The 72,089-nt window shown below is 32.8% G+C and overlaps 3 protein-coding genes and 1 pseudogene across 5 annotated transcripts; 2 read left to right on the top strand and 2 right to left on the bottom strand.

The window, feature by feature from the left end:
- The first annotated feature begins 48,037 nt into the window (after positions 1–48,037).
- On the top strand, positions 48,038–52,387 carry LOC107618335 (26S proteasome regulatory subunit 6A homolog). 2 transcript variants are annotated; one of them, XM_016320363.3, is made up of 10 exons: positions 48,038–48,353; positions 48,739–48,855; positions 49,104–49,211; positions 49,342–49,533; positions 49,616–49,807; positions 50,152–50,270; positions 50,401–50,488; positions 51,520–51,639; positions 51,719–51,859; positions 52,111–52,387. In XM_016320363.3, exons 1-10 carry the CDS (start codon positions 48,237–48,239, stop codon positions 52,186–52,188), a joined length of 1,272 nt encoding a protein of 423 aa, XP_016175849.1. In that variant the 5' UTR covers positions 48,038–48,236; the 3' UTR covers positions 52,189–52,387. The 2 variants fall into 2 exon arrangements, with proteins under 2 accessions (XP_016175849.1, XP_088354443.1); XM_088498317.1 differs by having other exon boundaries at positions 48,102–48,353; positions 48,739–48,896.
- Positions 52,388–53,482: 1,095 nt separating this feature from the next.
- On the bottom strand, positions 53,483–56,945 carry LOC107617547 (translationally-controlled tumor protein homolog). Its single transcript, XM_088498201.1, has 6 exons — positions 56,668–56,945; positions 55,362–55,409; positions 54,674–54,747; positions 54,449–54,577; positions 54,175–54,332; positions 53,483–53,780 (listed from the first exon to the last, which is right to left on the bottom strand). The coding sequence occupies exons 2-6, from the start codon at positions 55,387–55,389 to the stop codon at positions 53,663–53,665; spliced, it is 507 nt and encodes a 168-aa protein (XP_088354327.1). The 5' UTR covers positions 55,390–55,409; positions 56,668–56,945; the 3' UTR covers positions 53,483–53,662.
- Positions 56,946–57,337: 392 nt separating this feature from the next.
- Positions 57,338–63,528, top strand: LOC107615382 (ATP-dependent DNA helicase Q-like SIM; annotated as a pseudogene). Its single transcript, XR_015899307.1, has 15 exons — positions 57,338–58,062; positions 58,148–58,346; positions 58,427–58,558; positions 58,800–58,989; positions 59,084–59,417; positions 59,580–59,797; positions 60,138–60,194; positions 60,874–60,954; positions 61,058–61,121; positions 61,325–61,424; positions 61,500–61,583; positions 61,820–61,907; positions 62,256–62,372; positions 62,481–62,573; positions 62,839–63,528. The product of XR_015899307.1 is annotated as an ATP-dependent DNA helicase Q-like SIM (transcript).
- A 389-nt stretch (positions 63,529–63,917) lies between these two features.
- Positions 63,918–66,047, bottom strand: LOC107617548 (translationally-controlled tumor protein homolog). The gene is made up of 5 exons (XM_016319322.3): positions 65,819–66,047; positions 64,957–65,030; positions 64,718–64,846; positions 64,461–64,618; positions 63,918–64,217 (listed from the first exon to the last, which is right to left on the bottom strand). Exons 1-5 carry the CDS (start codon positions 65,844–65,846, stop codon positions 64,100–64,102), a joined length of 507 nt encoding a protein of 168 aa, XP_016174808.1. The 5' UTR covers positions 65,847–66,047; the 3' UTR covers positions 63,918–64,099.
- Between the last annotated feature and the right edge of the window lie 6,042 nt (positions 66,048–72,089).

Genomic DNA, 72,089 nt, shown 5'->3' with positions numbered 1-72,089 from the left:
CCCTTCGGCCCATGGCACAACAAGCACTTCCACCGCCATTCTCCGCATCTCACATAATCATCTTTGATCCTCAATGATCATTCATTTTTCCCTTGCTTCACTCGCAAGTTACCACATTCACTAGCCCTTTTTCTCATGCTAGGCATATCATAATGATTTAAGACATAAGTGGTGAGATCGGAGGCTTAGAAGTATGAAATTTGGCTTTTAAAACTCAAAAATCAACTTTGGGATGAAAACAGGTCCACGCGTACGCGCACGCGTGGATGGCGCTTTCTCGAAGAACGGCGCGTACGCACCAAGTGCGCCTACGCGCGAGGGGTCATTCTGCTAAAAATTTTCTAAGTTAAAAGCTGCAGAATTTACAGATTCAAACCCCAATCTTCCGACGGACATAACTTCCTCATTTTAAATCGTTTTTCACCCGTTCTTCGAACGGCATGGACATCCCGGATCCAATTTCATTTCTAAACAGATTTGGCACAAATCAGAGATCCGTAGTCCAAGTTATGTCCCGTCAAAGTATGCCCAAAAACCATGTTTTCATACAAAACCACAAGGTGCCATTTTCAAAACAAGCCACTTTCAACTCTTTTCAAAATCAATTAAAACATGCCAATTTCATCCCTTTTCTTTGAAATCAATCAAAGTGTACCAAATTCAACAACAAGCCATCCTCAACTCACGCATTGACATTTTACCAAAATTCTCAAAACTACCTCCAACCATTTTAACACTTCTCAATCAAAAGGCCAAAGGATAAACACAATATTATGTCATACATCCTTCTCATCCCAATTTCTAACAATATCAATTTTAAATCAACCATCATTATACATAATCATCATACTCACCAACAATATGGCACCACCCATCAATTCAACCTCAATCATTCATCAAGCATATATCACAACATGCATTTCTCATATTTCACACAATCAAGGCATCAATATTCATAATCACATATATGAACACATCATATATTTCAACCATTCAACAACACCAACAATTCAATGCCTATCTTAGGGCCTCTAGCCTAAGTATTTCCTACCACATTACATATTAGATACGGGAAACCAAAACCATACCTTAGCCGATTCCCCAAGCTCAACCAGAGCACTTCCAAACCACTTGTCCACAAGCTCTCAAGGTATCAACACCTCCAAGAACAGATTTTATCACACAAAACCCTCTTCCAAGCTTTCCAAAATCACCAATCAAGCTCCAATATTCACATATACACAACCTAAGCCACAATCATCATACCCATACACAACATCTCAATACCCAAACATCATAGAACAACAAATTATACTAGGGTTGAGAATCTTACCAGACCCAAGGTCCAAGGAGACAAGATTAACCTTCTCCTTCAAGAGAGTTGGGTCCTATAACATCAAAGAACCCAAAATCTCAACATTTTTGCTCATGAAACTCGAAATCAAGGGCTGGAATTTCGAACAGTAAAACGTGGCTTACCTTAAGATTAATTGTATGGGTTTTGTAGAGCTCTCCGCGGTGAACGCGTGGCCGCAAACGGAGCGGCAATCGGAGCTCTAGATCAAAAGTTATGGTGGTTTGAAGATCAAGTGAGAGATAGAACTTGAGAGAGTGTTCTTCCCTCCATGGCCTCCATTTCAGCGTGTTTAGTGTCTCAAATGAGGAGAGAGAGTACTGAAAACTAGGGTTTTGGTTTAGTTTAGTTGGGCCAAGGGCCCACTTTGGGTCCGGTTGGCCCGGTTTGGCCCGTTCGGTCCAATCTTGGTCCGATTTCTATAAAATTGGTACCGAAATTCTCGTCTCAATTTCCTCTATCATATTAAGCCATAAAAATAACATTTTTGGCTTTCTAGAATAAATTCTCATTTATGGGTTAATTAGCCGTTAATTAACCGGATCTTACAGAAATGATAGCACACTTAATGCCATCATTACTTCTCTCTCTTCATTTAAAAACTGTTTACTTTTTAATATAAATTTTCTTTTATTAACCATTTTTAATAAAACAACTTGAGCTGGGGGCTCCAGGTCCAGCACATTCGCCGACATAATACACTTACACAACTACCGACTTATGCTTCATTTAAAGCTCAACCTGCTTCATTAAAACATACTCTCAGGCTAAGTTTGGGGGCTATGATCAGGACCGTTACAAGATCGGCATTACAAACCATAACTCGGTAATTTACGTTATTAATCGGCATTACAGTTACTAATCGGCAATCAATGTCATTTATTAAAAAGTGACGTTACAAATCAGCTTAACGGACTGCTTCACAAATATGAAACGTCCAACCTGACGTTCACCCTTATTATTGCTCTTTAATACAGGCAATAAAGTAGAAACATAATCGATTTATACATTATCACTTATAAAAAGGTATGATCTTCTATTCTAAAGGAGACATTGAATTTTCAATATTGACTTAAGCTTCGGAGTACCTTTGCAGGTACACTCCCCCTGTTTCTTGCTCAAAACTCTACGCAATTGGACATCCTCTTGGAGTAAAGCTCGGATTACCACAAAGCTCAAAGGTTAGCACTGAAGATAACAACTCGACGTCAATTCCTAGAAGCTGAGCTTTCCCTCCAGGTATCCATACAAGAACAAATATTAATTTTTGAGGCTTATTCTTTATTTTATATATTTTGTAGAAGTTATATTCACTCTTTAGATCTAATAAAAAAAATTGGTATTGATTCTACTTGAATAAATGCTATGATGGTATAAATTATTCTTTTTTAATATTATTAGTATATGAATTTGTGCTCAACACCGAAAAATTTATAAAAGTAAAAAAAAATTTTTATGTTTAAATATTTTAAGAAAAAACACACAAAATAATTACCATTTTAAAATATTTATAAAATTATTATCAAAATCAAAGTTTAACTTAAAAATAGTGAGTAATCATCATTTTACATTTTTTTTAAAAGTAAAATAATTATACATTGTTTTTAATACAGAATTTAAAATAAAATTAAAATATTTATATAAGAATCCTATTTTTTAAAGACTTCTCTATAAATAATATTTGATAATTGAATTTGCAGATATTCCTATGTGTAGGGTGGCAATCAAGCCTAAACCCGCCAAGTCGGCCTGCGTAACCCGCCAAAAAAGGCGGATTGCGCTGAAAAATTAGGACCGCCAAAGAGCGAAAACCCGTCTAACCCGCACCGCTTAAACCGCGGACTTTGGCAAGGCAGGGTGGGCTTCCCCGTCGAGCTTAGTTTTTTTTTTTTTGCAAAAGGGTATTTTTGTAATTTTTTTGCTAAAACCCAACTTTTCCCAACCCAACTTCTCCCAGTATGAAGATGAAAATTGAGTGTCTTGAATCATGTTTATGTTGCTTTGGAGACAATATTTATAATTATGTTTTGGATGAAAACTTGGTTTATAATTATGTTTATTAGATACTTATAATTACAAAGGCTTTAATATTTGTGAATATAAAAAATATAATTTTTTATGCCTTTAGAAATTATAAATTTATTAATATGGTTGTGAAATTATATATATTATTTAGTAGTTAATAGTAAAAAAAAAAAAAGAGGAGCTTTGGCCGGCTTAACCCGCCAGCCCGCAATTAGGCAGGGTGGGGTGGGATTCTAGGACCGCCTCACTAGGCGGGCTTCTGGTGGGGCGGGGTGGGCTTCCTCGCTTGCCACCCCTATCTACGTGATTCATAGTTGCGGGGTAGGGTGGGATTCTAGGACTGCCTCACTAGGCGGACTTCTGGTGGGACGGGGCGGGCTTCCCCGCTTGCCACCCCTATCTACATGATTCATAAGCAAAACTTTTAAATCTCTCTTGTTCTTAACTCTTGAAAGTGCTACATATAGTTGGCCATGTGTAAATCCAATATGAGATAAAGTTTGATCTTGAGACTTATTAATTGTCATGGCAAACGATACTATTATGAAGAATTGTCTTCATTGAAATCTAACTGGGACGGTTCATTTGTTGGTACCATATTCATTCTTAGAATCAAAGCAATATGACCAACATTGTTACTCATTAAGACTTCACATTCTATGACATAATTTCCAAACTTTCTAACTTGTAGCCTTGTACCATTATAAAGACCAGTGGATTGGTCAATATTCCTCAGTAACATCACCGAAACACCAACATTATTAATTTATGCGGAGGCAAACCAGAGCAATTTATGCTATTCAGTAATTCAAGACCATAGAGATCTAGTTGACTCTCCATATTCCCTTTATCCATACAAATTGAATCCGAACTAAGATATAATTTTTTCCCTCCAGGAATGATAACCATCAGATGGTTGTTGACCTCTTCAACGATGTCCAACGTGAGAGCCAATATAGTTCTTTCTTTGAAAAAAATCCTTTGAAGACATATTTTCAAAATATTTGGATAAAAAAAATGAACCAAATTATCAAATTCCTGGTTCGAAGAAGGAATAAAAATATCTTCTAGAAGACATATCTCAAATTCACCATCTATATCACTTACTAGACCATCACCAACTTTCAATAACCACTCACCAAATTGCTCTGTCTCATCTTGATCTGAGGAAGTTGTTCTTATAAAGAGTCTCATATTTTTTGTTAGTTTGAGCACCTGATAAAACTTTCAAAGGTTAGACGAATTCATGGTTGAATGAATGATATCTTGTCTCGATCCTCATGGAATGACAGAAAGGATTTGTCTAAAGTCTCCACCTAGTACAACCACTTTTCCTCCAAAGGGCAAATCTTTGTTATATGTTAGAGAAAACCTCATAATATCACCCAAGCATTTATCAAGCGCTTCATAGCAGTACCTACTAACCATTGGAGCCTCATCCCAAATTATAAATTTGGCTTTCAACAACAACATTACTTGAGGAGAACCATGTTTGATGTTACATATAGAATCCTCCATTAAGCGGTATTTTGAATCTTGAGTGTGCTGTTCTTCTATTGGAAAGAAGTAAAGATGCAATACCACTTGAAGCAACGTTTAACACAATATCACCCCTTGAGTGAATCTCAACAGACGTAAGGTTCCAGAGAAATATTTTTTCAGTACCCCCATGACCATACACAAAGAAAAAACCCTTTCATCACAATACACAGCTGTAACAATGTTATCGAATGCATGTTTCTGCTCAGGTGTTGCGATGGCTAACATGTCTGAGGCATTTTTCTTTAACTCATACCTGTTAAAGTTTAGCACTTTCCTAATAACCCTTTCGGTTAACAAAGAACTATCAACTTCAGTTGCTAAAGGTATAGAAGGATGGTCTTTCAAGGTTTTATCATAGGAATGTAAGATCTTGTCTATATCTATTAAGCACAACTGCTTAATCTCATCATCTGACATATTTAACTCTGCATATTATACGATAATATAAAAACTTAATCAAAGTAAAAATGATCAATAATGAAAGACTTTTATAATTGCAATTAATAAAAACTCACCCTTATGTTCATCACGGTTCTTTGTCGATATAAAATATCATCTGAGAGTTCACGCCAATATCTATCCCAGACATGTTCTGGTCTTCAAATATTGTTGGATGTTAATAGAATGACAAACAACCTCCTGACATATAATCCTGAGGCCCACGAGCTTGCTTCCTTGATTCCATCCATGAATTCTCTGTCATCTTGCAAGAGTCCAATAGTGAAGCATGCATCTCTATAAGTAGCATGAATTGTTCCTCCTACGGTTCTTATATCTCGAAAATTCATACATCTTCTTTGAGTATTCAAGAGAAGTCGTTGGTAATATTCTTTGGTATTTGCTACAAAAAAGTTGGTTGAAATTTCACTTCTAAGTTGCTAAATGAATTAGGCTACAAAATTTCAATTATTATATAGCTACACATGCGTATAAAATTATTTTTTCTAAAAAATGGAGAACAATGCTAAAATTGTATAATATATAGAGCATTAGATTATAACTGTTGAAAGTTATTTGAACATTTGTTTTCTAGTGTATATAAATCGAATAAAATGGATGTAAGGTACATGCTGTTAAGATTTTAAATTTAAATCATCAACTAAATAAGATCAAAATCAAATATAAACTCGTCATTACCTGCAGGTACATGAGTCAACCTTCCAATTGCAAAGCCTTACTTTCGAGGAAACCACTTTGAAGCATCGTCCTTCCAAAAAAACTTGGTTGAAAACTCAACATAAGTCAGACTTCGAGTATAGGGATATGACATATTCACCGCCATCCATCCCAGAAACATGGACTTATGAGATACTGCTCTTTCGACGGTATCATTTACATTAGAAGTTTTACTATAAACCACAAGTTGCTCATCCTCCAAACAGACAGACTACCTTACATGTCGAAGTGTAATCACAAACGGTTCTTTCTCTTGGATTTTGTATCCAAATAAACGACAGACTACCTTACATGTTGAAGTGTACCTACAATCATAGTAATTTCTAATTTCGTTAACACCTTGTGTGGCTTCTGACAAATCACCAGCGTTGTATATGGTAGCTGTTATGAAATTATTGCCCTTGTGTACATACTTAAGATACTTAATAGAACTTGTTTGGCATGTTTATCCCACATTTATGTGGCACCCGAACTTGAGCAGCAATTCTGGATTATACGGAACAATGAACTTATTGTCTAGTACACATTCCTTTTTCTTCAATGTTCAACCGTTATCAGTACCCCTATATTTGAGAAATCCAGCTTTATCAATGAGTGTTTACTGCCTAAACTCTTTGGGATAAAACTTTGAACAGGATTCATTCTTCATGCAAGATGAATTCCTGTTGTACGAACCACATGGACCATGTACCATGTAATTTTGAACAGCTCCATGTAGATTTGGCCTTTTATTTTCATCAAAAATCTTAGTCGTTATGTGCTTGTCTTATAACATCTGGTGTTTGTGGCTTGAACTCGTTACTCATGAATAAAAGGATATGTGCATGCAGAAGCCCTCTCTTTTAAAACTCTATAGTGCAAACATCTGAAAATTGAAAAAGACAAATGAGTAAAATATTACAAGATTTTAATAAGGTGTTGCATAAACACAGCTTACATCCCAAAATTTTGCCAAAGGTTTTTTCTTCATTTAGGTCATCAATCAAACCATCAAGCTTGATTTTGAAAACTCGACACAATATATCAAGGCAGTCTTCTGCCTTCAATCCAATGGGAGTCACTTCTCTTTTTATCTCATCCCATTCAGGGTTACAGGTTATAGTGATAAAATAGCTAGGATATCCTAGAAGTGTTCATGGATCGGATCCGATCTGCATATCCGCGGTATTTATCTGAATCCGATGCAAAAATTATGAATATGGATCCGATCCGCACACTTATAGGGATTGGATTGCGGATTTTATGTAGGTATCCGCATATCCGATTCGCATATCCGCAGATCCGTAAAAATAAATAAATAAGTAAATATTCCTCTTATGTTTTATTTTAACTAATAATTATCATATATGTTGTATTATTTTAATATTATTATTTAAAAAATATGTTTAATATTATTTTAAGAGTAAACATATTTAAAAAAAGTAGAAAAAAAGAATTTTATTAATATTTTTTAATAAAAATAAGCTTTTAAAAATATTTTTGTGTTTTGCGGATATATCCGATATCCGATTTGATCCAATCCATAAATGTGCGGATTGGATCGGATCCAAGCTTAAAAATTGCGGATTGAATCTGATCCGATGATTTTAGTGCGGATTGGGTCGAAATTTTAGTCATATTTAATCCAATCCGATCCGATCCGCGTTCACCCCTAGGATATCATGCATATATGCAAATTGCAAATGCATCTTTGCAATTATTCATCATGTACCTAGGTCCACCGGTAAAAGTACTAGAAAGAATGATTCTTTTGCCAAGCCTTGCAGCTTTACATCCCTGTTTATAAGACTTTCATGCAGACATTTGTATTTATCAACTCTTAATTGTGGTTATTTACACCTAAAGAATTTTAACCTTTCTGATTCTACCATTGTATAGGTATCCACCAGAAACTATTGGAATAATCTTTTTTATCTCAGAAAAATAACGAAAATTCACTCGTCCTTATCTGTAGGCGAAACAAAGAATTATCGCAAAGTGATTATTTTGTTTTTCTTTATAGGCCTAGCAGAGATAGAATTTGATGTTGCAATACCCAAACAAAACCTATCCTCTCCATACAAAAACAATAATGGATATTGCAAGGCTAAATAAGATGGGTGAAAAATATTAATCCGTTGGAGCTTTCTAGTTTGACTCTCTATAATAATATCTCTATCTTTGCTTAGTTGTTCGCCCAACAAACAATGCAACCACTTTATATGCATATGGCAAGCTTTATGTCTTGTCATCTATAGTCTTTTTACTAATCAACTTAAGTTTTATGTCTGTACAATTTTTCTGTTAGTACCTATCTCTTGCATAGCGAAAACTCTTTGCTAAACTATTATATTTTTCTAGCATGTTTCTTAATATTGCCACAATTTTCCTCTCCCACTCATTTACAGCTTCATTGGAACTGTAAAAATAAAATAAAATATATGTTATTCTTTCTCATAGATAAAAAATAACAAAAATGTTTGACTAGTTGCATAAAAATGACCGAAGTGTGCCTATCCGATTATCAATCTCATTTTCTGTGTCATTGATATATGGCTGGACAAATGTTAGTCGTAGACTATCCGGAGGAAGTAGACTACCAATGCTATGGTAGTTTTGACACCAAAGTTTGAAAATTGGAGGAGCAGTCCCATTGTTCACCCCACGGTCAATTTTTTTGGCCATTGATGTAAAACAAAATATTTGAATTAAATGCCTTTATATTTTTTCAAGAAATGAATACTTCTTTGATCTCCTTTAGTATGCAGCTGAATGTGCTCATCAGGAGGCACAAAAAGTAGAGAAAGCTTGATTTTTCCTTCCATACAACATAATGAAAACTTTAGATACAATGATTGTTTGCATTTAGCAAGCCTTTCATCTGATCACATCCATACTTTACATTATTGACATTGATAAATAGAATCTCCTATATCCTACACACCTACTGAATGAACTCTCTTTAGCTACTCAGTTATCATACCGATGCAATTTAGTCTATGATGTACACAAAGATGCAAATAAACATAAAGATAAAATTTGTACATAACGTCTAAAGTTTCTGAAGATGACATAAAATAATCTTCTAAACCCACATTCAACATTGAATTATCATAAGCATTAACAACTACAATCAATAGAAATTATAAAAAGTGAAAACATATATGTTGATGTATTACTAATAATTCATATATCTTGCAAACTACTAACTTAAATTATTGATATCATGGAAAATTACCTTCATAATCAACAAAAGGGTCAATATTTTGGCCACTTTATGTGTCACCATTTGGTGGGTGCACCTTAACAGTCGTTAAGTTTACATCTTCTTAAAGTTGTGCCAAATTAATAGCCATTGAAGTAACAACATAAGAAGATTGTCTTTTTTGCTTCCCATTTATGGTAGAATTTCTTGACAAAAAGTTTAATTTTATTCAATTAAACGTTTGACACTATAAAAAAGAAAAGAATATAATAATAATTACCATCTTTTCTAAATTATATTCTTATTAGGCACGATCTTTGGAAACCGTAATGTGACATAAGCTGATTTTGTGAAACGACTTGCATTAAATTATTAGTGGATCCTTGTACACTTGAGTATGCTAGAATTGTAATAAATCTATGTTATATAAATGATTCTCGATGAAGCATACTTTTTTTAAATATTGGTGCATGAATCATTTAATATTCATTAATTATACATCCTATTTGTTAAGATGGACAGTGGAGTTCTTGTCAATGAGGGACTCGTTGGTAGAGTTAAAAATTGTTTAGATCTTATCTCTGATGGAAAAGGTCTTACGTAAGTAGGAGTAATATTTTTCTATCCAATTCCATGCGACATATAGTGTACACCATACATAGAGAGTTGCTTCCCTATGAATGAGTAATGAGAAATATATAAAAAAAAATTGTCATTAAACTGATATTTCAAATATTAGATAAATATGAATCAATTACAATGAAAAAAATATCACTTTTATCTCCACTTAATTGTAAACTGAGAATATTAGATGAGGTATCAGTTTTTTAACACACTGTTTTTTGACTTGCAGCAATATATTGCACATTTTCATGTACGTCGAAATTTGTATTACTGTTGTTCTTCCACACTATTAAGTCAAGAAAAAGAAATAAAACACAAATAATTATTCAATTAACTAATCTCGTATTTGATTTTATATAATTTTAGTAGTATATTTTTGTAGTTAACAAAAAAAATTGTATTCATTTAATTTAATTTAATTATTTTTAAAATTAATAAACTAAATCAATGATTATCTATATCATATTATTTAAAATATACTGTCATGACTTAAAAATGTATACAATTTAATTTAAATAATAATTAAAATTATAAATTTAAATATAATTTTAAAATTATAATTTATTTAAATTTAGTTAAATAGATCTAAACAAATGCATAAAATTTTATATTTCTCTAGTTAGTATAAAATTTTATGTATTAATTTATATTAAATAGTATATAATTTTAAATTATGATTGAGTATATCTTAAATAATATTAAATAATTAATTAACTTAAATAATATCTAAACATTTGAAGATTGCATAGTTTTAATGTAATTTATAGTTTATTAAATATTAATTTGAAAGAAAAACTTTTATAAAGATGAAAAGTTATTTATAGTTGTTTAATCACTAAATTAAAATAAAAAATTATGTATAGTATAAATTACTTCACTAATATTCTCAGCAATGATAATAGCTTAAATTGTATCTTTAATAAAAATAAAAAATAAAAAAAAGTCTCACAAAGAACACCCACTGTAACACCTTAATTACCCTAAGCCTTACCTCATACCGTAAAGCAAAGTTTAATCAAAGGTTACGACAATCCTAAGGCTTATATATATATATAAAGGAATTAATAATTCTAGAAGTCCGATGAACAAATAAACTAAAAAAAACCGAGAATCAAAAAGCGCAACGCGTTCACGCTTCCTACAAACTTAAAGCACAAGATAAGGATACAAGATAATAAGATAATAAGATATAAGTATATAAGAGAGTATAATAGTCACAAGGAACTAGTCTCAGCCCGCGAAATTTAGGCCGACTAGTCTATATACAGATATACAGAGTTTTGAAGGTTAAAACAGCTTATACAATCTATCTCTCTAACAAAGTAAGCCTTTAAGGAAATCTTAAATACATAAGTGAGAGAAACTAAACAGAAATATCCAAAAGACTCCAAAATATGATAAGGATCCTCCGCTCTGTCACCATCACGTAACTCACCGAGGTGGATTACGACCTGCATCTAAAAAATAACAACAAAATATGGAATGAGAACCGGAGCTTTTCAGTATGGTAACAGTGCCCAGTAATATAAGATGTAAGACCCCGGGATGCCAGAGGCAATCGTAGAGTTTCACACCAAACAGATAATCTAGCTTAGCAAAATGAATAACGTAAACCATAAACAATAAACAAAGTTATCTAAACTTAGAGAATTTCTAACTAGTACTAATCACACCACTGTATCCCACAACCTTCGCCAACCAAAAATCCGTGCGATTCCATCACCATCGCCTACCGAACCTCCTCAATTCCAGAAGAAAACACAAGTAATACAGATAAGTAAAGCACAAGTAAAGTACATGTACAGCAAATAGAACAATTAGCAAGTAACATGTGATTCATTTAGGCATAACAGAAATTAAGCAAAGCAAACAAGTAGGTAGAAGATGCATACGATGAATGCCTTTCTTATTGGCTCATGATATCACTTGTCGGTCTATAAATGCCAACCCGACACATCTTTTTGAATGTAGCTTTTCTGTCACTCCCACGGATATAATGTCGGGCACACTCTATTGACCTACGGATATAGTGTCGGGCACACTCGCATGCGTAACCCAAGGATATAGTGCCTAGCACACTCTTGCAGCAGAAAAGGTTATTAATCATAATTCAATCCCGGAGATATAGTCCCCTTCACACTATCGTACTTAACCCAAGGATATAGTGCCTGGCACACTCTCAATATTCCACAAGATCATCATTCCTTTTTAAGTTCTCAACTCATCATAACCATCATAAATTTCCATCTTCTCAAATTCACTATCAATTATCCTTACCTCTCAAGTCCTCATAGTCATCTCAATATAGTATTTTGCCTGCTCACTCACAACTTCAGAAACCTAAGTCTCCATCTTCTAACTCATAACCAAAATACACCTTTTTAATTCCTTTAATGTGTCCTTCCTTGATTCAAAGTCTAAAAACTAGTAAAAATGATTTAAACAAGTGTTACAGAAGTTTACAAGCTTGTTAGGATGGTAAAACGGTTAAAAAGAAGGTTTTCATTGAAAAACAGGGCAGTGTGTGTACGCATAGGATTGTGCATATGCACGCACATAAAGATTTTCAAAAAGTGTGCGTACGCAGATGAGGTAAAAGTTTTCATTTTAAATGCGCACACAGATGCGTGCGATCGCCTTAAACAGACTGCCATTCCCAGCGTGTGCGTGCACACGAGGTTATGCGGACGCAAACCTTGCAATTTTCGCAGGGTGTGTGTGTGTGCACCAGAGTGTGCTAGCGCTCCCAAGAGTAGGTACCTCCCTGCGTGTGCGTGCACACAAGATTGTGCATACGTACGTTTTCAAAATTTCACAAGGTGTCTGTGCGCACAAGGCTGTGCGTACGCACAAGGCTGTGCGTACGCACAAGTCAAAAATAGCCACTGATCAGAGCACACGCACAGCAGTGTGTGTGCACACACAAACCAGAAATCATAAAATTCTGCAACATCACAGAATTCAGATTCTTGTCACCAATTTCCAACGATCATATCTTTTTCTACAAAATTCCGATTTCTATTAAATCTATACCATTTTAAAGATTTTTAAATTATATTTAATTTGATACAAAATTTAATCAATTTCAAAAACTGTAGCTCAAGATATGATCCGCCAAAGTTGGCCTAAAATCCATTTTTTCCAAAAAACTTAAAAACTCACTTTTACCAAACCTTTCAACTCGAAACCAATTATACACAACCCAATCAATACCAAAACAATACAAAAGTCCATACCACTCATCTCTCAACTCAACCATCAATAATATCCCCATTTCACCATTCCACACCATCAAAATCATTATTCATCAATATTAAAAAAAATCATCAAAAACACTCATAGCTCTCCTCATTCATCAATAACATTTCCATTAATCATCATCAATCATCAACCATACCAACAACTCTCATCAACCATAATAAATCTCAACATTCATCATCAAATTCTCAACATCAATAACCATCAACATATAATATCACTCCTCAACCATATCTACTCCATACAACATTATATTAACCACTAATAATTCACAATTTACATTCCATCAACATATACATTCAATCCAATCCTATCCTATTTTAAGGTCAACTAGTCTAAGTGTCCATAGATATTACATATTACATAGAGGAAACTGAAACCATACCTTGACCGATTCCCAATATGTGCAAAACACCAAAACTTAGATCCCCTAAGCTTCCAAAAAGCCAAGCTAACTCCAACAAGCACCAAAGCTCAAACATATATATATATATATATATATATATATATATATATAAAATCAAAACCTAAGATACACAAAATAACTAAACACAAAGGTTTAGTGAAACCTTACCTTACCCAAGAAGGTTTGGGGTAAAACCCAATAATATTCCAATGCTAGATCACCCCTAAACAAACAAAACACAAAAATCTACTCAAGAACAAGAACAAAAAATGCACAAGAGCTAGGGCAGGAAAGCGGAGCTGGAGTTTTAAGGTCTTACCAACAATTCTTAGATAGAATCGAAGAGCTCGACAACGGCTTCGTGTGGCCACAAACGGCTCATCAATCGGAACTCGGTAGCTCAAGATATAGCTTGAAGAAGATGGAGGTGAATAGTGCCAAGCCTTCTTCTCCCTCTCTTCTCAAACCAGCGTGCCTCACTTTCCTTGTGGTGAAAATGAGCTGATTTGGCTCATTAATGGATTTATATATGTTGGGCCTTGGGCCCGGTTTAGGTCCGGTCCAACTCGTTAGCATTTTAGGCCCGTTTGGCCCACTTTTGGGTCAAAACCTTTAAGATTAGCGTCCAATTTTCAATTCTAAATTATTTTTATCCTTTCCAAATAATAAATCAATTTTCAAAAATCTTATTTTTAACAAAACATGGTACCGGGCAAACTAGAGCCGGTATTGCCGGCTTAAGCACCAGTACACATTTTTTTTTACAAAAATCTTTCGCAAAAGATACATTTTCTAACTCAGAAAAATTCATTGAAATCAATTCTCATCTTTTTATTTTCAAAAGATCATTTCTATATTTTTAAAACTATTCCGGGGGGTTAAAATTAATATAGCGATTTTACGTGAAAACGGCGGTTCTTACATTCTCCCCTCCTAATTAGGAATTTTGTTCCCAAAATTCGAACCGCGTGATATATCCTCCACGAAGCATTCTACTACCAACGTTGTCAACCTAAACAAGTTGTCACAGCATCTCGTCCACCGACATCCTACCGTGTCGATGTTCCCTCTTGCCTTCCACCACGTCACTCTAATTATCGTCATTAAGAATCCGGATTACGCAGCCACATCCCTCAAAAGCCTCCATTTTCATTGGTCTCTCTAACGAATCTCTAAGTTCGATCAAACTTACGACAACCTTCCCTAAGATAAACTAAGCCAACTAGGTCCTAGCAGCATATCGTTACAACCTTATATGCTTACCTCTCATTAGCGGATCTGACTCCATCACCTCCCTTGCATCCATGGTGAACACTCGGCCTGGTTGCTGACTCCTACGCACATCTTGGTGTCTCCCTCAATGGCAGTCCTTAGCAAGGTGCCCTGGCAATCCACAAGTATAGCATCGACCATTTTCCTTTACCGTGTGAAACTGAGCATTTTTATTTCTTCTGAAGTCCCCTTGACCCTGAAGATGCTGAGGGGTGTGTCCATCTCTCTTAAAGTTCTATCCCCTTGGTCCAAAGTGATCGCCACGAGCTCGGTTGTTAGTATAACCACGATTCACTCTCACCTCAGCTACCTTCTTGGTACAGTCCTCCATAACTCGTGCTTTGTTCACTAGTTCCAAGAACATCCTTATTTCCAAGGAGCTACAGCAGTCATGATGTCGTCCTTGAGGCCTCCTTGGTACTTGATACATTTTCAACTTTCATAGGTCTCAGGGGATCTCTGACATACCGTTGAGAACCTATAAAGCTCTTCAAATTTTCTTGTGTACTCTACTACTGACAATGAGCCTTGCTTCAGCTGCATAAGCTCTAACTCTTTAGCTTCTCTTATCGATTCAGGAAAGTATTTCTTGTAGAAAGCTGTTTGGAAAACATCCCAAGGAATGTCAGCATTCTGAAGTTGCAATAAGCAACATTCTCCTTACCAACAGTGTTGAGCATCTCCTAGAAGTTGATACGCCGCAAACTCCACAAATTAGTTAGCCGGGACATGTTGAGGTTGCAACACACGCTCCATAGCTTGGAACCAATTATCCGCCTCAGTGGGGTTGTTTGAACCTTTGAAAGTCGGTAGGTGAACTTTCAGAAATGAAGCCAAGGTCATTGGAGCACCTCCCAAGTCAATACAGTTTTCGTCTCCATTTCCATTTCCATCCCCATTTTCGTTTCCATTTCCCACTGATTGACCCAATCTCTAAACAGCTTGCAAAGTTGTAGCAGCGTTCGCTTCTATGGTATTAGCTAAGTTGGCCATCGCCGCCATGAACTTGGCATGGTTATCGATCGGTCGGTCATTCTCAGTTCTTCCTCAGGTACAAGTATGACCTCGTCCGTGAGTAGCCATTAGGGTTTCTGTCTATACCAAACAATCGATATCAAGGTCATCAGTCTCAATATCAAAAGCCTAGTGCTCTAATTATCCCAAAAAGGCACTCACAAACAAGCATGCTATACATATATCAAGTAGATAACCTAAATAGCATGAAAGAAAAAAACACAAAGTGTGCAAAGAAATACAATTGGTCCATCCCTCAGGCTCACGAGGATGAATCGCTATGATACCACTAAATGTAACACCCTAATTACCCTAAGCCTTACCTCATGCCGTAAAGAAAAGGTTAATCAAAGGTTACGACAATTCTAAGGCTTATACATAAAAATATATATAGAAAGGAATTAATAATTCTAAAAGCCCGATAAAGAAATATGCTAAAAAACGAGAATCAAAAAGCGCAATGCGTTCACGCTTCCTAAAAACTTAAAGCACAAGATAAGGATACAAGATAACAAGATATAAGTATATAAGAGAGTATAATAGTCATAAGGAACTAGCCTCGGCCCGCGGAGTTTAGGCCGACTAGTCTATATACAGATATACAGAGTTTTAAAGGTTAAAACAGCTTATACAATCTATTTCTCTAACAAAGTAAGCCTCTAAGGCAATCTTAAATAGTATATAATTTTAAACTATGATTGAGTATATCTTAAATAATATTAAATAATTAATTAACTTAAATAATATCTGAAGATTTGAAGATTACATAGTTTTAATGTAATTTATAGTTTATTAAATATGAATTTGAAAGAAAAACTTTTATAAAAATGAAAAGTTATTTATAGTTGTTTAATCACTAAATTAAAATAAAAAATTATGTATAATATAAATTACTTCACTAATATTCTTAGCAATGATAATAGCTTAAATTGTATCTTTAATAAAAAAAATAAAATAAAAAAAAGTCTCACAAAGAACACCCACTGTAACACCTTAATTACCCTAAGCCTTACCTCATACCGTAAACCAAAGGTTAATCAAAGGTTACGACAATCCTAAGGCTTATACATACATATATATATAAAGGAATTAATAATTTTAGAAGTCCGACGAACAAATAAACTAAAAAAAATCGAGAATAAAAAGCACAACGCGTTCACGCTTCCTACAAACTTAAAGCACAAGATAAGGATACAAGATAACAAGATATAAGTATATAAGAGAGTATAATAGTCATAAGGAACTAGCCTCAGCCAGCGAAGTTTAGGCCGACTAGTCTATATACAGATATACAGAGTATTGAAGGTTAAAACAGCTTATACAATCTATCTCTCTAACAAAGTAAGCCTCTAAGGCAATCTTAAATACATAAGTGAGAGAAACTAAGCAGAAATATCCAAAAGACTCCAAAATATGATAAGGATCCTCCGCTTTGTCACCATCACGTAACTTACCGAGGTGGGCTACGACCTGCATCTGAAAAATAACAACAAAGTATGGAATGAGAACCGGAGCTTTTTCGTATGGAAATAGTGCCCAGTAATGTAAGATGTAAGACCCCAGGACGCCAGAGACAATCGTAGAGCTTCACACCAAACAGATAATCTAGCTTAGCAAAATAAATAACGTAAACCATAAACAATAAACAAGGTTATCTAAATTTAGGGTATTTCTAACTAGTACTAATCACACCACTGTATCCCACAGCCTTCGCCAACCAAAAATCTGTGCGATCCCATCGCCATCGCCTACCGAACCTCCTCAATCCCAGAAGAAAACACAAGTAATGCAGACAAGTAAAGCACAAGTAAAGTACATGTACAGCAAATAGAACAATTAGCAAGTAACATTTGATTCATTTAAGCATAACAGAAATTAAGCAAAGTAAACAAGCAGGTAGAAGATGCATATGATGAATGCCTTTCTTATTGACTCGTGATATCACTTGTCGGTCTATAAATGCCAACCCGATACATCCTTTCGAATGTAGCTTTTCTGCCACTCCCACGGATATAGTGTCGGACACACTCTATTGACCCACGGATATAGTTTCAAGCACACTCTATTGACCCACGAATATAGTGTCGAGCACACTCGCATGCGTAACCCAAGGATATAGTGCCTGGCACACTCTTGCAGCAGAAAAGGTTATTAATCATAATTCAATCCCGGGAGATATAGTCCCCTTCACACTATCGTACTTAACCCAAGGATATAGTGCCTGGCACACTCTCAATATTCCACAAGATCATCATTCCTTTCTGAGTTCTCAACTCATCATAACCATCATAAATTTCCATCTTCTCAAATTCACTATCAATTACCCTTACCTCTCAAGTCCTCGTAGTCATCTCAATATAGTATTTTTCCTGCTCACTCACAACTTCAGAAACCTAAGTCTCCGTCTTCTAACTCATAACCAAAATACACCTTTTTAATTCCCTTAATTTGTCCTTCCTTGATTCAAAGTCTAAAATCTAGTAAAAATGATTTAAACAAGTGTTACAGAAGTTTGCAAGCTTGCAGGGATGGTAAAATGGTTAAAAACAAGGTTTTCATTGAAAAACAGGGCAGGGTGTGTACACATAGGATTGTGCGTACGCACGCACAGAAGGATTTTCAAGAAGTGTGCGTACGCACATAAGGTAAAAGTTTTCATTTTAAATGCGCACACAGATGCATGCGATCTCCTTGAAAAGACTGCCATTCCCAGCGAGTGCGTGCACACGAGGTTATGCGTACGTACAACTTGCAATTTTCGTAGGGTGTGTGTGTGCACCAGAGTGTGCTAGCGCTCCCAACAGTAGGTACCTCGCTGCGTGTGCGTGCACACAAGAGTGTGCGTACACACGTTTCCAAAATTTCACAGGGTGTCCGTGCGCACAAGGCTGTGCGTACGCACAAGTCAAAAATAGCCACTGATCAGAGCACACGCACAGCAGTGTGCGTGCACACACAAACCAGAAATCATAAAATTTTGCAACATCACAGAATTCAGATTCTTGTCACCAATTTCCAACGATCATATCTTTTTCTACAAAATTCTGATTTCCATGAAATCTATATCGTTTTAAAGCTTTTTAAATTATCTTTAATTTGATACAAAATTTAATCAATTTCAAAAACTGTAACTCAAGATATGATCCGCCAAAGTTGGCCTAAAATTCATTTTTTTCCAAAAACCTTAAAAACTGACTTTTACCAAACCTTTCAACTCGAAACCAATTATACACAACCCAATCAATACCAAAACAATACAAAAGTCCATACCACTCATCTCTCAACTCAACCATCAATAATATCCCCATTTCACCATTCCACACCATCAAAATTATTATTCATCAACATTAAAGAAATATCATCATAAACACTCATAGTTCTCCCCATTCATCAATAAAATTTCCATTAATCATTATCAATCATCAACCATACCAACAACTCTCATCAACCATAATAAATCTCAACATTCATCATCAAATTCTCAACATCAACAACCATCAACATATAATATCACTCCTCAGCCATATCTACTCCATACAACATTATATTAACCACTAATTCACAATTTACATTCCATCAACATATACATTCAATTCAATCCTATCCTATCTTAAGGTCAAGTAGTCTAAGTGTCCATAGATATTACATATTACATAGAGAAAACTGAAACCATACCTTGACCAATTCCCGATATGTGCAAAACACTAAAACTTGGATTCCCCAAGCTTCCAAAAAGCCAAGGTAACTCCAACAAGCACCAAAGCTCAAACTATCATCATAGATATATCAAAATCAAAACCTAAGATACAAAAAATAACTAAACACAAGGGTTTAGTAAACCTTACCTTACCCAACAAGGTTAGGGATAAAACCCAACAATATTCTAATGCTAGATCACCCCTAAACAAGCAAAACACAAAAATCTACTTAAGAACAAGAACAAAAAATGCACAAGAGATAGGGCAGGAAAGTGTAGCTGGAGTTTTAAGGTTTTACCAACAATTCTTAGCTAGAATCGAAGAGCTTGACAAGGGCTTCGTGTGGCCACAAACGGCTCATCAATCGGAGCTCAGTAGCTCAAGATATAGCTTGAAGAAGATGGAGGTGAATAGTGCCAAGCCTTCTTCTCCCTCTCTTCTCAAACCAGCGTGCCTCACTTTCCTTGTGGTGAAAATGAGCTGATTTGTCTCATTAATAAATTTATATATGTTGGGCCTTGGGAACGGATTGGGTCCGGTCCAACCCGTTAGCGTTTTAGGTCCGTTTGGCCCACTTTTGGGTCAAAACCTTTAAGATTAGCGTCCAATTTTCAATTCTAAATTATTTTTATCCTTTCTAAATAATAAATCCATTTTCAAAAATCATATTTTTAACAAAACACGGTACCGGACAAACTAGAGCCGGTATTGCCGGCTTAAGCACCAGTACGCATTTTTTTTTTTACAAAAATCTTTCGCAAAAGATACATTTTCTAACTCAGAAAAATTCATTGAAATCAATTCTCACCTTTTTATTTTCAAAAGATCATTTCTATATTTTCAAAACTATTCCGGGGGGTTAAAATCAATATAGCGATTTTACGTGAAAACGCCGGTTCTTACATTCTCCCTTCCTAATTAGGAATTTTGTTCCCAAAATTCGAATCGCGTGATATATCCTCCATGAAGCATTCTACTACCAACGTTGTCAACCTAAACAAGTTGTCACAACATCTCCTCCACCGACATCCTACCGTGTCGATGTTCCCTCTTGCCTTCCACTGCGTCACTCTAATTATCGTCAACCATAATTCCCTCTCACCTCAGCTACCTTCTTGGTACAGTCCTTCATAACTCGCACTTTGTTCACTAGTTCCAAGAACATCCTTATTTCCAAGGAGCTACAGCAGTCATGATGTCGTTCTTGAGGCCTCCTTGGTACTTGATACATTTTAAACTTTCATAGGTCTCAGGGGATCTCTGACATACCCTTGAGAACCTACAGAGCTCTTCAAATTTGCTTGTGTACTCTGCTACTGACAATGAGCCTTGCTTCAGCTGCATAAGCTCCAACTCTTTAGCTTCTCTAACCGATTCAGGAAAGTATTTCTTGTAGAAAGCCGTTTGAAAAACATCCCAAGGAATGTCGGCATTCTGAACTTGCAGTAAGCGGCATTCTCCTTGCCACCAGTATTGAACATCTCCTAGAAGTTGATACGTCGCAAACTCCATAAATTAGTTAGCCGGGACATGTTGAGGTTGCAACACACACTCCATAGCTTGGAACCATTTATCCGCCTCAGTGGGGTTGTTTGAACCTTTGAAAGTCGGTGGGTGAACTTTCAGAAATGAAGCCAAGGTCATTGGAGCACCTCCCAAGTTAGTACAGTTTTCGTCTCCATTTTCATTTCCATCCCCATTTTTGTTTCCATTTCCCACTGATTGACCCAATCTCTAAACAGCTTGCAAAGTTGTAGCAGCGTTCGCTTCTATGGTATTAGCTAAGTTGGCCATCGCCGCCATGAACTCGGCATGGTTATCGATCGGTCGGTCATTCTCAGTTCCTCCTCGGATACGAGTATGACCTCATCCATGAGTAGCCATTAGGGTTCCTATCTTCACCAAACAATCGATATCAAGGTCATTAGTCTCAATATCAAAAGCCTAGTGCTTTAATTATCCCAAAAAGGCACTCACAAACAAGCATGCTATACATATATCAAGCAGATAACCTAAATAGCATGAAAGAAAAAACACAGAGTGTGCAAAGAAACACAATCGGTCCGTCCCTCAGGCTCACGAGGATGAATCGCTATGATACCACTAAATGTAACACCCTAATTACCCTAAGCCTTACCTCATGCCGTAAAGAAAAGGTTAATCAAAGGTTACGACAATCCTAAGGCTTATACATAAAAATATATATAGAAAGTAATTAATAATTCTAGAAGCCCGATAAAGAAATATGCTAAAAAAAGGAGAATCAAAAAGCACAACGCGTTCACGCTTCCTACAAACTTAAAGCACAAGATAAGGATACAAGATAACAAGATATAAGTATATAAGAGAGTATAATAGTCATAAGGAACTAGCCTCAGCCCGCGGAGTTTAGGCCGACTAGTCTATATACAGATATACAGAGTTTTAAAGTTTAAAACAGCTTATACAATCTATCTCTCTAACAAAGTAAGCCTTTAAGGCAATCTTAAATACATAAGTGAGAGAAACTAAGCAGAAATATCCAAAAGACTCCAAAATATGATAAGGATCCTCCGCTATGTCACCATCACTTAACTCACCGAGGTGTGTTACGACCTGCATCTGAAAAATAACAACAAAGTATGGAATGAGAACCGGAGCTTTTCAGTATGGTAACAGTGTCCAGTAATGTAAGATGTAAAACCCCGGGACGCTAGAGGCAATCGTAGAGCTTCACACCAAATAGATAATCTAGCTTAGCAAAATAAATAACGTAAACCATAAATAATAAACAAGGTTATCTAAACTTAGGAGATTTTTAACTAGTACTAATCACACCACTGTATCCCACAGCCTTCGCCAACCAAAAATCTGTGTGAACCCATCGCCATCGCCTACCGAACCTTCTCAATCCCAGAAGAAAACACAAGTAATGCAGACAAGTAAAGCACAAGTAAAGTACATGTACAGCAAATAGAACAATTAGCAAGTAACATGTGATTCATTTAGGCATAACATAAATTAAGCAAAGCAAACAAGCAAGTAGAAGATGTATATGATGAATGTCTTTCTTATTGGCTCGTGATATCACTTGTCGGTCTATAAATGCCAACCCGACACATCTTTTCGAATGTAGCTTTTCTGCCACTTCCACGGATATAGTGTCGGGCACACTCTATTGACCCACGAATATAGTGTCGGGCACACTTGCATGCGTAAACCAAGGATATAGTGCCTGGCACACTCTTGCAGCAGAAAAGGTTATTAATCATAATTCAATCCTGGAGATATAATCCCCTTCACACTATCATACTTAACCCAAGGATATAGTGCCTGGTACACTCTCAATATTCCACAAGATTATCATTCCTTTCTGAGTTCTCAACTCATCATAACCATCATAAATTTCCATCTTCTCAAATTCACTATCAATTATCCTTACCTCTCAAGTCCTCGTAGTCATCTCAATATAGTATTTTTCCTGCTCACTCACAACTTCAGAAACCTAAGTCTCCGTCTTCTACCTCATAACCAAAATATACCTTTTTAATTCCCTTAATGTGTCCTTCCTTGATTCAAAGTCTAAAAACTAGTAAAAATGATTTAAACAAGTGTTACAGAAGTTTGCAAGCTTGCTGGGATGGTAAAACGGTTAAAAACAAGGTTTTTATTGAAAAACAGGGTAGTGTGTGTATGCATAGGGTTGTGCGTACACATGCACAGTAGGATTTTCAAGAAATGTGAGTACGCATAGAAGTGTGCGTACGCACATAAGGTAAAAGTTTTCATTTTAAATGCGCACACAGATGCAGGCGATCGCCTTGAACAGACTGCCATTCCCAGCGTGTGCATGCGCACGAGGTTATGCGTACGCATAACTTGCAATTTTTGCAGGGTGTGTGTGTGCACCAGAGTGTGCTAGCGCTCCCAACAGTAGGTACCTCCCTGCGTGTGCGTGCACACAAGAGTGTGCGTATACACGTTTTCAAATTTTCACAGTGTGTGCGTGCGCACAAGGCTATGCGTACGCACAAGTCAAAAATAGCCACTGATCAGAGCATGCGTACAGCAGTGTGCGCGCACAGCAGTGTGCGTGCACACACAAACCAGAAATCATAAAATTCTGCAACATCACAGAATTTAGATTCTTGTCCCCAACTTCCAACGATCATATCTTTTTCTACAAAATTCCGATTTTGATGAAATCTATACCGTTTTAAAGCTTTTTAAATTATCTTTAATTTGATATAAAATTTAATCAATTTCAAAAACTGTAGCTCAAGATATGATCCGCCAAAGTTGGCCTAAAATCCATTTTTTCCAAAAATCTTAAAAACTCACTTTTACCAAAATTGTCAACTCGAAACCAATTATACACAATCCAATCAATACCAAAACAATACAAAAGTCCATACCACTCATTTCTCAACTCAACCATCAATAATATCCCCATTTCACCATTCCACATCATTATTCATCAACATTAAAAAAAATCATCATAAACACTCATAGCTCTCCTCATTCATCAATAACATTTCCATTAATCATCATCAATCATCAACCATACCAACAACTCTCATCAATCATAATAAATCTCAACATTCATCATCAAATTTCAACATCAACAACCATCAACACATAATATCACTCCTCAACCATATCTACTCCATACAACATTATATCAACCACTAATTCACAATTTACATTCCATCAACATATACATTTAATTCAATCCTATCTTAAGGTTAACTAGCCTAAATGTATAGAGATATTACATATTACATAGAGAAAACCAAAATCATACCTTGGTCAATCTCCAATATGTGCAAAACACCAAAACTTGGATCCCTCAAGCTTCCAAAAAGTCAAGGTAACTCCAACAAGCACCAAAGTTCAAACTATCATCATATATATATATAAAAATCAACACCTAAGATACACAAAACAACTAAACACAAGGGTTTAGTGAAACCTTACCTTACCCAACAAGGTTAGGGCTAAAACTTAACAATATTCCAATGCTAGATCACCCCTAAACAAACAAAACACAAAAATCTACTCAAGAACAAGAACAAAAAATGCACAAGAGCTAGAATAGGAAACCAGAGATGGAGATTTGAGTTCTTACCAACAATGCCTAGCTAGAGTCGGAGAGCTCAACGAGAGCTTTGCGTGGCCACAAACGGCTCGTCAATCGGAGCTTAGTAGCTCAAGATATGGCTTGAAGAATATATAGCTCAAGTCTTTTTCATTTTCTTGCTAAAATTATCCTTCGTCTTAACCTTGCATTCTTGGATTGTGTGACTAGAGTGGAATATATTATCGTTGTTAATTTACTTATTCATAATGTACGACAACATCAGTGAAAGTCTCCTCTTGTCGGTCTGCTATCTATCTCCTCTAGCCACATTAACATCCCCAACTGTCCTCGACCTCTTCGCCAGCACAACCCCGTCATCATCCCATCATCATAGGAGCAACCAGTCTTCTCGTCCTTAAAATTCTTATGTCGTCGTTCTGAAGTTGCCAGTCCGAAGACGTTGTTCTCCATCGCTAGCGTCTCTACTTACTAGGAGATAAGTTCAAAAAGGGGGCTTTGGGTCGGCGGATTGGAATGGGTTTATGGGATATGGGTAGGTTTAATTTGGATTAGCATATTATTAATACTATATAATACCAAAATAAAAAAAATACACCGTGCGTATATAATATTATCAATACTATATAAACCACCTTTATATTCATTTTTCCGTACGTATATAATATTTAATTAACACATTAACACATATATAATATTTTGTTAATACATATATAATATAAAGTGATTTACAAATTATTTTATTGAATATTATATTATAAAGTGATTTATAAATTATTGTTAATTCATATATAATATATAATTAAATTTAATGAATTCAATTAGAATAAGCAACAAATTATTTATTTTATTTTAAATTTTATAAATGAATAAATTAATTGACTAATATAATGAATTATAATTAATGTAGTATAATTATAATAAATTATATTGATATTTAAATATCTAATCAAATCAATTAGCTGTCATTGTAATAAATTGTATTGAATAAGTTAAAATAATTAAATCGGAAAACATTCTTCGGAGCATACCACGTCAGCGCCATCATTAAATGCAGAAACCTGATTTTTATATAATAGAATAGATATCGTATGACTATACTTGTTATTTTGGTATTTTCAAGATTTAAATTAACTTTGTATAGATTTAAAGTGAGTTGAACTCCAAAATGGTCCTTGAAATTGGCATTGTGTACTAAAATCGTCCCTAAGATTTCAGTTGCACCAATTACATCTTTGAGATTGACAAAAGTGCAGCATGTTAGTCCTTGACCCATTTTCCATTAAAGACGTGATGACATGACTTGATGACGTCAGCTATTAGTGACACGTGTCACTTCATGGTTTGGCCACGTGTAAAAGTATGATGATGTGGTGACCAGTGACACGTGACATGCTGATGTGAATGTTGTGCCACATGTCACAATGTTATTTGTCCACGTGTTCATTTGTACCACGTGTCGCAACAGTATTCATCCACGTGTCTTCCATTCTGTCATCATTGTAGATGCACCAAATTAGTCCCTCACTTTTCATTGAGTGACTCATTTAGTCCTTAAAATTGAATGTCATGCACCAAACTAGTTCCTTCACCAATTTTTTCTCATTTTTTTAATTTAAAATTTTTCATATCTTTGATGCACTAATGTTAATTCTATTTTTTATATATCATTTAAATACAAGTACTTTCATAAAAAATTTTAAAATTTTAGCTTTAAATATATAATTTTTTTCTATAATAATTTAATATTGGTAAATTTTATAATATATAAGTATGTTATTATAAAAAAAATTATATGATTGATTAGACACAATTTTTTCGTAAAAAAATATGTATTTTTAACAAGAAATCGATAATTAAAATAATATTTTTTTGTTCTTATGAAATACACGTTTTCATTGTGTGTAAATGGACTAGACTGAAGGTACTTCAAGCACTCTCACTACCATCTCCGATTTCTTTAGACTGGAGAGGTCAGAGATGGTAGTGAGGGCACTTAAAGTTCCTTCACGTTAACTCCAAGACAACGGTTAGGGGTATCCGCAAAAGAAAAAATTTTATAAAAGTACTTGTATTTGAATAACATGTGAAAAAATATAATTGAAATTAATGCATTCAAAGATATTGAGAATTTTCAACTTAAAAAAAATGAGAAAAAACTAGTGAAAAGACTAGTTTGGTGCACGACATACAATTTTAGGGACTAAAATGAGTCACTTAATGCAAAGTGAGGGATTAATTTGGTGCATTATGACATATTGGATGACACGTGCACAAATACTGTTGCGACATGTGGCACAAACGGACACGTGACCAAATAGTATTGTGACACGTGGCACAACCATCCACATCAGCATGTCATGTGCCATTAGTCACCAAATCATCATACTTTTACACGTGGTCAAACCATGGAGTGACACATGTCACTAACAGTCCACATCATCAAGCCATGTCATCACGTCGTTATTGGAAAATGGGTCAGAGACTAACATGGTGCACTTTTGTTAATTTCAGGGAGTTGGTGCAATTGAAATCTCAGAAATAATTTTAGTGTACGACGCCAATTTCAGAGATCATTTTGGGGTTTAACTCGATCTAAAGTATGTTGATGTATTGTACCTTTACGAGCTTTAAATGAATGACCAGAACAATCAACATGTGACTATCAAGTTGAAAAAATTAAATGAATATTTTTTCTTTCGTCATGCTGAACCTTTAATATATTATATAATATATATTTAAAAATTATATGAGTAGTGAAGGAAGTGGATTTTAAATCTATGACCTTTTTCTTATAAAAATGCAAAGTAGTCATTAGGGCTGAAAGTGAGTCAAGCAAGCTCAAGAGCCAGTTTGAGCTTCGCTCTTAATAGCTTGATAAGCTGAGCTCGTAAGCAAATGAGTTCAGCTTGAGTTTAGAATTGAGCTTATAAATTAAATGAGTTGAGCTTGAGTTTGGATAAGTTTAGCTTATTAGCTCGTGAGCTGGCTCGATTATGTATATATATTAATACACATATCCTATATATGATCGTGGCTTTTTACAAAACCACAAAACACCGGCAAGTGCATCGAGTCGTATCAAGTAATAAACTCATATGAGTGAGTGTCGATCCCACGAAGATTAACGGATTAAGCAAGTAATAGTTAATTGATTATTCTAGTAAGACAATCAAAATTTAGGTTTTGAAAACTTTGAAACATAAACAGCAATAAAATAGAGACAAGGAAATGAATAACATAAAGATAATATGATTGAAAGAATTATGACTTTGGAGATGTTAAAACTTCCAGATTAATATTTTTCACTTTCCACCTTAATCATGCAAATATACTTTTATGACAAATCATAAGTAATTAAACCCTAATCCATTGATGATTTAATTTCTCTTTAACATAATTAATCGCTAATCCCTTAGTCAATTATTTAAGAAAAGAGTAGAAGAATGCCCACTGATTTATAAAATCACACAATTCATAAGAATCTCTTCTAGTTGATTTCATGTCACTTATCAATCCAGTTTCAAAACTTAAGAACTATGAGAATCAGTTTTCAAACTTAATTCAATTAATCAATTTTTTCAAGAAGTTAAAAGAATTCAAATCAGAGAAGCATTGTTTCCCAACATATTCAAACCCTTTAAGATGAAGAACAAAAACTTTTTCTTAAGAAGTAATCAATTGCCTAAATTAGAGGTAGAAAAGCTATTGTATTAAACCATGGAATTAACAGAGCTCCTAATCTTAACCAAGGAGAATTAGAAACTCATGTTCTTTAGAGAATCCTTAAGAAATTAAAATTGTAAATTTTAGAATAAGAGAGAATCAGAGAGCCGAGAGAGCCACTCTCTATAAGTGATCTCACTTATTTATACTAAAATTTCTACTAATTCAAATTCGAATTCAAATTCTAAAACTAATCTTATCTTAACTAGAGTGGTTAAGATAACTTCCTAATTTAAATTTAAAAGACATAAATAATATATTTTTTAATTAAAAATAAATTCAAATATAAATTAAATACACGAGACTGCATTGTTGAGGACGTGGAGACCACCTTGGGTGCAGGAACTGGTGCCAAACTTGAAGTTGTGCTGTTTGGCGCCAAGGTTGCTTCGTGGACTAGTGTTAAACGCCAATATCACGGCGTTTAGCACCATGATGTCAGAGAGAAAGTATGACTCGTTATATTTGGAAAGCTATAAAAGTTGGCTTTCTAATGCCACTAAACCGCATCATTTGGACCACTTTAGCGCAAGTTATGCTTGTTAGAGTGTGAAGAGGTCAGGGTTGACAACATCCACAAATTCTCTTTGTACTTATCTTCAATTCTTGGTTCCTCCTTGTGCTTTTGCTTCTCCTTTCCTAAAATTTCCCTACAAGAATTATGAAAACAAGAAAACCAAAGCACTAATAGAATAGTCTTGAAAATCATATAATTACCAAGAAAAAGTCATGAATTTTCTTTGAGAAATGCCCAAGAAAAGTGCTTAAGATGCGGATAGATCATAACACCAAACTTAAGCTCTTGCTTGTCCTCAAGTAAGCAAAGAATCTTGGCATAATCTTCAAAATCTTAAAGCTTAAAATGTAAGGGTGAATGGTAGCAATTCAAATGATTTTGGTTAGCCATTTCACTTATGCACAATTCAACATAAATGGTTATAATCTTTTGAGACCTCTATCCGGATTAGATTATGGGATCCTTCCTTGAATCATCACCTTGAAGCAAGCTTATTTACTTTCTTTTCACAATTTATTTTTATTGGGTGGTTTGTACTTTGAACCTAGCCGTGACTCTAAATGCTTTATTTTCAAGTATTATCATTTGATATATAAACACCACAAGCACTTCATTGGGAAGCTCTTTGAGCTAATTTTTCTTTTTGTATACCCCATCATTGGTGCTCAAAGCCTTTGGCTTTCTCTTTCTTTTGGGGGGGGGGGGTGTTTTACACCTTTGAGTTTAGCTGTGACTCTAAATGCTTTATTTTCAAGCTTTTACTTGATACATAAGCACTACAAGCACTTGACTTGGATCCTTAGTCAGTGGTACTCAGAGCCTTTGGCTTCTCTTTCAAACCCTTTTAATTAATTATTATTCATTACATATTGCTCCTTCAAGGCTTTGTCAAGTGTAAAGACCCCATAATAGTCCTCTAGACTAAGGCCTCAAGCAATTTGGCTCAGCTTGTGTTGAACATTCTTAGTTAGTTTAACCTTCCAGACTCACATTGTCATACTCTTTATGATCAACTCCCTTTTTTTTGGCACATGATCCTTGCCCATATTTAGGAGCAAGCACAATTATAATTCTGGGTTGTGATGAATAAGTAATGATATGTACTTGACTAACAAGATTCATAAATACATTGTATAGGATAGAACAAGATAATATATGCATATTATTAAAAAGGAAGGAAACAACCTGAGTTCTCACTACCTTTCTCTTCATCATATTCTTCTTCATCACCTTTTAGGCTATACTCTACATAGCCTCCAATACCAAACTTAGAATGATTGCTTGTCCTTAAGCATCAAAGAAAAGAAAAAGTAATGGTGATGGATTAAGGAAAAATCATGATTAAAAGCTATTGAGTAATGCGAAAGCTTATCTAAGTAAAATAAACAAAATTAAAAACTAAACAAAAGTAAAGCTAAAATAATATAACATAAATGAGTTGCTAATGTGTTTTCATGGGGTTTGGACCTTGCATGAGTAAAGTGTGGCAACACCAAACTTAATGTAAGAACACCAAACATAGTGTGACGCAATGAATGTGAACTTGGGCCAAGTACACAAGAAATGCAAGCATCCTATTGGTGTAAAAATATCAAACTTAATCTATAATACACATATACAACTTGAAATAAAGCAAAAAAACAAGAATGAAAAGAAAATACCAAACGTTGAGTTATCTCCCAACAAGGGCTTCTTTAACATCACTAGCTTGACGATTGTTTCTTGCTAAGGTGGAGGTTGATAGTGCTTCACTTCCTCCCCTCTCACCTTGAGTTTCCTCCTTGTGTCTTCATATGTTGGCTTAAGATGCTCAAGGGAAAGAACTCTACTCACTGTGTATGGCAACAGTGGGTGTGACATAATACTACTTTGTCCCGGGTGAAAAGTATTCAGTAGGAATTTTCTTGTTCCTCCACCCTCTAGGCATTTTCTTCTTTAGAGCCTCCTCCTTGTTTGATATACACCCAACACCAAACTTAGGTTTCATATTAGAGGGTTTTTTGTTGATTGCAAATGGAGACTTTGGTTGCATAATCTTTGTGACTTCAATTGAGTGGTTAACTTGTTGCACCTTCTTTGTCTCCTCCTTTCTACTCAAATATGGAGAATGTATTTTTGGGAGTAATTCATTTGGTGGTGTAGTTGTTTCAATTTCTTCAGCTTCGGTTTGAACAGAGGCCTCAAGTATTTTATTGAGCTCTTCCTCTTCTAATGCCTCTTGCACCAGTGAGTCAATAATATCAACTTTCATGCAATTTACACAATCATTTGGGTACTTGGTACATGAAATTGTGATCACACTTTTCACAACTCTGCACAACTAATCAGCAAGTGCACTGGGTCGTCCAAGTAATACCTTACGTGAGTAAGGGTCGATCCCACAGAGATTGTCAGCTTGAAGTAAGCTATGGTCATCTTGTAAATCTTAGTCAGGCGGATTCAAATGGTTATGAGGTTTTGATAATTAAAAGATAAATAAAACATAAAATAAAATAAAGTTACTTATGTAATTCATTGGTGGGAATTTCAGATAAGCGTTTGCAGATGCTTTGTTGCTTCTGAACCTCTGCTTTCCTATTATCTTCTTCCAATCATGCGTGCTCCCTTCCATGGCAAGCTGTATGATCCTCTTGGATGAAAAATACCAGGTACGATCTCTGCACGGCTAATCAACTGTCGGATTTCTCGTCTCGGATGAAAAATACCAGGTACAGCTACCGCACGGCTAATCATCTGTCGGTTCTCACTAGCGTCGGAATAGGATCTCTATATCCTTTTGCACACTGTCACTGTGCCCAACATTCGCGAGTTTGAAGCTCGTCACAGTCATCCCGTCCCAGATCCTACTCAGAATACCACAGACAAGGTTTAGACTTTCCGGATCTCAAGAATGCTGCCAATTGGTTCTAGCCTATACCACGAAGGTTCTAATCCCACGGACTCAGTCCGTGAATCAGAGACCCAAGAGAATATACTCTGCCTGTCGTCCAATGACTATGTTGAACATCATATAGACCGCTTTTGGTTGTCAGGCACGCGGATCTTGGCTAAGCGAGTAACGAAGATAGTGGGTGATTGTCACGGGTCACCCCTTCATTCTGACTTAACTAAATTAAGTACGAGAGTATATCTTGGAGAAGAAGTAAGCGTAAATTGAAAGAGAAACAATAGTACTTGCATTAATTCATGAAGAACAGCAGAGCTCCGCACCTTAATCTATGAGGTGTAGAAACTCCACCGTAGAAAATACATAAGAGAAAGGTCTAGGCATGGCCGTGTGGCCAGCCTCCCTAAAGTGATTCCAAGATGATAATAGGTCTGTAAAAGATATGAATACAATAGTAAAAAGTGCTATTTATACTAAACTAGTTACTAGGGATTACAGAAAATAAGTAACTAAGTGCAAATAGTGCAGAAATCCACTTCTGGGGCCCACTTGGTGTGTGCTTGGACTGAGCATTGAAGCTTTCACATGCATAGGCTATTCTTGGAGTTAAACGCCAGCTTGGGTGCCAGTTTGGGCGTTTAACTCTAGTTCTGGTGCCAGTTCTGGCGTTTTACTCCAGAAAAGGATCTTTGGTGGGCGTTTGAACACCAGTTTGGGCCATCAAATCTCGGGCAAAGTATAAACTATTATATATTGCTGGAAAGTCCAAGATGTCTAATTTCCAACGCAATTGAGAGAGCGCCAATTGGGCTTCTGTAGCTCCAGAAAATCCACTTCGAGTGTAGGAAGGTCAGAATCCAACAGCATCTGCAGTCCTTTCTCAGCCTCTGAATCAGATTTTTGCTCAGGTCCCTCAATTTCAGCCAGAAAATACCTGAAATCACAGAAAAACACACAAACTCATAGTAAATTCTAGAAATGTGATTTTTGAATAAAAACTAATAAAAATATAATAAAAAGTAACTAAAATATACTAAAAACTATGTAAAAACAATGCCAAAAAGGGTATAAATTATCCGCTCATCAGTGCTGCAGAGCTTTAAACACATTGAGCACAATTTATTCATCATTCACTCTCAATGTTAATTCACTCTTCTACACATCAATCAAAGCTCTCCCTGTAGCAAGGAACGACCTCCCCAGTATAATAGAGGCATTAACATCTTCTTCCATATCCAATATGACAAAATTTGCAGGGAAGATAAATGTCCCCACTTTCACCAGTAAATTCTCAACAACACCTAAAGGAAATTTAAGAGAACGGTCAGCAAGCTGTAAGGAAATTCTGGTAGGTTTTATTTCTTTAATTTGAAGCTTTCGCATCAAGGATAATGGCATGAGATTGATGCTTGTCCCAAGATCACATAAAACTCTCTCAACGGTTACTTCACCAATAGTACAAGAAATAACAAAGCTGCCTGGGTCTTTTAGCTTCTCAAGGAGATTCTTCTGAATTATGGCATTGCAATCTTTTGTAAGAATCACTGTTTCATTCTCGTTCCAGTTTCTCTTCTTGGAAATTAGTTCCTTCAAAAACTTTGCATATAAAGGCATTTGTTCAAGGATTTCAGCAAAGGAAATATTTATTTGGAGCTTCTTGAAGACCTCCAAGAACTTGAAAAACTGTTGGTCTTTAACTTTTTTGTGCAACCTTTGAGGATATGAAATTCTTGACTTATATTCAGGTACTTGAATTTTCTATTTTGGTGAAATTTTGGAGATTTAAATTTGTGGTTGCTGAGAAGGAAGGGTAACGCTGTCTTCTTGCACTTTTTCATCCTCTAGGATTTCCTTTCTGTTCTCAGCAACATTAATTTCATTTTCTGCCTTTGTCTCTACTCTTCCACTTCTCAAACTAATGGCCTTACACTCCTTTGGGTTAGGAATTGTGTCACTAGGAAGTGTTTGAGTAGGTTTGGCTAGTTGTTGAGCAAGTTGGCTTATTTGTACCTCCAGATTTTTCAATGAAGCTCCTTAATTCTTGAAGTTGGTTTCTATTCTTTCCATGAATTTTTCTAAGGCTAATTCAAGGTTAGAAAGTCTCTGAGAGTCTTGTTGTGTTGGTTGTGAGGGAGGTGGTAGTTGGTGAAAGTGGTTCACAGAAGGGTTATTTGGTTATGGTGATGGTTATTAAAAGTGTTCTGCTAGGGGTTATCGAATTTAGTAGGCTAGTGGGTGTTGCTGAATTTGTTAGGCCTCTGATTTTGATTTTTCCACCCAAAATTTGGGTGGTTTCTCTATCTGGGGTTATAGGTTTTAGAGACGGGATCATTGTGAGGCTTATCTAGGTAATTGACTTACTCTATGGATACATATCCATAATCCATGCCTTCACCTTGAGACAATCTATTATTTGCACCATAGGGATTCTCTTGGGAGCTTATTGCCGAGACTTGCATTCCTCCTAGATATTGAGTAATTGCATTTATTTGCTGAGAGAGGACTTTATTCTGAGCCAAAAGGATATCCAAAGCATCTAACTCCATGACTCCTTTCCTTGATGATCTTTCAGAAGAGTAGAAGTATTGATTATTGGCCACCATCTCAATCAATTCTTGTGCTTCCTCAATAATTTTCTTCATATGTAAAGATCCTCCAACCGAGTTATCCAGTGAAACCCGTGAGGCGGGAATGATCTCATTATAAAATATCTGGAGTTAGACCCAGTCAGTAAATATATCCGGAGGGCACTTTCTGAGCATCTCCTTGTACCTCTCCCAAACTTCATAGAGTGACTCTCCTTCATGTTGTCTGAAGGTTTGAACGTCGGTTCTGAGTTTAGTCAACCTCTGAGGTGGGAAGAACTTGTTTAGGAACTTGGTGATCAAGTCCTCCCATATGGCTATGCTCTTCTTGCGCTGATTATCTAGCCACTGCTTAGCCCGATCTCTCACAGCAAAAGAAAAGAGCAATAGTCAGTAAACTTCAGCTAGGACGCTATTTGTCTTTACCGTGTCACAAATTTGCAGGAAATTAGATATAAACAGATTTGGATCTTCCTGCGGGTTCCCATTGAACTGACAATTTTGCTTAACCAATGTTACAAGCTGCGGCTTAAGTTCAAAATTATTGGCATTGACAGTAGGTGTCACAATGCTACTTCCACAACTTCCTGGATTTGAATTAGTGTAAGATCCGAGAGTTCTCCTGAGTGAAGGGATGTTGATAGTGTTGTTATCTGCCATGTCTTGATCAAACTCTTCTTCAACTACTTCTTCAACCCTTTGATTTCTAGCTTGTCTTCTTTGTTGTCGAAGAGTTCTTTTAATCTCAGGATCATACTGAAGAGGTTCTCTGTCCCTGTGATTCTGCATAGACAAAAACAATAAAGAATTGGAACTCTCTTCACTGTGTGAAGAAAATTCTCAGAAAAAATAAAACGAACAGTAAATAATTTTTTTCAAAAGAAATAAAAAAAACAAAAAGAATTAAATATGAATCCTAACATTTAAAAATATTAGAAAAGAGATTTAAAAATTTAAAATTTAAAAATTAAAACACTAAACTTAATTTTTTAAATTAATTATGCAATTTAAATAACTAACTAACTTACTTATAAATTTAGAATTTAAAACAAATAAATGCACTTCAAATGACCAACTAACTAACTTAAAAATTTAAAATTTAAATCAAATAGATTTGAACCCAAATCTTTTAAATTTAAAATTAAAAAAAAAACACACCAACTTAAATTTAAAATTTAAATTTAAATTCACCAACTTAAATCAAATAGATTTGAATCCAAATCTTTTAAATTTAAAATTTAAAAAAAGAACCTAGAGTTAGAACCCCACCTGACGAAGGCCCCTGTTTTCCGTGCCCATATTAAGAAAGGACAAGAAGGCTGCAATTGGAATATGCGGGCAGAATACTGGGCTGCTTACGCCTTTCCGCCGAATGAGGAATGGTGACCTTGTTCGGCACGCCTGTGACCGACGTCGGCTCCATACCCTGGTGAATATTGTATGTCCCGGCTTGACAAATGTCAAGTTCCATACAGTACCAGAGGAGGTGAGATAGAGGGAGCTGGCCCTCGGGGGATATCTATAATTACTAGGTAACCTATATTATTCTTCGACAGAATACAAGCACAGACGCTGATGGCACCTAAATGAATATAAATATAATAAAATAAGGAGAGTGCTACTTTACTTCATGTGTGACTAGATAAGTCAGCAGTAATGAAAGCTACGATCTATGTCACGACAGATGAATGGAGAGAGCAGTCATCCTAAGAGTGATCGATTTACTGTTGAAAGGTGGCTGCAATGAAGAGCATGCCAAAGATCTCAGTACATATAGCGCAAGACGAAGCGCGGAACGTACGACCAGAGGTAGCTGCGAACGATAGGTACTGCTCGCTATCGAGACGGTAAGCTTGTTAAAAGGTCTGGACTGAGTTGATTCACGTACTTCACTATAGTTATCGCCTTTCCCCTGTTCAGGGTATCTATTAAGAAAGTCTCCCCTACTGATCTTACTCCAGCGGAATCTCGAGAAGCCAATTCTCTCTCTCGATATAGATCTACTTTACCGACAAGAGCTCTTCGGCCTGTCATGGACAGAAACTAAACCAAGCTCGCGTAGATACATTACCTGAACCATGCTTGGTGCTTTTCCCAAGCGGGGTCTAAGACATCAATTTAAATTCAAATTTTATCTTAAAATTTTAAATTTTTAACTTAACCGAAGAAAACTAAAAAAAAAAACGAAAAACCTTTTTTTAATTAAAAAAATAAAAAAAGAACTTACGTAAGGAAAAAAAAGGAAACGAAAAGACAAATAATAATAATAATAATAATAATAATAATAATAATAATAATAATAAAATGAAAATTAAAAGAAAAATAAAAAAACGAAAGTTTTTTTTAAATAAAATGAGTAATTACCTAAATAAGTCCCTAAGGATTTTAGAATCGGACATTTTAGTCCCCAACCAAAATTAATACACAGATCAATCCCTAAGGTTTTACTCCGGTAGACAAATCAGTCCCCGGTTCATTTTTCGGCAGAATAATTACCCAGATTAGTCCCTAAAGATTTTAAAAACGGACATTTTAGTCCCTAAGAAAAACTAATGTACAAATCAATCCCCAACGTTTCTCTCTGTTAGACATAATAGTCCTCCGTTTAAAAATAAAATAAAATAAAATAATTATTATTAATTGCACAATAATATTGTACTATATTTTTTGTATTTTTTGAACAAAAATAATGATAAATTTATTCATTAAATTCTTATATATATATATATATATATATATATAGTGATTCAATAATAATAATAATAATAATAATAATAAAATTATTAGAGATTATTTTACAAGAAATTCAAAGTTAAAATTATTTGATATTTTTGTATTTAATATAATCAAAAGATGTCCTATATAAAAAAATATATGTTTATATTAAAAAATATGTATTAAAAGAAAATATTTTAATTTGAATTTATATTAAATACATATTTTTTTAATACAAACATATTTTTTAAGATAGTATATCTTTTGATTATATTAAATACAAAAATATCAAATGATTTTAACCTTGAATTTCTTGTAAAATAATCTCTAATAATTTTATTGATTATTATTATTATTATTATTATTATTATTATTATTATTATTATTATTATTATTATTATTATTATTATTATTATTATTATTATTATTATTATTGAGTGACTATATATATATATGTGTGTAAAAGAATCTAATGAATAAATTTATTATTATTTTTATCTAGAAAATAAAAAAAATCATGGTATAATATTATTATGTAATTAATAATAATAATAATAATAATAATAATAATAATAATAATAAATAAAATTATTAGAGATTATTTTACAAAAAATTTAAGATTAAAATCATTTGATCTTTTTTTATTTAATATAATCAAAAGATGTACTATTTTAAAAAATATGTTTGTATTAAAAATATATGTATTTAATATAAATTCAAATTAAAATATTTTCTTTTAATACAAACATATATATATATTTTATATAGGATATTTTTTTATTATATTAAATACAAAAATATCAAATAGTTTTAACTTTGAATTTCTTGTAAAATAATCTCTAATAAATTTATTATTATTATTATTATTATTATTATTATTATTATTATTATTATTATTATTATTATTATTATTATTATTATTATTATTATTATTATTGAGTGACTATATATATATATATAAGAATTTAATGAATAAATTTATCATTATTTTTGTCCAAAAAATATAGTACAATATTATTGTGCAATTAATAATAATAATTATTTTATTTTATTTTATTTTTGGACGGAGGACTATTATGTCTAACAGAGAGAAACGTTGGGGATTGATTTGTATATTAGTTTTTCTTGGGGACTAAAATTTCCGTTTTTAAAATCTTTGGGGACTGATCTGGGTAATTACTTTGCCGGAAAATGAACTGGGGACTGATTTGTCTGCCGGAGTAAAACCTTGGGGATTGATCTGTGTATTAATTTTTCTTGGGGACTAAAATGTCCAATTCTAAAATCCTCGGAGACTGATTTGGGTAATTACTCAAATAAAATTGAAATAAAAAATAAAATAAAAATTAAAAAGAAAAACGGGGGACGTAAAGAAAAATAAAAAAATTATAAAATGAAAAATCTAAACAAAAAAATATCTAATCTAGATAATTAAACAACTGGTAGTTATCAATCTCAATTAATTTCTGGCAATGGTGCCAAAAACTTGATGTAAATTTTTACAAAAATCATGGAACATTAGCAAGTGCACCGAGTCGTATCAAGTAATAAACTCAGATGAGTGAGTGTCGATCCCACAAGGATTAACGGATTAAGCAAGCAGTACTTTAATTGATTATTCTAATCAGACAATCAAAATTTGGGTTTTGAAAACTTTGAAACATAAATAGCAATATAATAAAGGCAAGGCAATGAGTAGCGTAAAGATAATATGATTGAAAGAGTTAAGACTTTGGAAATGTTAAAACTTTCGGATTAATATTTCTTACTTTCCACCTTAATTATGCAAAGATAGTTTTATGGCAAATCATTAGTAATTAAACCCCAATTCCTTGGTAATTTAATTTCTTCTTAACCTAATTAATTGCTAATTCCTTAGTCAATTATTTAAGAAAAGAGTTGAAGAACGCCCTCTGATTTATAAAACGACACAATTCATAAGAATCTCTTTTAGTTAATTTTATATCATTTATTAATCCAGTTTCAAAACTTAAGAATGATGAAAATCAATTTTTAAGGTTAATTCAATTAATCAACTTTTTTAAGAAGTTAAAAGAATTCAAATCGAAAAATAATCATTTTCCAACATATTAAAACCCTTTAAGATGAAGACAGAAAACCTTTTCTTACGAAGTAATCAATTACATAAATTAAAGATAGAAAAGCTAATGTATTAAACTATGAAATTAACAGAGCTCCTAACCTTAATCGAGGAGAATTAGAAACGCATGTATTCAGAGAATCCTTAAGAAATTAAAATTGTAAATTTTAGAAGAAGAGAGAATAAGAGAGTGGTGAATGATCTCACTTATTTATACTAAAATTCCTACTAATTCAAATTCAAATTCAAATTCTAAAACTAATCTTATCTTAACCAGAGTTGTTAAGATAACTTCCTAATTTAAAATTTAAATAATATATTTTCTAATTAAAAATAAATTCAAATATAAATTAAATACACGAGACTGCATTGTTGAGGACGTGGGGACCACCCTGGGTGCAAGAACGGGCACGAAACTTGAAATTGTGCATTTGGCGCCAAGGTTGCTTCGCGGACTAGTGCTAAACGTCAATGTCACGGCGATTAGCGCCATGATGCTAGAGAGAAAGTATGACTCATTATATATCGTTAGAAAGCTCTGGAAGTTGGCTTTCTAATGCCACTAAAACCGCATCATTTAGACTTCTGTAACTGAAGTTATGCTCGTTAGAGTGTGAAAAAGTCTGGGTTGACAGCATCTATGAATTCTCTTTGTACTTGTCTTCAATTCTTAGTTCCTCCTTGTGCTTTTGCTTCTCTTTTCCTAAAACTTTCCTACAAAAATCTTGAAAACAAGGAAATCAAAGTACTAATAGAATAGTCTTGAAAATCATATAATTACCAAGCAAAAGTCATGATTTTTCTATGAGAAATATCCAAGAAAAGTGCTTAAGATGCGGATGCATCAATATACATTTAGTTTATACTTTTAATATTATATATATACATATAAAATAGTAATATATAATTTTATATATATTAATGTTCTTATTTAAAATTTTATAATTATTTTTTATATAATTTTGATATATAACATAAATAAAAAATTCATAATTAATAGATACGCAATATATAAAATTAATATTTTTAATATATATATATAAGTTATAATTTATTGATATAGAATTATAGATTATGTTCCTGTTATTTAAGTCAGCTCGTGAGCTTTCGGTGAGTGAAGATTGAGTTTAAGAAATAGATTCGATTGTTAATAAACTGAGTCGTGAGCCAAACTCAATTTTCGTGAGACGAGCTTGAACTTGGTTTAGCTCAACTCATCTCGACTCACTTTCAGCTCTAGTAGCCATTAAGCTAATTGTTTAAATTACTAATTTAATACATTTGTTATTTAAAGACTAATATTGCAAAAAATTGGAGTTAGAAAAAGAATGACAAAATATGTATCTTTGTTTGTGTTATTTTAATTTTATTAAGAACTTGATAATCATGTTATTTATAATTTTATGTTAAATTTTTTTAAAATTTTATTGTTTTAATTTTAATTTAAACTTAATTTTTTATTTTATTAATATATATGAAATATGAAATGATTGAATTTTATATTTAATTAAAAAAATATGATTTTTCTAGGGGTAAAAAGCGAGTAGAATTGAGAACTTTAAGATGCGAATATAATTATATTTTAACTCACCAATAAAATAAAATTGAGTTTTAAAAATGACAAAATATGATCTTTTTTCATTGAAAAAAGATCTTTTTTTTATCAAAATAATGATGCCCAAACAAGCACAATATATTAAAACTGGGTTTTCCCCAACTCATGAAAGTGAGGTGTCACTTTCTCGTGAACCCATTTTCCCTCTAAAATGAATGCATTTAATGAATAATGCATAATTATACTAATTTAGAAAAATATCTTTATTATAATTATATAAAATTAATATTTAATGTATTATTAAACTATTTATCAATTATTAATCAAAAATATTTTTAATTATTTTAATGAATAATGCATAGTTATATTAATTTAGGAAATATCTTTATTATAATTATATAAAATCAATATTTAATACATTATTAAACTAATTATCAATCGAAAATATTTTAAACATTTTAATTATATTCATTTTAATTATATTTATATCCTTCTAATTCTTATTCATTATCCAATAATTTTATTAGTGGCAAATTATTAACCCATTTATATTGATAATAATAATGATTTTATTAGGATAAATATCAAATTCTATTTCTAATATAAAAATATAAAATTTAATTCATTCTATTTTTATTTTACCACTATAAAAGACCATGTATGCTAGAAGAAAATATCATTCGTTTACCAATTACTCTTTCATTTGATAGCTTTTACAACAATTCTTTTTTTTCCTATTAGGCGTCGTGCAAGAAGGCAACTATCGTGGACACAAACTACCATATTCTCCAACTTTGGTGCTCATCATTCGGAGCTATATAAGATATGTTATCTATGAAGTATTTATAGACCATGGTGTTATTATGTATGCATAAATAAAAAATATTTCGTATTTAAATTTAAGTCATTTACCTGTTTGTAGTATATTGTAGTGTGAAATTACTTTTAATGTGTTGTGTAATGATATTATGTTCTAATTTAAGCTTTTACTTTAGAACTGTATTATGATTTTATCTCATCATTTTTTCTTAGATATCAAGTTGACGTATTTTTATTTATTATTATTATTATTGAACCGGATGTGATATGAAATGTACAAAAAAAAAAAAACTCTCATATTCAATTTATTTTATTGTAGTCTTCTATCTATTCTATTTATTTTTATTTTCTTCTTATTCATTTTATTTTCTTTTTAAATGTTATATAATTTATTATAATTTATACCAATCTCCTTAATATACTAAAACTGTATTTTTTCCCAACTTATGATGGTGAGGTGTCATTTTCTCGTGAATCTATTTTTCCTCCAAAATGATTGCACTATTTCTCTCTTTTAAATTTATTTTTAAAAATGATCTTTAATTGATATAATTATATTATAATTAGTATTTAATGAATGCATGATACATAATTATACTAATCTAAGATAATCTCTTTATTATAATTATACTAATCTCTTTTAAATTTATTTCAGAAAATTATCTTAATTATAATTATATAACAATATTATACTTAACATTTAATGAATAATTCATAATTATACTAATTTAAAAAATATCTCTATTATAATTATATAAAATCAATAATTAATATCTTATTAACCTAATTATCAATCAAAAATATTTTTAACTATTTTAATTATATTAATTTTAATTATATTGATGTAATTCTATTTTTATTCATTATCCTAAAATTTTATTAGTGACAAGTTATTATCTTAAGGATGACCTATATAATAATAATAATAATAATAATAATAATAATAATAATAATAATAATAATAATAATAAAATAGAAAATTATAATTTAGAGAAATATAAATTGATTATTAATAATTGGTTATTAATAATGATAATTATATGATTAATTTTTAGTAATCATTAAATATATTTAATATAAATAACAAAATTTAATTAATTAACAAATGAAAGAAAATATTATTACATGATTGTAGAAGCAACAATATATATATAACCAATTTAATATTAATAACGATAATTATCGTTATTATTCAATAATAATAATAATAATAATTATTTTTTCTTTTATTAAAACACTCATCTAATTGAATTAATATAAATATTTAATAAAATAAAGGATAGATTTTTTGGCTTGAAGAATAATACAATCAAATATTCTTGAAGATTTTAAAGCTGTGAGTATATATTCTTCCTATATTAATATACGCATGTATGTTACCTCATTTTTTTCCATAAATGAAAAATAACATTTACCCATTAAATTTGTTAGTTGCTCAACCGATTTATCTTATTTATTGTGATTGAGATTGATATATAATCATAAAGATTTTTTTCCTCCATTAATTTTAGTAAAGAAATTCATGACGTAAAATAAAATAAAATAAAGTCAGTATCTACTTTTTTTTTCTCAATATTTTTTATATTTACGGTAAATATTAAATGTAAAAAAAGAAAAAAATAATATTAATTATTATCACTTTTATTTATTTACATTCATAATTAAATTTAATATAATTTTAGTAAGTCTCTATAATTATAACAATTTATATCTGTTACATATATATTGTTTATATTATATATAATTATATATCTCCTCTTTTATATATACTTAGCAAGTATTTCTATTTATATAATCTACTTAATATATTAAAATTGAGTTTTTCTCAACTAATGAGAGTGAGGTGTGAATTCCTCCTGAATTCATTTTTCCTCCAAAATGAATGCATTTAATGAATAATGCATAATTATACTAATTTAGGAAAATATCTTTATTATAATTATATAAAATCCATATTAAATACATTATTAAACTACTTATCAATTATCAATCGAAAATATTTTTAATAATAATAATAATATACTTCTACTTAATATACTAAAATTGTATTTTTCCCTAACTAATTGAAGTGAGGTGTCAATTTTTCATAAATTCATTTTTCTTCTAAAATGAAAGCACTATTATCTCTTCTAAATTTATTTTAGAAAAATATCTTTATTATATTTATATTACAATTAATATTTAATGAATAATATATGATTATACTAATTTAGGAAAATATATTTATTATAATTATATAAAATTAATATTTAATGCATTATCAACTAATGAAAGCGAGGTGTCAATTCTTCATGAATTTATTTTCTCTCTAAAATGAAAGTACTATTCTCTCTTCTAAATTTATTTTAGAAAAATTAAAATTCCATGCTGAATATAGGTGGCAAGTTAAAAAAAAAATAAACAAGTTAATGGAATCAAATCATATTTCTATAACATATATAAGAATATATATTTTCATTATATGAAAATTGAATTTCTGCACTTCATGATGGGCGTGGCATACTTCTTAGCGTGTTTCTTAATTTATTTTTTATAACTCATTGAATACAATTTATTACAGTAAATTAATTATATCAACTAATTGATTTGATTAGGTATTTAAATATCACACGATTTATTATAATTTATATCAATCAAATAATTGTAATTTATTATATCAATTATTTTAATTCATTAATTTATAAGGTACATAATAACATAGATAATTTGTTACTTATACTGATTAAATATAATAAATACATGTTAATTTAGTTAAAAAAATCATTGCCTCCTATGTTTTCCTATTTATTTTTTTTAATTCATGCCAATCAATTATAATAAATTAATTATATCAACTAATTAATTCAATCAATTATTTTCTAATTTATTTTTTGAATTCAATAAATTAAATAAAATTAATTATATTAATTATTTGTATTGACTAATTGATTTGATTAATTCTTAAAAATATTTTTATTTAATTTATTTTATTTATTTAAATATAACTAATTAGTTATTTAATTTTATTAGGATAAATATCAAATTCTATTTCTAATATAAAAATACAAAATTTTATTCCTTCTATTTTTATTTTACCACTATAAAAGACCATATATGCTAGAAGAAAATATCATTCATTTACCAATTACTCTTTCATTGGGTAGTTTTTACAACAATTCTTTTTCTTCATATGAGGCGTCATCACAAGAAGGCAACTATCATGGACACAAATCAGTATACACTCTTCAACTCCCGTGCTCATCATTCAGAGCAATATATGATATGTTATCCATTAAGCATTTATAGACCATGGTGTTATCATGTATGCATAAATAAATAAAAAATCCGTAATTAAGCTTAAGTCATTTACCTATTTGTGTGATATATTGTAGTGTGAAATTACTTTCAATTTGTGTTGTGCAATGATATTATGGTTTAATTTAAACTTTTATTTTAGAATTGTGTTATGATTTTATCTCATCATTTTCTCTTAGATATTAAGTTAATGTATTTTTATTTATTATTATTGAAGCGGATGTGATATAAAATTTGTAAAAAAAAAAAAAAAACACTCACATTCAATTTATTTTATTGTAGTGTTCTATTCTTCTATTTTTTATTTTTTATTTATTTTATTTTATTTTTAAATATCATATAATTTATTATAATTTATACTAATTAATTAATTATAATTCATTATATCAGTTAGTTTAATTCATTAATTTATAATATACATGATAAAATAGATCATTTGTTACTTATACGTTTATTTTTTAAAATCTAAATCTGAATAATTATATTTTCAGTTTTTGTTATGAACAAAATATTATTAATAATGAATAATAATTAACCACTCATACTTTTAATCAAAGTGTTTGGATGATTTTTATATTTATTAATATTAATTATTATTGATTATTTTTTCATAAATAAATTATATTATAATTTTATGTTAGTTCATAATTGATTAATGATTAATGTTCATGAAACTATGTTACTCTAAATTTTATATTTTATAAATATTTTATTTAAATATAATTTTTTTAACATAAAAATGTATTATTTTAAATAATATCATAATTTTATATTTTTAATTATTCTAAATGAATATTTTATCAAATACTAATTAAAGCCATTGTTCCATTTGCTTTTACTAATCTATTATCTAACTATTATATAAAATTAAAATCGTATTAATGAATTTAATATTAAAGTTAATTTGGCTTTTAGAGTGTTTTTCAATCAATACTTTTATACTCTTTACTTTTTTTTTTTCAGTTTCATTTTGAATTTTAATTTAGTACTCAAAGATAGTGAAATTCCATTGATACTGAAATAAAGTTATAAAAGGGTCCATATGGTAGAATAAGTAAAATAATGTGATATCCACATGTAACATCCAAATAAAATAACTTAGGATCTAAAATGTTTATCTTTCTCTTTCTCGCCGTCTATTATATTATCTATTCTATTATATAAAAATCGAATTTTTATCTTTAATAATAGAATCAATGTAGCATGCTTCTGCTTTATTTTGTTTAACTCATTAAAGATAATTCATTATGATGAATTAATTATATCAACTCATTGATTTGAATAGATATTTAAGTATCACACAATTTAAAATTATGTATATTAATTATTTGATTTAATTTTTTTGATATATAAATTTAAGGAATAAATTAAAATAAGATAATTGGGTATGACATTATTTTAATATTGTAGTGTGAAATTAAAATAAGATAATTGGGTATCACAGTATTTTTATTATAATTAGCATTTAATGAATAATGCATAATTATAATAATTTAGAAAATTAAAATAAAGTCCAATAATTTATCTTCCGACTACACACGTGTGTAGAATAACTTTTAAGAAGGAGTCATGTATAGTAAATACGGTCGATAATTGTAAAATTATATACTAACATTGATATAATATTATTTCAGGTATATATTTTGCAAGCATCAAAGAAAAGTGTTGAGTTGTTTTTTAGTTGATTTAAATTATTTATTGTTTATTAAAGAATTTTGTGCATTAGAATTTTCTAATAATTTATTATTTATTTTGAGCTAATTTTGATATGTTCTTACTTAATAGTAAAACAACATATAAAAATTTGTTGGTGGATCTAAGTATTATTAAGTTATTTATGGTCACATTGAGTATATATGTTTGATTTATTGAAGAAAGTAGATTACTAAAACCAATTAATAACTATTTTAGAGTTAATATATTTAACACTAGATTAAAAAAAAACAAATAATACATAACATATTATATTTTTATTAATCAAATTATTATAATTTAAATTAATTTTAACAAAATAATTTAAAATTATAATTTTAATCAACACACGCTAACCTAAAATGTGAAAAATTTTGAATTTACATTTTCACTGATGGTGCAAGCAAAAATGAAAAAAATTTTGAGTACTCATTTTAGCCCAAAAAGAAAAAAAAAATACAAAAATAGGGAGGAGACTTGGTTCATTTTCGTAGTCTACACAAACGAAAATAGATGAGAATATCTGAAGTTATTATTTCTTATTTTTAAATTATGAAAAGTTACAATATGCGCGTGTTTGGTATTATTAAAATAAAAATTTTACTTTTTGAAAAGTTAATTTAGTTTTTTGAAAAAATAGAAATATATAACTTCTTCTTTTTAATAAGTCATTTTATCATTTTCCTATTAAAATTGATTTAAAACAAAAAAAAAAACTTTTATTTTTGACCTTGTAAAAATATTTTCTATTTTTGTTAGAAATACTGTTCCTCCACCACCATTTTCACGCAAGGTTCCATTGTTAGAAACATTGACCTTCCACTATCATTTTCACGCAATGTTCCATTGCTAAAAGTATGCACCCTCTACCACCATGTTCACGTAATGATTCATCTGTTGAAAGTATTGACCTTCCACCATCATTTTAAAACAATGTTCCATCTAAATTAACTGCTACATATATTTCTTTTAATAATTTTTTATTATTTTACCACTCTATTTTTATTATTAAATTTATATTTAATATTGTGTGTGACATGAGATCTCAGTTTTAATTTTATTTTTTTCATATGTGATTTTATTTTTATATAACTTGCTATTATTTTTATAGTTAGTTATTACAAGTTCTTGAGTTATTTATTCAAACGCTGCAACTTTAAAATAAGTATTTTTATAACTAAAAATTTAAATACAAAATAAAATAAACTGTTATTAATAAAAGTCCTTATACGTTAAAATTCTTTTTCTAAAAGAACTTATTTAAGTTGTTTACCAAACTGGATCTTAATACATTTTTGTAGTCTCCAAAAATAAAAATGTCTTAAATTTTAAAATCTTCTTTTTTCATTTTTGCAACTATAAATAATAAAAATATAGCTAGATGCATAAATTCGTAAAAATTTTGTATTGTTATTTAAATTGATAAATATCTTTTTTTATTTAAATAAAAAATCCACTCAATCGAAATTCTCCAATCCAAAAAATTTTAAAAAAATAGAAAGAAAACAAAAAAGTGAAAAACACAAAATAGGGGGAAAATTCTGTGATTAATTACTTCTCTTCTTCCCTACGAAAACAAAAAAGGGGGGCAGTTGAGAAAATCAGTATATTTCTCTGGAACGATTTTGCACACCGCTCTTTCATCTTTCCCTGATATATACTTCCATTAATTCGCGAATTCAATCCCAAAAGGGGAAAAAGCTGCAGTAACAAAGATGGCGAGCGCAATGGTAGAAGACACGAGCTTCGAAGATGACCAGCTGGCTAACATGACCACCGAGGACATCGTCAGAGCCTCTCGCTTACTCGACAACGAGATTCGCATCCTCAAGGTTCCTCTCTTTCTCTGCTTCCGATTTCACTAGTTTTTCATCGATCCTTTCATCTTTGTTCCGTTAGGGTTTTCTTCGTTGCATTGCATCTCGCTATTTCCAACTAAAAACTGGAAATTTCTGTTATCCACATGAGTTCCGTGTTCTTTATTTCCAGGATTTCAAGTTGGTTCGACCGTGCTTTGTCAATCGAGGGTTATATACTAGTAACATAATATGAATGTGTTGGCTTCACTTATTGAGTAATTAAAAGTTCAAACCAAGAAAAAGAAAGAAAAAATGTCTCTTTCGTTATGCGAAAGTTTGATACTGTTATGTTTGGGGCTTTTGAAGGTTATTGGGTTTGTTGAATTTTCTGAATCTATTTTATTTTTTCGAAACTTAGGAAGAGTTGCAGAGGACGAATTTGGAGTTGGAATCGTACAAGGAGAAGATAAAGGAGAATCAGGAGAAGATTAAGCTCAATAAGCAGTTGCCCTACCTTGTTGGAAACATTGTTGAGGTCATTAACTGTTACTGCTGCTCCTAGTTTGCTTTATATTGGTTAGTGATTGAAGAATTTATTTTTTCCCAATATGTTGGTGCTAACATATCTCATAGGAAAATATTTTTGGAATTAAATTTGGAATTGTCATTCTGAGTGAATGATTGGAGTAGGCTGTATTATGGTGTTCTCTGACTATTCCTAATTTTTAACATTCTTCTTAGATTTAACTCTGACTGTCTGACATGATATTATTCTGCATTTAGATATTGGAAATGAACCCAGAAGATGAAGCTGAGGAAGATGGTGCCAATATTGATCTCGACTCGCAAAGGAAGGGGAAATGTGTTGTGCTAAAGACATCCACTCGACAGGTGAAATGGATATTAATTTCAATATTTAGTTTTCCTGTATCATTGTATTCAGTGTTACACTAGTAGCCTATGAAAATCCCTTGATGGAATTTAAAGAAACCATAAACTTAAACACTCCCCTTCACTGCAGACCATCTTTCTTCCTGTTGTTGGGCTCGTTGACCCTGACAAGTTGAAACCGGGTGATCTGGTTGGTGTTAACAAGGATAGTTACTTGATCTTGGATACCCTACCCTCTGAGTATGATTCTCGAGTTAAAGCCATGGAAGTTGACGAAAAACCAACAGAGGATTATAATGACATTGGTGGGCTGGAGAAGCAGGTGAGCTTTAGTCTTGTCACAATATATTGAGGCAGTTCATATTTTAAAACTTTCGTGAAGGAAACTTGGTTGGTGTCTACAGATCCAAGAATTAGTAGAAGCCATTGTTTTACCAATGACTCACAAGGAGCGGTTCCAGAAGTTAGGTGTTCGTCCACCAAAGGGAGTGCTCTTATACGGACCTCCAGGGACTGGAAAAACATTAATGGCACGTGCTTGTGCAGCACAGACAAATGCTACTTTTCTGAAGTTAGCAGGCCCACAGTTGGTCCAGGTATGACCATCAAATCCCCCCCCCTCCCCCCCCCAAAAAAAAAAAAAAAAATCAATTCCTCCATGAATAATAAATTCGTCATTGTTTGAATGAGTAGTGTCTTTTTAGCTTACCTAGCTGATTTTTTACTACACTAGGACTGGATTTTTTTATTATGCTCGAGTCTTTTTTGGCTGAAAATTTACATATGATCTATGTTGAATATGACAAGTAAATGCTTTAATTATATGATGATTATTTACTTCTTGTTCTACTTCTAGATTTTGTGAATGCTGTTCATAGTTTATATTTGGGTATCTGTTCTTAGTTCTTATCATGATTATCTAACCTTATCTTTTGTACAGATGTTTATTGGAGATGGAGCCAAACTCGTCCGTGATGCTTTTCAACTAGCAAAAGAGAAGTCCCCATGCATTATATTTATAGATGAAATTGATGCAATTGGTACAAAGCGGTTTGATAGGTATTAGCAAGAAGGATTTAGATACATTTGCAGTTTTCTTTTTGTCTCCATTGTTAAATAAGCGTTTCTTGGTTCATGGTTCAACTATAATGGGTTAGTAACCTCTTGATGTTTCTTTGGCTAATTGCAGTGAAGTAAGTGGAGACAGGGAGGTACAAAGAACAATGTTAGAATTGCTCAACCAGCTTGATGGTTTTAGCAGTGACGATCGCATTAAGGTTTGTCTAGAATTCTTATCTATATTTATCTTTTCTCTATTTATGTGATTATTGTTGTTGTTGTTGTTGCTGAGCACGGATATGACACTCGATACAGACATGACACGACACGGATACGCTGACATGTTCTTTTTAAAAAAATTTGGATACAACACGTTTACGATACGTTGTGAATTAAAATTTAAATAATATATTAAATTAATAAAATATCATATTCTAAATATAAGAGTAAATATAGTTGCATAAAAAAGTCTTAAAATTCTACAATTATTAAAGAGAGAGACATTGAATTAAAGTTACTCAGAGACCTTTCAATTTCATTGATATATTAAAATAATAATAAAACAAATAAAAGAATAAGAGAGAGAAACGAGAAACGCACTGTACACGCAGTGTGTAGTTCTTCACTTCTTCAACCTTGTATCTTCTTCAATAGCAGTGCATCATTCTCAACAGAACAGCTGAGCTAGTGAGCCACCGAAGGAAGACAGTAACAACTAACAATGTTTAGGTTTTGATTTATTTTATTTTTAAATCTAGGTTTCGATTTCTTTTGGAAGATTTCAAAATTAAAATGGGGGGGGAAATCGGGCCATGAAATCACTAAATCAGTCGTAGCCCAGCAGAAATATTTGTTAAAACATCCAACTCGGGTCGGACTCGCTTCAGATTCGTGACCGCTTCATGGAAGTTCCGCACTGCAAGAGGACGTGTCACCTATACGCTCGTTTGCCGTATCCATCGCGTGTCAGTGGCGTATCCGTGCCGGCACCATTAGCGAATCTGTGCTAAATAGGTTGCTTTTGAAGGGGAAAGAAGGCTGTTTGATGTGTCTGGGTTAAGCGTAACAATCTATAATTTTATAAATTATATTTGCTTAAAACCTATGTTTGCAACCTAGTTCGGTAGTTTATATTGCAACACCTTGAATCGTGATTAATTTGATTAGAAGTTGCCATCATTCTTATAGGATTTATGTTTATTTATGATGTAGATTAAGTGTCATTCTCATTTATTCTTTTAAATTGCAGGTGATAGCAGCCACAAATCGGGCCGATATTCTTGACCCAGCTCTTATGCGTTCTGGTCGTCTAGATCGTAAAATTGAATTTCCACACCCAACTGAAGAAGCAAGAGCTAGAATTCTGCAGGTTTGTTGTCTTCCAACTTATCTGCGGACAATCTTTTCTTTGTAACAGCATTTACTGAATTCTCTCATTGTTAATTTAGATCCATTCGAGGAAGATGAATGTTCATCCGGATGTAAACTTTGAGGAACTAGCTCGGTCCACAGATGATTTCAATGGAGCACAACTTAAGGCTGTCTGTGTTGAGGCTGGAATGTTAGCCCTAAGGCGTGATGCTACTGAGGTTTGTTTTCTTCAAACTATGCAACAACTTAAATAATTCAAACATCATGATTAATCTATTTGTATAATAGGGGTCGTCATTTTTGTCAAGTCAGTTTTTATTTTATTTTTTTTGGGGTCATCATTATTGCAATTCTTTATGTTTTGCTGCTACAATTGCTGCTGAATTTTAAAGACCGACTAATAATTTATTCCATGTTTATGCTTAATTGATGTCGGAATAATCATGATCTTTTTTTTCCCGGATTGTAGGTGAACCACGAGGACTTTAATGAAGGTATCATCCAAGTCCAAGCAAAGAAAAAGGCAAGCTTGAATTATTATGCATAAGCTTGATTTTGGATCAAGCTAGTTCAGCAAATTTGATGTTTGACATTTGTTTGCTGTTTTCAATTTATTGCGAATTTTACTCTCAAATTATATTTAACCAAATAGCATACGAATATCACCGTCTTCTAAAAGTACATTATCTTGGAATTTGTTTGGAATATTTTTGGAGAAAATATTAGATGTGCTTGGGTTGGTATCAGATATATATTGTTGGAGAAAAGTGAACTCAAACGAATCACATAAAAAATCATCAGATTGATTGGATTTCCCTTTAGACAAGATGGATTGGATATTTTTGGAGCATTAATTCGAGTAGTAAAAATTTGCTAGAAGTAAAAGTTATTGTTTATGTAATAATGATTTTATTGAATTTATGCCGATATTCTTTTGTGTTAGCTATTTGTGTGCACAATAATGATATAGAAACTTTTAACCTTTTTTATGTTAAAATAAATAATTAAGTGAGAATGAAACTTCTGTAAAAAGAATATTTTTTATTCTTGTAGTATTTGTTATCCTGACGTTAATAGCAAAAAATATTAAATATTTAAAAAATTTGTTAAAAAAAATTCTTATTTTAACAATTTGATGAAACTGAAGGAGACAAGTTTTTATTGAGATTTTGACTAAGAAGTAACAGTTAAAATTCTTATATTGTATATTGAAATAAGTGTTTTGAATATTTTAAAGTAGAACTCTAAATTTTGTAACGATTAGTTTTGGATATTTTACCCACACGCTCTCTAAGTTTTGGGTATACGCTCTCTCGAAGTTTTGGGTATTTTACCCACACGCTCTCTCCCCTAACAGGCACAGCTGACCCAGCTCGTTATTTCCTTAGTAAAAATCTAGAGTGTAATGGTAATTTCATTCTTTGCAAAACACAAAAAACACACCTTTCCGGTAATTTCATTCTTTGCAAAACACAGAAAACACACTTCTATCCAGTAACACTGGGAACAGCGCTGTTCCATAAAAGTCAATGGTACACCTGATAACTTTCTATTTATATATCTTCATATTATAATTTTTTTCTAAAGAAAAACAAAACTATAAATCAATTTAATTCTAAGGTGGGACAGTACATAAAGTGTTGAGGACGAATGAACCCTTTAAATACCCGTCTGACCTCCCCCATTGCCATTCTTGAGCATGGGCAACCCTTTCAATGTTCCCTAGTTTGCATTGATTTCTCTTTTAACCCTTCTGGATATAACTAAAATTGAATAACATATTGCTTGGTTAATTATTATGCGATAAAATGTTCCTCTCAAAGGCAAAAAGGAAAGCTATATAAAAAGCAACCTTCAAAACAAATCTTATAACAATAAACTCAATGTCGATTACAACAAAATACCAAAATCCAAAAACACAAAGGACTAAATTAAGAGTAGTTTTCCCCGCTCAAATAGCATATCATAGCATCATATAACTAATGTGACCGCAACCAAACAAAGCCTTGAAACCAGGTGCTTTAACACTTGATTTCCTTCAATCCATGGGCAAAGTAGAGAAAAGTTGGATCAGTTGCACCTTCTTTGTAATATGCAAACACCAGGCTTCCATCATCGTGCATGCTCTCCCCAACAAAACTGCAACATTCATACGCAATTAATTAGCATTATTTATGCATCAATGAGATGTTAGAAGGTGTAAGTTCAAACCAGATAAAATGCATGAATAACTTTTATTAACCTCTCTCGAGGGTAAGTGCCATTACAAAATACCCGTAAATTCAGCTTGGCAATTAGTGTCCAATTCTACAATATGTAGAATTTGACACTTATTTGCATGATACTTAAAGGGTTATCTGTAACTTAACCTAACCACGAGAGGTTAGTATCACCCGAATCTCAGAAGATATTAATGCATACTTTTACAAATCAAAGAAAGTGTTGAGTTATATAATCTAATTTCAGAAGTGGCAAGTATAATTTACTATAAAACCGAAAGAGTAAAATAATCCAAAATAATTGAAGAACGTACAATTGAAGGTCACTAAGCTTTGAGAGGAGGAACTTAGTTGCTCCCTCAATGTTCTTCTTGAAGTGTTCTTGCTGTTCTGGCTCTAATTTGGCTGTCAGCAACTTGATGTATCTCTTCATGTAAGTAACAAACTGTTTCTTATCAAAAGCTGGTTGCTCCTGTAAAAAGTTGAACAAAAATATATGTAAATAAAGATACTAAAGCAAAACTATTTACATCCCAGTAACCGAAAGATTTTGCTTTTCCTTAATAAGATAAAAAATGTTTTCCTCACCTGAAGCCTAAAAGTATCGACAATATCAACAACTTTAACAGCTTGATCATCGACACTCTCATCCTCTTCTCCACCTTCCGCAGATGGGTTAGCACCAATATCTACATTGATTGCTCCTTGAATAACCCACTGCCAAAAGCCACATCACACATCTGAGCAAGGAGAAGACATAATAGATATTTAAAAAAAAAAAAGGGGGGGGGGGGGGGGGAGCCAGTTCCTAACCTTTCCTTCCACTTCCCACAAAATTCCATTCTCAATTTCCTTGTAAGGGAATGAGTCAGAGAGAAGCTCATCACCTAAAAGTCAAGTCAACAAATTTTAGTTAGTCACCTCAAGCATTTGGGATTAACATCAGATCAGCAGCACTCAGTTACATATTCAATTCACCGCTTAGCAACCGGGATAACAAAATTCATCTTAGATCAAAACCCTATGATAGTGTGGACCACTCTAAACACATGATGATCTAATTAATTACCAAGTGCAAGGGTAACATCCTTACAAGTAAATCGCTTTCTAACAGAATCAGAAAAGTTTTATCATCTGAAACAATTGCAGATAAGTGGCAAACCCTAACCCCAGAGAAACGGAACAAATAACATTATTTTTGTTAATTAAGAAAAAAAATCACAATCAAAGCTGCTAAAATCTGAATCACGGAAAATCTTATCCATGAAAAACAACACAATTAAATCCCGGTTCCGGTTTGACTATCACCCTCAAAATTTGGTATATTGTTGGATGCATGAATAAATCTGAATACAAATTGCAAGTTATATGAAAACAATGTGTCCAAATAAATTGATCTAGGAACCTAGCGTATCAATTTTGACGAAAGTGGATTCATAAGAACTACAACAAACCATAGCAGAGGAAACAAAATTAAAAAAGAAAGAAGGTGAAATTTCACCTGTAAGAAGATCCTGGTAAACCAACATGGTTGCAGTTGTTGATTGATCTACGAACAAAGAAATCGAATACGATCAGAACAATTTTATTATAATTATGGGAAGTAGAGAGTGGTGAGAGACTCGGAGGAGGAGAAGAGAGGTGGTGAGCCGTTTATATAGAATACTAGGGTTTTGAGGGACGGTGTGGGTCAGATTCCTGATATTTAGAGGTGCGAGAAAATATAGTTCCTGATTTTTCTCCTCACTCTCAAAAATTAAAAATAAAAATCCAATTCTAATTTCACTTTGATGCAAGGTTCAGAAAATTGGACCGATTATCAAACCGTTTTAATTATTAGTTTATTAATTTATTGGTTCAATCAATCTAATTAATAATTTAATTCAAAAAATTATTTTAAAATAAAATAATAAATAAATTATAAATAAATATTTTAAAATATAATTATAATCTAATATAAATATTAAAATATTTTTTAAATTTAAATATATATGACCTTATCAAAATACAAACTCAAATTAAATAATATAAAAAAATATCAAATATTAAATATCAAATTGCCAACATATGAATTTATCAATCATCAAAATTTACAAAAATTTGTTGCAGATTTGCTCACCGTGTTGAGTAGAAGAATCAAGAGATGGTATAAATTGATATTGATTGGGATGCTTTGTTTAATTTAGCATTTTTCTAATTTAAAAGACATTGAGTTTTTTATTAGTACATGATTCTTGCATATTTATCTTTTGAACGATGGGAAGACAAAATGCTAGAAACTTAATTCTGGGCAAGAAATCATCATCAAAGTCTAATTGCAAGTGAAGATAAATAGGCCAATGCATAAGCTTAAATGTAACAACTTAACAGGGCCAAAAATAAAAAAGAAGCAGCAACAAAAGTTAAATATCACCAACAAATTCACTCTAAACCCTGAAATTAATAACTATTTCAACAAAAATTCAGAAACATCATACTCAAAAATTAAAAAATAGCAACAGCAGCATAACAAATCCATTTTAACCAATAATTTCAAGTTTCAACAACACAATCAATTATTTAATTAATTTCAGATTCAAAAATCACAAATTAGAGCATCAGACATTCAAAACACTGAAACAGACTCAACATTGATGACACTAAATTAAACAAAGCATTAACAAGGAAGAAGAAGAACATTAGCAACATTATTTAACAAAAATTTCAGAAATTAAAAGGGAGAAGAAGAACCGAGCATTCAGAAATTAAACAGAGTCATCAGTAACCAGAGCAAAATTAAAATGAAGAAGCAAAGCACGGCCACTCACCTTCGACGGAGACACGGACGGTGACCGGCGAGAGGTGAGACGACGGCAAACGGCGAGCTGCTCCAAGCCACGAACAGAGAAGCCAGTGAACGACGTGCCGAGCTACCTGGGTTCCGGACAGGGGGAAGAGGCAGAAGCGGAGGCGCCGAGAACCCGGAACGGCGGCGACAAGGAACCTAAGACTAGGGTTTTGCCGTTTTGATTTTGCTTTGCTTTGCTTCAAAGAGGGATTTACTTTGCACGATTGGGGAAGCGGGGGAGAGGGAGTCAGAGGGAGGGGGTCACAACTGGCTTTTGGTTTTTTTTTTTTTTTTTTAAACATAAAACGGTGCCGTTTTTTTAAAACCGGCCGGTCATCGGCCCAGTCCAACCGGCCGGTTTTCGACTGACGGTTTTCGAACGATTCTTTAATTAGCTGTTATTGACAGCAGTTCGAACCGTTTTTATTACCGGGTCCCGGTTCGACCGTCCGGTCCGATCCAATTTTCAGAACAATGCAAAATACCATTTGGCGCGGTTCCTGACGAAGAATTCAGAAGATAATTTCTTCAGGTAACTTCACTGACCTCAATTCCTTCAATTTCATGCATTACTTTTCTCCGTTCTGCTGTTTCCTTTATTCAATGTGGCCCCTGTGCCCAAGTTTTCGTCTTTTGCGTTTGCCATCACCAAGCGCAGCAGAAAATTCATAATGCCATTTCATGTCAATTCTTGTGAAGATCGGATCTTTTTCATCTCTAATTACTTCCCATTTACTTCTATTTTTCAATTTTTTATTCGCTACACAAGTTTGTTAATGCTTGCTATTCCCAGGGTATGAAATGGGTGCCAGTAACTTATCCTTCGACCAAGTGCTTGTGGAAATGCTTGAAATGGGTTTTGAGTATTCCAGCATTGTAGAAGCCATCAAAACAGTTGGTTTGTCTATTCCCAATGTTGTGGAGCATATCTTGACGGCTGGTAGTGGTAGTGGTAGAGCTACAACTAGCTCCAAAGCTTCCACTACCACCATGCAGCCTTCAAAATTTCGTGCTCCTCATGGAAAAGCTCTCAAGAGAAAAGCTTTGTCCTCGACCAGCCAAGTTCGGCAGTCGAGCATATTAGACCATTTTCATTCCAATGATAAGATACATGATGTGGCAATTGTTGATCTAGAAATGGTGAATGAGCACGATGAGCCTATCTCTGAAATGCCTGATGATGTGACCGTGGTGCCGGGGCAAATTGTAACTGGTCCAATGGAAAATTTGGTTGTTATGTCTGATTGGTAGACGAGAGTTGGTGGTCTCTTACAGAAGCATTTTGGGATTTTGTGTTTGAAGAGTTTTCAGAAGGAAGCGCTGAACGCATGGGCAGCTCATAAGGACTGCCTTGTCCTTGCTGCAACAGGATCTGGTTCATTCTTTAGCTCTAACTGTCCCTTCTGTGTTGCTTGCTAAATTTCTATGTTGTACTTGCATTTATGGGGATGTTTTTGCAGGGAAATCATTGTGCTTTCAGGTTCCTGCATTGTTAACTGGGAAAGTGGTGGTTGTGATATCGCCATTAATAAGCTTGATGCATGATCAATGCTTAAAGCTAGCAAGACATGGAGTCAGCGCTTGCTTTCTTGGGTCTGGGCAACCTGACAATACTGTTGAAAAGAAAGCAATGAGAGGCATGTACAGCATAATATATGTTTGGGGTCTTTGAGAAGCTCATTAAGTATCTGTTGAAGTCTTCATTTTTGTTTGTCTTTTCATTCTTTATTATGTTCTAATTGCAATGCAATCCCATGTAGACTAATACAACCGCTGCAGAAGCTTGCAGAAAGTCATGGTATTGCATTGTTTGCAATTGATGAGGTGCATTGTGTTTCCAAATGGGGTCATGATTTCCGTCCAGACTATAGGTATCCTCTGTTTGCTGCTTCTTTTATTTATTTATTTTTATTTTAGGATTCTCTATGCTGGAAATGAATTGGATAGAAACAAAGATTAAAGATCAATGATCAATTGTTAGATTAATTTGACTGATTATCTTAATCGTCACGTTTGTTCTTTGTTTCCTGCATACCTTCATGATTTCTTAAATGCCTTTATTCTGCTGTCAGAAGTATGACCTATACATAAAATGTCTTTCACTTGTTTCAGCCGATTATCTGTGCTGAGGGAAAATTTCGGTACCAGCAAACTTAAATTCCTGGAATTTGACATACCTTTGATGGCCTTGACAGCTACAGCTACACACAGAGTTCAAGAAGATATTTTAAAATCATTACGCATGTCAAAGGAAACAATTGTTGTGCTTACATCTTTCTTTCAATCTAATTTACGCTTCATGGTGAGTTTTATGTTTATAACTTTCATGCGAGCATCCGCTTATAACTTGTTACTATAGTCTATATATACTTAAGATTCATTGTGGCTTCAAACAGGTAAAGCATAGTGGAACTTCACAAGCCTTTTACGAGAAAGATTTTCATGAATTGATTAAAGTATATGGTAGCAAGCTAAATTCCAATAAAAATAAAAAGTCTTTCATCTCAAAGGACTCGGATGATGTTTCCAGCAGCTCTGGTGCTGGTAGAATCTCTAATAATGATGATGTTTCTCCTTATGATGTGGATGACAACCATGATAATTATGGTGGCAGAGATGTTAATGTAATGCGCTCAGGAAACACAGACAATCTTGTAAAGGGAAAAGAGTTGTCTGTCGAGTTTCTGGAAAATGACAACGATGACTGTCAAAGCGTGGATGATTGGGATGGTATTACACTTTCTGGCCATTTTTTTACTTTGGAGTTATTGTTCATATTTAGCATAAAACTGAAAGCAATTTCAGTGCCAGTGGTGAAGAACTTCAATCTCATTGAACATTTGTGACTCTCAATTTGTTTTTTTTTTTTTTTTTTTTAATTTATTAATGCAGTTACTTGTGGTGAATTTTGTGCACAATCTCCTTCGAAGGACTGGGAGTTATCTGAGATAGATTATCCACCCAAGGAACCAGAAGGAAGTCTGAAATTACTTAAAGGTCCTTTGGAGCAAGGACCGGCAATCATATATGTACCAACGAGAAAAGAAACGCTGAAAATTGCAAAGTATCTATGCAAGTTTGGCGTGAAGGCTGCTGCCTATAATGCAGCGGTATGGGATTATACTCAATCTTGTTTAAGTAGATGGTCATTTAAAAATTTAATTTTTAATCAATTGGACTTTATCATGTTGATCATGTTTTAAACACAATGAAGTACAGTGCATAATTTCCAACGGATGTCTCCTATTCACTATAGGGAGAAGAATAATTTAATTACCTGTTATTCTTAATTGGTTTCTAGGCTCTACTGTGGAATTCATTGAAACGAGCTTGGTAGCTAGTTTTACATTATTCTCTTATAAATTTTTGCTGCATGTTCAACTATCAAGATTTGAATTATGTTATCTGTTGGATGTGAAACTAATTTATGAGCTGAATTTCTATCTCCAGCTGCCCAAATCACATCTAAGAAGGGTTCACAAAGAATTTCATGAAAATACCATAGAGGTATGGATCTTGAATCTGACAGAACAATAATAGATGTCTGACTTCAAAATTTTTATGAAGGCAAATGAATAGTGTTTTATATTTGAATTCAGGTTGCCAGTTATCAGTTATCGTAATCATTTGTTAATTTTAAAATATGATGTGACAAAGACTTCAGAAATTAAGTTACAGTATTATTTTAATTTTCTTGTCTCAGTGATAGTGTGGTGCCATTTGCACCATTGTTATGAAAATCCAGAAACAACTGCATGGAACACAATCAATAAAACACAAGTATTTTCTTTTAGCTTGTTATGTCGGATTTGGATGGTTCATGAGTTTGACTTATTTTCATGCATAAACACTTCTATTTATATACATGTCTAGTCCTTTCTTTTATAAGATTTTGCAACTTTGGCTCTTTGAAATCCTGCCAAACCTGTTATGCATCAAAGCATGACTGTTTCTTTGTAATGATCTTGTTATTGCTTAAGTTACATTATATACCAAAATAATAATTAAAGGATCAAGTTTCTTATAATTTTGGTGATATGAAGCCATGGATTTGAATTAATTTTACCCGTATTCTCTATGTTTGCTACCAATCACTCTTCCTTTTCACCTTTACTTCATTGGTTTATAGGGAACCATAATAAGGTTTTCCAAATGACAGGAATGCATTTATGTTTATCATTTTCAGGTTGTTGTTGCAACAATAGCATTTGGCATGGGGATTGACAAGCCAAATGTCAGAAGAATCATCCACTATGGTTGGCCACAGGTCTCTTTGTCAAAAATTTATCTGTATCTGTGTTCATTCCATGCACCCTTGATTTCATTTTTTATGGAGATATCTAAAACTATTGAATATGTAATTTGATCAGAGTTTGAAAGCCTACTACCAAGAAGCTGGTCGGGCTGGTCGAGATGGGAAATTAGCAGACTGCAGTAAGTTTAATCATTATAGAGGCAATTTTTATCTCATGATGCAAGTTTCATTCCTAGCTTTCTGTTCAAATCTACTCGTATTCCCTTGACTCGCACTGAATTAGTAGGTTGCTTACTGATTCATTCTTTTTCACCACTTAGCCATTTCTCAAGCCCCCACTCTCTTTTTTCTCTTACATTTCTTGCTCCTACTGCACTTCCAGTTCTATTTGCAAACCTAGCGAGAGTTCCATCACTTTTGCCTACTTGAAGAAGTGAATATCAGACAAAACAAGCATATATCATGTTGTCTGACTGTTTCAGGTTTGTTTTGATGCATACACCTCTATTATTTTTTTCTTGTAGTTATGGTACATAATCTTGTGGTATATTGTCCAGATACGGAATGAACACGTCATGCTGTCGAGCAAAGACACTTGTGGAATACTTTGGAGAGGAATTCAGTCATAGAAAATGTCTCTTGTATGTAAATTCTGGCCTCAGTGCCATATGGATCCTGTAGCATATGTATTTCAAATTCTACCAATATCTAGTAATTTGATATCTTATTTATTCTCTTTGTATATTCATTTGTTGTGGTAATTATGTGGTGTTGCGATCTAATTATGCTACGGCTGTGTTGACTGATAGGATGCTGAATCTTTTGAGTTGCTGATTAATGCTGTTGTCACTGTCTTGATGCACCCTGTTTCATGTAGATGTGATGTGTGTGTTGATGGACCGCCTCAAAGGCAGAATATGAAAGACGAGGCGTGTATATTACTACAAACTATTGCTGCTAGTCATGTATGTCAAGTAGTTTCCATTTCACCAAGTAAACTTGCAATTAATTCTCAAAAATGAATTACATTGTAGTATTGTTAGTATTTTCCGGATATGTGGACCTTAGCACCATCTTACACATGTTCTATGTATCTCTATCTCTCGTTGAATTTCAATAGGATAAAATAAATTTCATAAATGCTCTGTTTTCTGCACTTTTTGTATTTACTTTTAATAGCTTTGGTCTTGAAAGTGAACTTTTGGATCCAACGCTTGGTATATATGAAATTGTTACGGTCCAGAAATTATGTTTTCTACATTCGATGTCATCAGCGAAAAGGAACTAAAGCATGATGGTTGTCGATTTGTCAGGCATGTAGTTATTCCATGGATGTTTCATATGATGATGATATACATTTTGAATATGGATATGGAAGACATGGAGAGAGGTCGCGCCTTAAGAATATTGTCGGAAAGATACGGGAGCAGGTGAACCCACATATAATTGTAATCTTTATCCCCATTTTGCTGTTTTGCCTGATGTTCTATGTTGCTGTAAATTGATGTGAATTGTTTTCATATTATGCATATATGCAGTCTCAAAAGTTTCTAAACACTGATATATTATTGTGGAGAGGTCTCTCTCGGATTTTGGAAGCTAAAGGATACATCAGGGAGGGAGATGACAAGGTATTGTTTTGTTTCTACGGTCTAATAATATGTCCTTATCTAATTTGCGTTGCATCATATTGCATGATTGAGTGTTGGTTTGTGCTTCAAAACTTAAAAAGGTTAAGAAATATAAACCATACTCATAAGCATTGAATACAAGGAGGAAATAAAACATTATGGTGTGTCCTCATGTTACCATTCATGCGCTGTCTTGTTACATGCATGCCGTCATTAGCTGTGACTGTAAATTAGTAATTCAACTGTGGTTTTTATCTCGTCGCAGACCCATGTTCAGATAAAATTTCCGGAGCCAACAAAATTGGGATTGGAATTTATCAGGTCCATGAGTGAAGAAGCTTTCTATGTTTACCCAGAGGCAGATATGTTGCTTGCAGCGAAAACTCACAAACCATATTCCTCATTCTCTGAATGGGGTAAAGGTTGGGCTGATCCTGAAATCCGTCGCCAGCGTCTGGAAAGAATGCAAGTCAATAAAAAGCCAGAGACGCTGAGAAGTCCCAGGAAACATCAAAAGAGAAAAGCCAATAAAATGAAACACGATATGAGGACTTCTCGCGGAAGACTTGAAGCAAAACTCACAAAATATAAGTGATTCATGAGGCTATCGTGTGCGGTTATTCTAACATTAACATACAATTTACTCTGACATAAGAAGTGAATTATTCATGGTCATTGCAATTTCTTCAAGGATAATTATGGAGTCTGGATCAGAGATATAATTTAATGGTTACTATTCTTGCTTATCTGTGGAAGAAAACCACATATTAGGGAACTGAGAACCCACTGGTTCAGATCTTTGTCTTCAATCACTGATCACAACAAATGGATTGCTGTTAATCCAATAATCAGGATATCTTTTTCTATGTATGTCCTCCATGAGGGGGTGTTGAAATGTGTTGAGATTGTTAGATAGTGGTTAGTAGTTTAAGTGATGCATTTATGAATAGTAGTTGAATAAGTGCTCTATATTTATTCTTTATACATGTGGTTTTTTCTCTTATAGTTCCAGCACTATTTCGGTATTTCCAGCTAACATAGGGTGGATAATTCTTGTCAAATCTCATGGGACCATACAAAACCGTGGTTGGATAAATTTTAATGTTTTTCCCTGGCTTGAATGGGGAGTATATACATAATAGTTTTACGGTCGACCAAAACGGTCCTTCGTTTTTTCCAATTTTGTAGGAAAAAACTTCAGAAACTAAAAATAACTGATTTTGACATGACAATTTTATCCTTGTTTATTTATATCTTTATTGAGTTGAGAATTAAATTAAATTATTTTGCGATAACACACTCCTCTAAAAATAAATATAGGAAAACATGTTTGAAAGCAAAATCTTGGAAACAAAGCTCTCCTTATAACATAACAATGAACACTCAATGTCAATTACTAAAGAATACCAAATCCCAAAAACACAACAGACTAAATTATGAAGATTTTTTTTATCTAGCTCAAATATAAGAGATCTTCATATAACTAATGCGCCTGCAAACCGATACATAGTCTCGGAACCAGGTGCTTAACACTTGACTTCCTTCAATCCATGAGCAAAGTAGAGAAAAGTTGGATCAGTTGCACCTTCCTTGTAATATGCAAACACCAGGCTTCCATCATCGTGCATGCTCTCCCCAACAAAACTGCAACATTGATACGCAATCAATTAGCATTAGTTAGCTTACCCAAGCTACCACATGATTTGTCCCATTAGTGTCACATTCCACAAGACATAATGGTATCAAATGTATTACCACAGTATCACATAAATCTCAAGACAAGATTAATGTAGACGGTTATATGACTTAAAGCTCAAGAGAGGTGAGTGTAATTTATTATAAAATTGAAGGAGTAGGATAATGTAATTAGATTGGGGAAGAACCTACAATTGAAGATCACTGAGCTTTGAGAGGAGGAACTTAGTTGCTCCCTCAATGTTCTTCTTGAAGTGCTCTTGCTTCTCTGGCTCTAATTTGGCTGTCAGCAACTTAATGTATCTCTTCATGAAAGTAACAAATTGTTTCTTATCAAAAGCTGGTTGCTCCTGTAAAAATTGAACAAAATACACGTAAATTAAGATAAAAAAAATATTTGCATAGCGAAGTATCCAAAGATGGTTTTTTCTTATATATATATGCCTGACCTGAAGCCTAAAAGTATCAACAATATCAACTACTTTGACAGCTTGATCATCGACACCCTCATCCTCTTCTCCGCCTTCTGCGGAAGGGTTAGCACCAATATCTACATCAATTGCTCCTTGAACAACCCACTGCCAAAACCCACATTACACAATTAACTCATCAACACTTAACAAACGAAAAAACAAACCCTGAAAAGGAAACAAAGATTCCAGAATATAAAGAGTTCCTATTTCCTAACCTTTCCTTCAACTTCCCAGAGGATTCCATTCTCAATTTCCTTGTAAGGGAACGAGTCAGAGAGAAGTTCATCGCCTAAAACATTCATCAAGAAATCCAAGTTAGACGAGTTCAAGCACTTAACTATTACCATCAGATCAACCGTATTAACTCACTTTCACAATTAATTAATTAATTAATTAATTAATCAATCAATTTGCAAAAGCATAATTACATTGATAGTGAGGACCACTTAATTGCATGATGATCTAACTGATCAACAACCAGACTGATTAAAAAAAAGAGGAATGCTAGGGGCCAGCAATTTTTGTGATTTGAAGCCATCAAATAGCCATCAATGATGGTTTTAATAGTGCGAGATTGGTGTGAGATTTCATCCAATGGCTCACTTTGTTTTGCTGGCTACATGCTGGCCAGAATTTAACAAAATTGCTGGCGCCCTAGACTTTTCCTTAAAGAAAATCAGAAAAGATTTAGAATCTGAGATAATCACAGCAAGAAAAGGATAACCCAGAGATACAGACAGAAAATTATAATCTCATATAGAAAAAAATAATAATAGCAAACAACCTTAATAATTATTAATTAAAACGACTTATCATAAGCAGAGTTTATTGGGGCAAGAACATAAACCCGGGAAAACTTTATCACAGAGTTTATTAAAGGAATAGCAGATTCAACGAAAGTGGATCCTAAGAACTACATATTCTACCAAACATAACACGAAATTTACTTCATTTAACAAGTTTCGATCCTCTTTCATAAAAACATACAACAACTGAGATCTTAAACCACACACATAGCAAAGGAATAAAAATAAAAATAGAAAATAAATATAACAGAAAAAGGTGAAAGCTTTTCACCTGTAAGAAGATCCTGGTAAACCAGCATGGTTGCAGTTCTTTGTTCTAACTTCTAAGATCGAAGAAACGAGAAGAGAAGAGCAGAGCCGAGCCGCGAGAGATTCCAAAGACTTGAGTAAGAACAACGAGTGACGGTGAGCTTTTATAGAGTGTTAGGGTTTCCTGATATTTAGGGCTCCGAAAATATTTCCCTTTTTATTCTCACTAAAGTATTAGATCATAATATGGTACTTTTTATTGTGCCTAAATTTTAGATATAAAATCTAAAAATAAAAGAGTAAGTTCTATCTTTTTTTTAATCTCTATATTTTAACTAATTTAGGTACAAAAATTATAGGTACCAAAGAACTTCTCTTATAAATATAGAATAAATAATTATTTTTAATTATTAAAAGATTTAAACATTAATAAATATATTCATAAAAAAATAAAACTAATATTATACTAATAAAAGATAAATTTGCCAACGAGTAATAGCTCAAATGGCATAGTCTCTCCATACTCAATTAAGAGGTTGCGGGTTCGAGTCTCCTATTTTTGGTAAAAAAAAAAATAAAAAAAAAATAAAAGATAAATTTTAATGTCAACAAGCCTTGTCTCTAGAATAGTTGGTACAATAAAAAATTCTCAATTAAAATGGTATAATGGTGGTGGCCCGATGTTTGGTGTTGGTGTCAAGAGTGGGTGTTATGATGACAGTGGAAGGAGAAGAAGAGAGGTTGTAAAATTGTGTGAGATTGATGGTGAAATGTTAGAAAGGGTAATTTAAAAATTTTAAATTATTTTTTAGGTTTTGATTAATTTTGTTAATTAAAATATATCTTTTTTAAGTATAGTATTGATTTTATTTTTTTATGAGTAAATTTGTCCATACTTAAATTTTTTATAATTAAAAATTATTATTTATTCTTATATTAAAATTGTAAATTTTTTTTTGTTTGCACTAAGATATCTATCAAGTCGAAAGTCTAATGACTAATTTTTTGGATATTGTAGAGGCATATAAAGTGGGCAACCTTCCTAAGTAAGTAAGTTCTATTTTCATCCTCCGGTGAGTATCGAACTCAAAAGAGATAGTTAAAGGACACAGACCCTCATCTATCAATACCAACTTGCGTTGGTAATTGTAAATTTAAATTCATCTACCGTTGTTATTGCTTATTATTATTAGATTGGATGATCATCGATTTATTTTCTTTAAGAAAACGCGAATGATATTTAATTTTGATTTAAATTAAATATAGCGGTTAAATCTTTTCTAAGGTGACAAAAAAATGAAAATAAGTTGAAAGTTTTTTGTTGAAATTCAACTACTTAGTGTGTGTTTGGATTACAGTTTGTAAATGGGAGTTTGCATAAAATTGATTTTGCAAACTTGATTTTGATAAAAAGTAAGTTTGTGTTAATGTGATTTATGTTTAGCAATTTTTATATCAAAATGGATTATAATAAAATAAATATTGTTTAGATTATATTACTCAAAATTACTTTGACTCCCTTGTGTTTTTAAAATCTATATAGAGTTATTCATTAATTTTCTATAAATCAGTTAATTTTAATAAAAAATGATTAGAGGAATATTTGAAAATTTTTGAAAAAAAAAGTTTTTTGAAAATTAATTATTTAACTTATCAAATTGATTAAAAAAAAACTAAATACCAATAAATAAGGCTACGAAAGTTTGATTTGATAAAATAATTCAAAATTAAAAATTAGTTTAAAGAAAAGGGAATTGTTTAAATGATTTAACAAATTTTGCAATTATCAAAAGAAAAAGCTATTCTTGATATTTATGTTCGCTAGGCTTAGTTTGGTAATTTTACTTTTGATACTATAAAAAAATGTTGAGTATCGTCAGATTCACCAAATAAATCCGCCGACAAAAAGATTACCGTCGAATTTAGCGTTATTTTTGGGTTGACCGGAAACAACTTACCGACAAATTTGTCTTGTCTAATGCTAATTACGGGGAGAGTTACCGTCGGTCTTTTTCAATGGTTTGTCAAATTTGTGTTGATGGTTACCGTCAGAGCCATCCGACGGTAACGTTAGCGCCATTTCACGTGTTTAGGTGCCAAAGTTACCATCGGATATCGCCAACGTTAAATCCGATGGTAATGTTAAATTTATAACCCTAATTTTTTTGGCACAGGTAAGCCACAATTAGGAGACTCTCGTTAATACAATTGTTAGCAGAAATTTAACGTCGCCAGAAATCAAGACATAATTTTATTAAAAAATAATTTGTTTGAATGAAGTAAAATGTCATAAATGTATAATACGATGAAGTAAAGACAAAGAAAAATGCGTAAAACCTTAAATCCTACAGATCCCTGTAATCTTCGTCGGCGGTGGCGGCATCGTGGTTTCCCTGCTGAGGCGGCGAAGGAGGTGCTGCCGTCGGTATCCCACCAGCAGTGTCGCCACTGGAACCGGTAGCAATACTGCTGCCTCCAGTGCACATCTGCTGGTTGTACTCCTCTATTTATTGTCACAACCGATCGAGCTACTCTAGCTTCTCCGTCAAGTCGGAGCTGACGACAACGCGTGCAAGAATCTCTCGATACCTCTGCTCAGACTGCTTTGCCTGCTGGTGAAGCTCCTGTGTTAGCTTCTGCACCTCCTCCCTCAAGTCGACAACTTCCAACCTCTGTGTGTACTTCTCTTGCGTCACACATGTTAGTATTAGGATAATAGTTAAATAATTGACTTTAAACCAAATAAAGTGGAAACTTAGGATTCATTTAAACTCACATAATCGGCTGCAGACTGCTCGTCGGCAAATCTCTCCTTGTTTGCCTTCAAAGTATGGGTATACTTGAAGGTCTTCGCTAGTGTCATCTCACACTCCAGTGACTTAGACTACAAATTAATATATCAATCAACCAACAAAATAAACGAACAAATTAATGAATGACAGACAAATATAAGAATGGACCAAAATCTTAAGTGTAATTTCGAAAACATAATTTTTTTTATTTCACTGAAAATATTATGAAAATTTTGGCAGAGTCTCCCTTAAAATTCAGAGTTAGCCACCCTTGAAGGGTTCCATCCAATATTTTCTAACAATCTCAGAGCTTAATCTAACATATTCTAACCTATCATAACCACCTAAATCTACTAAAACAATGATATTAAACTGACATTTACTCTACTAATTAATTAGTTAAATTGATAATAAAAAGGAAAGTAAAAAACTAATTCAACTAACTACTAAAATAGTAAATAATGCCAAAATTCTTACCAGTCTAGTCTTCGTCTTCATGAAGGTCGCCGACCCATCCGTATACCTAGACGACCTGGGCGAAGCTCTGTTAGCGACGTTCGTCAGACAGCGATGCTTGAACCCCTCGTTATCTCTAAAATAAGCCTTCAAGTCACGCTTGATGTTTGGACGGATCCACCTCGTCAAGTTGTGCTTCCCCTAATGAACGTCGCTCATCATCTACTGAAACCGCTTGGTGGCGCAGTGGTCATAGGTCTTCCTTATCATGACATTGTCTTCTGTATCCCATATGAATTTCAACTGCACAAAGAGATTCACCAAGATTAGTTAGTCAGAATGAAATACAGCTCTTATATAGTTAAGTAATTCAAACGAAATTGGGTTCTTACCACCTACGTCTGAAACCACCACTCTCTCACATTAACTGCGATCTACGTGTAGGTCGGCCATGGGTGGTCGTACATAGACTTAATGACCTCAGTAATCTTCTATGTGCAGGCATTGGGGTTTAGTGCAAACTTGTTAGAGAAAAATCTCACATTAACAAACACATAAGATAAACAAATTTAAGATAAACAAACTTGACAAAAACAAACTTAATATTAAAAAATTAAACTGACAACTGCATACCATCGGGCCAAATCCTTAGCTGGATGATGGTTGGTGGTGGAGTGGCATCCTGCTCGGGGACATTGAAGGAATCACCCCCCGCGACTCTGTTGTCGTCGCATTTGCAGAGGGGGCGTAGCAATAAGAGGCACCCAGTTCGGGTTTTGGACCATAATGAATTGCTGGTTCGATGGACTCGCCTGTGATGTCACAGGGGTCGACGGGGTAGCCGGGGTAGAAGGCGATGACTGGGCAGCCTTGGGGGATTCGGTAGAATCCCGCCCTTTACCACGACCATGTGATGACCCACTCGACCTACTTTTATTACCTGTCGTCATGTCTGTACAGCAAACATATTAGTAACATATTAATACCACAACAAACACCAATAAATATAGCATAAGAAGAAACTCAAGAAATAACAAATAATTCTAAAAGTATTTTAGTTTAGTAAATTTAAAAAAAGGAAATTACATAGTATTTTAGCTTCAAAATAATTACATTAGAATGAATAAGTGTTTTTGTTAGTTTAGCATAAGAATAATAAAGATGTTAAAACAAGCATTAATTTTAAGAAATGGATCAAAATTTGCAATAAAAAGCTCTTTGAGGCATATGGACAACACATGGGATGCGCAAACACAAACATGCACAATCAATGCAAGCAAGAAGTAATTGATGACCAAATTTAGATTAACGTTATTCAATCTAATTCTTAACAGTTTTTCAACAAAACAAGCATGCTTTCAACATTAGGTTACCAAGAATGACAAAAAATCAACAGCACATCAACTAGCTAACAAACATTCATTGTTCCAAGCTCAAATGAAACGGGCATAATATCCTAGCATATTCAACATAATTCCAACAACAATCTTTCGGCAAAATCAACAATGAACTAGTGAATCACAACACCAACAATCAATTCTTAAAACAATCAAGCATAATGTAGACAAGTCTAGCATCAACTTTTCAGCAAAAATAATCTTAACGCAGGGAGTTCACAATTATCCAAACAATCAAAAGAGTTCCAACAATCAAACAGGTAAGAGTTAAACATCATCCAGATAATTTCAGCATCACAATTCATCAAAATCGGTAGTGAAATAGTGAATTTTCACACCATCAAGCAAGTTTCAACCAATCTCAGCAGCAATTTTTAGCAATTCAATCAACAACTCAAGAATTCCAAACATTTTCAACTAAAATCAGAATCCAATAAACTAAACTAACATATCCTAACCACCTAAAATCCACTAAATCGTAAATTAAGCTAACTAATTAACTACTAAAATCAAACCAACTAATAAAATTAAAATTAACTTAACAGAAATTAGAAGAAATTTTAATCAAGAACCTGAAAGCAGAGACAGGAAAAACAGAGAAGAATGAAGGGGTGCTCAAGCGCTGTGATGTCGCCGGAGCTAGTGTGGCGAATAGTTGGTCGTCGCAACTGACAGGGCTCGCTAGTAGGGGAACACAGTGGTTGGAGCGTCACTCTGCATCAGTTCTATTCTGGTTCAGAGGGAGAAGACAAAAAAAAAGGGTGACAATGGCGACTGGTGAACGGCAGCCCGATAACGATCCCGATAACGATGGTGATTGTAGGTGGTGGTGGTGCTGGGGACTGGCTCGACATGAAGGGGAAGAGGGGGTGGGGGAGAGAGATAGAGTGAATTCGAAATGAAGGAGGGGTGGGTTCGCGGTTCCAATTTAGGGTACGGTTACCATCGGATTTACTGGCGGATATTTCCAATGGTAATGAGATGTAGATCACCAAAACGCACCATTAAATGTGTCTACCGTCGGATTTTTTCGATGGTAAAGTTTGGCATCTATTTGTTGTGGTTTCTTGCCAAAAGTTATTGGCGAATTTACCGTCGAAAACGACTATCTGCCAGTAATAATTTGATATGACAAATTCCTCATCAAATTCGACGCTAAGTTCGACGGTTCTTAGCGTTTTTCTTGTAGTGTGAAAAGTAGCTTATAAAAATTAATTTTTAAAAGATAATTTTTAAAAGTTGTAGTATTTATATTTGGTAAATTAAATTAAAATGACTTTTAATAAGCACAAGCATCAACAAATACATTTGCTAAACTAACTTTTAAAATTTAAAAATACTATAATAGGCATTAATGTAATTAAATTTGGATCATAAGGGTTTAGTTAGCATGATACATATTAAGATTACAAAAAAGTAAAAAGCTTTTATTGAAAATATAAAAGATTTAAGTTTTCAAGGCATTTGTTTTATATTTATTAAATAAAAACATTTAAATTTTTTTACTAATAGTAAGCTTATTATATGCACTAAGAGTACATGTTAGCTAAATCTTATTAATTAATATATGAGATTATATTAAACATTTTAATTTTAATAAATATAAGTCAAATTTAAAAATTTTTTTCTTAAGTAATATTTTTAAAAA

The sequence above is a fragment of the Arachis ipaensis genome, chromosome B9, assembly GCF_059453495.1.
Source record: "Arachis ipaensis isolate K30076 ecotype BB chromosome B9, ASM5945349v1, whole genome shotgun sequence".
NCBI classification, from domain to species: domain Eukaryota; kingdom Viridiplantae; phylum Streptophyta; class Magnoliopsida; order Fabales; family Fabaceae; genus Arachis; species Arachis ipaensis.
Note: the sequence above shows the minus strand (reverse complement) of the source record. Positions and strands in the feature narration are given on the sequence as shown.

What these genes read in the sequence shown, in the direction of transcription:
- LOC107617548 (XM_016319322.3), bottom strand. Translation starts at nt 65,846, where the DNA reads ATGCTGGTTTACCAGGATCTTCTTACAG. An exon ending in TTGATACTTTTAGGCTTCAG is followed by an intron (nt 64,619 to 64,717) that starts GTCAGGCATATA and finishes CAATTTTTACAG; the next exon opens with GAGCAACCAGCTTTTGATAA. An exon ending in AAGCTCAGTGATCTTCAATT is followed by an intron (nt 64,218 to 64,460) that starts GTAGGTTCTTCC and finishes TCAATGTTGCAG; the next exon opens with TTTTGTTGGGGAGAGCATGC.
- LOC107617547 (XM_088498201.1), bottom strand. Translation starts at nt 55,389, where the DNA reads ATGTTGGTTTACCAGGATCTTCTTACAG. An exon ending in TTACCAGGATCTTCTTACAG is followed by an intron (nt 54,748 to 55,361) that starts GTGAAATTTCAC and finishes CTTGACTTTTAG; the next exon opens with GTGATGAGCTTCTCTCTGAC. An exon ending in TCGATACTTTTAGGCTTCAG is followed by an intron (nt 54,333 to 54,448) that starts GTGAGGAAAACA and finishes AACTTTTTACAG; the next exon opens with GAGCAACCAGCTTTTGATAA.
- LOC107618335 (XM_016320363.3), top strand. Translation starts at nt 48,237, where the DNA reads ATGGCGAGCGCAATGGTAGAAGACACGAGCTTCGAAGATGACCAGCTG. An exon ending in TAAAGACATCCACTCGACAG is followed by an intron (nt 49,212 to 49,341) that starts GTGAAATGGATA and finishes CCTTCACTGCAG; the next exon opens with ACCATCTTTCTTCCTGTTGT. An exon ending in CAAGAGCTAGAATTCTGCAG is followed by an intron (nt 51,640 to 51,718) that starts GTTTGTTGTCTT and finishes TTGTTAATTTAG; the next exon opens with ATCCATTCGAGGAAGATGAA.